This window comes from Pagrus major, chromosome 18 (assembly GCF_040436345.1).
Source record: "Pagrus major chromosome 18, Pma_NU_1.0".
Classification (NCBI taxonomy): domain Eukaryota; kingdom Metazoa; phylum Chordata; class Actinopteri; order Spariformes; family Sparidae; genus Pagrus; species Pagrus major.
Genome location: NC_133232.1, coordinates 35104178 through 35176266, shown reverse-complemented (window position 1 = coordinate 35176266; position 72089 = coordinate 35104178). Strand labels below are relative to the sequence as shown.

The following is a 72089-nucleotide window of genomic DNA, read 5'->3' as shown; positions in this document are numbered from 1 at the left end:
GTGAGCAGACCCAGATGATCTGAGAGGTCTGGACGGTGCAGACGAGAAAGGCATTTTGGCCTGTAAACCATTTAGTGCTTTAAAAAACAACAAGTGTATTAATAAATCATTTCATTTAAAACAAATTAAATCACAAAACAGGGAGCTAGTTTTAAGATCTGAGAACTGGAGCGATGTATTCCTCGCTCCTGCACAGACTTCTACTTCTTTTCTTGTTATTCTGACCCACAATCCTCTGCAAAAAATACGTCACAGACGAAAGAACGCAGACAGACGACAGCTCGGACTGCGACAGACGTATGAGCGAGAGTGTTTAAGTTTGATTTATGACAAAAGAGTGTCTCCCAATTATATCCATACTCATCCCTCGTGGACTTCCTGGCTCACGCTCATCCCTCGCCTCCGTCATTATCGCCCCCTGCTGGGAACACCTTCATACACCTGTGTACTGTTCACGCCTAGGCGAGTCCGACCGTACACACAACTAATCCGCCGTTTTGCTGAAAAGCTACAACATAGGAGTGATGCATTTTAACTTTAAAGTCATGTGTTTTGCTTAACTACTATGTCAAATCATTGCCTGTAATCCAGATATAAATCCACGCAGTCTTCTGACAGTGAAGCTGTAACAAAACAGTGGCAGAGCAGAGGCGGTATTTTCTGTTGTTAGGGAAATGTTCAAACTGAGTGCTCTCCGTCACGTCTCAGTGTTTCCTCTGTACGTCCGGTGCTTGATGGAAGTCGACTGTATAGTCGACTTTCATCTAAAATAATCAGCCTCTCCTCTTTCTCTGGGTTTTTCATATTGTGATGGAGAAGAAATTGGTGAATGATTTGTCATTACATTGTAATGGAAATCACCTTGTTGTTGTTTCACACCAAAGAGTCTCATGAGAGACTCATTGCCTTTGAGGAAATACTATCCAGATGCTGAGTGCTATTAAGTTTCCCCAAAAGTGACTGGCTACTTTAATCTTCAACACACGGCAGACAAAATGGATCGTTCTCCGCCTTTTGAAAATCTGTTTTGTTGCGTATTTACATCCATAAACTTTATACTGTGGAGAAGTGAAAGTTTGTTCTGATGGAGCAAAATCACCTGAAAACATATGTGGAATAAACCTCTCAGTGTAATGGGCTGGATGTTCTTCAGAGATGCAAGTGATACAAGCATAAAGATAAAGATCAGTACGATGAGACGTTCAAGTCGAGCCTCTGATCATACAGATACAAATTAACAAGGCATGAAATACATATGTGGAATATGCAGAAGGTTGCTATCAATGAATAACATCTGCTGCATGTAATTCACAGAAAATATATTTTATTCTCAACCCAGTTACTCAAGAGAACTTGATTTGGGTCGGCTCCTGTAAACACTATAATTCACCCGTTTTAGATGCTCTGCTCTCACTGCGGCATGAAGCTCCTTACTTATTTTACTTCTTGTATTTACAAGCTGCACAGACACACATCATAGTGGGTACATTTTGACTGCAACAACAACAAAAACACACATAACATTTGGGACAATCATGTCACCTGAATGATGTAAAATTTAAGGGGAGAAACGACAGGATGCAGGTAAATTATGTGGTTATGTTTATTATGTATGTGACGCTTGTATTAGTGATGCACACTGGATTTTTTTCAGCCGATGCGATAATGAGTCCATGAACCATAAGTAACTGCTTCTCATACCGCTAAAATATATCCCTGGGTGATATCGCCAAAAAGTCTGTCAGGATAGAGAAGTTTCATATTCGCTGATAGCGATAATTATTGATAATTTTTAACGGCCTGTCCTATTTTTATCATTTTTCTAGACACGGCAAAAAAAGAATTGAATGTATCTTCTTTATTTTGTATACAAACACTTTACCAAGGCACACAGGTTAGTTATGTTCACACAACAATGAAAAACACAAATAAAATCAGACAATTAAATAAAAACATTACCATACTATACTATCGAACTACTTTCTTATCTCTATCGACAATGTGTTTTTTTTGCAGATACGTATTGCTATCATTTTATCACCCAGGCCAATGATAAAATATACAATAATTCACATTTTTGTCATTTTAAAAGAAGTTTCTAACCTCATGCATACCTGAGGGTAAGAAGGGCTCAGATATGAATCGCTATAATAAGTTTTGTTCCATTGAAACTTTTGCTCCAGCGACCGTGTTGTTTTGGAGACGGGAGACCCTGGCAATCAGCCAATCAGCCGTATTGGTCTGAGGATGTGTTGTTTACTCATTACGTTCTGAAATAACTGCGAAAGAATTATTTGTCGTTCTTTCTCCTGTTGATTAATGAACGTGGCCTCTCCGTTTCCAATCCATCTGATGAAGTTTTATGGTGTGTAATTAGTGTTGTTGCCTCGCGTCGACATTTGTGCGGCTTCAGAGTCTTGTTACGTAACTTCTGGTAAGACGTATGTAGCCACAAATAAATGTCAAGTGTGCAGATGCCCCTTCCGCTGCTTTGATCATGAGCATGAAAAGAATATTGATGGACAGCTCGGGTATAATAGCAGTGAGCTGTGCGGCCCATGTTTAGTGCAGCTCTGACTCATCAACTCTGAGGAACAGTAGGAGCTTCATGTTGTTTGCTGAAGGGAGTTTATACATCAATAGCAACCGGCCTAATGAGCTGGCTATTGGATCTGGTGTCTTGATGTTGATGGCATTAGTTTTGACATACTTTAAGATGATGTAAGCTCATGATTTTCATTTAATTCTGTGTTTGTGCTAACTGAAGCAAAGGCAATGCAAACAGACATTAAACAAAAGGTTTTTTTTAATCACAGAAGAGGGCAGTAATTGCTAAACGGTTTAATTTGTTTGAAATCACGATGCATATCCCTCAGAACACCAAGACAAATCACTGATTCTTGTTCTTGTGCTTATTTATGTCTTATAATATTCCTCAACTGTGTAACAGCCTCGTTCAGTCGGTCCTTGTGTTCTGCAATGCATCCATCGATTCTGACTGCTTTTAAGGGAATAAAAGCATAATACAGACTGGTCACACTAATGACAATATAGAAGATACGTTGAATTTATTTAAAGGAAAAGTTCACCCAAAAATGAAAACTCAGTCACTATCTAAGTTGAAGATAGTGAGGTGAAGTTTGCAGCATTCTGCTAAACACCTGAAGCAGATGAGGACTCGTTTTAAAATGCAAAAAACAAGCAAAAAAATTCAAAATTAAATGTTTCCATACAGCTTGTGCAGCGTAACCAAAGCCTCCAGAAGCCCCCAAGACCCCAAACTGGTTTGAAAAGACTTAACTTACACCTTGACATGCAGTCAAGTTTGTGCACTCACTTCAGACAGGGCGCACGCTAATGCTTGAAGATTTTGGCTTTTTTTTAAACCCACTTTCAATAATTTGGGAGCTCCGGGCTCCAATTTTCAGTTGTTTTCTTACGTTTGAAAACAAGTCCCCCTCTACATCAGCTGTTAAGGAGAATGCTGTGATACTGTTTTGCTGTGAGTCTCCAAAAAGGTTTTGTGGACGACAAAACTTCATCTGACTTTGACTCAAATAAAACCTATACATTTAGATTCTCAAAGTCAAACTGTCGCTCCTCCGAGGAAACTCTTACTCCCGAATAACTGTCTCAGTTTGAAAATAAAACTGTATTACTGTCTGAAGAATCTGTACATTGATGCGCCTCAAGTGTATAAATTGATTTACACTTCTTCATCAACCCAGTATGCCTGAAGACCCACTGGTGTGTAGGCGTTAATAAATTTATATGGTTTTGGAGTAGTTGTAGAGTTAGTGTGCTGACACTCTTTCATTCTTCAAGTCGTTTTGGACTTTAAGTTTTGAGACATGCAAGTTTTTGTGCTTTTCTGTGTTGAATATGCAACAACCAACACTTCACAATCTGTCATCTGCCTGGGGGGGCTACATGTAGATGATAAAAGAAAGGCGCCAGCACTCTCTCAATGCCAAAAATGACAAATGTAATAAAAAAAAGAGCCATGACAGTCCTGTGACCTTCATCAGATGCAAATCAGAATGGATGTCAAGCAGTAGACGCACGCTTCTCCAACATTTAACACAGCTGCACATGATCAACACCTATTAGTCATTAGTAGGTGTTAAACCAAATCTTTTATTGTTTTATCTTTTATTTCTTATGTTTGTATTTTCAGATCACACAGTTTAGGGTTCATCTTGAGAAACTGAGGTGAATCGACAGATATGGAGAGAAAACCTCCGACTGGATGATTTTTTACCATTTCCAATAAGAAACAACAAAGACGAGCTGTTGACATAAATAATAAGCTCTGACAGAGTTGAAGTCTGCATAAGGCAGCTAATTAGCTATGTGCAAAATGTGCCTTAATGACATTTCCAACACCTGCGGCACTGTATTTAACAAGAGCACTGGTGAGCTGAGCACATTCAACCTTGACTACTTTAATTGGTTTAAGGATTTAAGGAACCCCAAATCTCAACCCGGTACTCAAACCTGACAGCAGGTTCAGCCAGAAGTTTCCCCGGCGCCGGCACAGAGTCAAGGTCGTGTGGAAACCCAGATCTGGAGTAGAAAGACTGGGTGTCGGGTTAAAAATGGGGCCAGACTACATGAAGAGACAGCAAACAGGGAAGCATTTGTTAAACATCAATCTCTTTACGCCTGATCATTAAGCATCAACAATGGACCACATAACAAGAACCCCAATTACACCTGATATTAAAAAGGGATCAGTATCTGGATACGTCTGGATAATAAATGATCCGATCCCGGTTTGTTTAATGTGTTCTTGTTATCCTCACTGAGCTCGGATCTCCGTCGTCCGGGGCAGAACCTAGCCCTGGGTAATTTGAGGTGGCAGCAAATCAGCCGCAGACTGAATTTTGTGAGTTGCTGGGTTAGGGGGAAGTTTAGAAACTTTGTGAAATGCTGTCTACAATAAATTCTTAACTGTCCCCTCTTCTGCAAATATGCTGCATAAAGTTCTTTCCTTGTTAAAAAAAATATTGTGTCAGTGTGTCCTGGCAGGTAGCTCCTCTGTGATTAGATAATTATATGCCTTGTTAAGAGCAGATCAGCTGCATCACGCTCACGCCCACACTTATACTGTATATCATTCATTTCGCACCTCTTTTGCTTTCATTCCTCACATAGTGACAGTGAGTAACATGTCTTTTGATGCTTTCATTAAACAGAATAGGTAAATATTTAGTAAACGGAGGCGTGTCAGCCTTCTCGCTTGCTTGCTCTCTAAAGTTGAACAATAACCTCTATTTAATCTGAGCTATAAACAAAAATATCTGTATCGATGTTATGTCGTGTACAGATGCCACCATGTTGCACTTCCAGATGTGGTCTGGCAGTGTGGTGATGGAAGAAAAAAGGACCCAAATGCAAGACACCGAGGCAAAAATTAGATTTAATTACAGAAAGTTGAAGAAAACAAAAGTAGGCAAACAACGTGACCTAAGTTACTCAGGTACGTTTGTAACAGAAGTTACAGAGGTGATGTGATTATAACCTCAACGTTCTCCTACACCTAACCAAGCTGTGACCAACAAAGGTCCATTACGTGTTACGCTGTTTGACTGCAACAGTCATGTTACGTTGGGAGACACTAAAAATCAACCTTTTCAGTCCTTCAGGGGAGGCTCTGTTGGTAAATGGGGTCAAGTTTTATCTGTTTTGTGTGGTCAGTGCCTCTTTTCAGTGAAATTTAGTCCACTAACAATATCAAAAAGGCCATTTAAGTCATTTATCTATATAATAAGATTCATCACAGTTAAAAGGCTGTTCTCAGATAAAATATGCAGATTATTCCACATATTTAAATCTTTGCAAACATTTGTTTTACAAACTCCAAACTGAGGTCATTAATGAGCTCATGCACATTTGTTTAAACTACCAGTGAACCGTGGACATCGCCTGATCATTCAGAATTAATTACTGAAAAACTCTGTACGATATTGATTTCCTCTGTTTAACATATGTATTCGTGTTGGTCTCTCATGAGAGCCTCTTTCTACAATGACTAAACAGCTCCTGTCAAGTTGCTCTATGATATTGTACAGTGAATCTGTGCAAAGAGTCTTCAACCACTTGTTTAGTTGTCTTTGGTTGCTTCACTGTCCACTGCTGTGCTTTAATCCTTCACCACAGGGACCAGCCAGTAAACACAAGACGCTTTTATCTGCTTAAATTGCAAAGTGAGTCTGCGAGAGAACAGAGTCTCTCCTCTCTTCGCTAATTGGGACCTTGAAGATCCTCCCTGTAAGCCCAACTTAAAATTTGAGTTCCAGATATCCACATAAAAGTATTGATAGAAACAGAGCATTCTTATTATCATTATTATTGTTATTATTTTTGCCTCTCTTGCCTCTTATCTTGATATAATTCCTCACGACGTCCGGACAGTTAGCAGAGTAATAGATATAATGATTGTTTCTCTCCCTTCGGAAATCATTTTTGTATGTTTATTAAAAACCATCACAGCCTTGAAACTGCAGGAGATGGATAATAGTACATCTAAAATATGATAATTGGGTTTTCCAGCGTGTTTGTTTTACCATTATTTTTGAGCGATTTTATTCTGGTGCTACGTTACGTAACACTCCGCTCAACAATGGTCCTCGAGGAAATATTCCTTAAAAGTGCTTTATGTCATGTTATAAACTTTGTCACATCCATGTCCTCTGATTTAGAGCGTCTTCAGCCTCTGTTTGAACACAGTCATTTTCTCTAAGGTCAGGTAATCTCAGGTTTTACTGTGCTGTTCGGGTTCAGTACATGAATCCTATTCATATCTGCCATGTCTGTGTTTTTCAGCTGCTGCACCAGAGAAATCAGGCCACTCACTATAACTGCTGAGTTTCAGCTAACGCGAGCTTGAAGAAATAATTCTGTATCTTTCTGACATCCGCCAGACATCTCTGTAATATTACAGGATATTACAACATTAAGTTTTCTCTTTCATGAGAGACGGTTTGACCTTTGCTACATGCCATATTTTTAGACATACTAGCAGTGTAGCTCTGGAGATGGTTATGAAAGTCAGTCGGTCGGTTCAGCGCTCTGGTCAAGACTGAATTATCTCAGCAAGTGTTGGCTGGATCACCACGAGAGACGTGTGGAGGTTAGTCCCAATGACTCTGGTGAGCCTTTGACTTTTTCTCTTGTGCCATCACGAGGTTGACAGTTTGGTCTTTTACTGAAATGTCTCAACAGTAGTAGAAGCATCCAGCAGATGAAACCTTAATAACCCTAACCCTTGGTGGTCAAGGGCACTGACTGGAGAACCCGGAGGAAACCCATGCAAGCACGGGGAGAACATGTAAACATGTAAGCTTGTTGTGAGGCAACAGTGCTAACCACTGCACCATCGTGCTGCCATTGAGCCTACGAATTAAGTCCCGCCCGTTAACCTTCAATTTCCAAGGTGACTGTGTGTCCCAGTGGCAGACAAAATAGCGAGGTTAATGGGGAACCATGTAAGCACAGATGCTTTCATTACACTTTATCCATCACATTGTGCAATCAACATTTACGTCACATCGATGCATTGAAGCAGAATACTCGTCTGTTGCCAGTTTAAAATGTGGGGTCGCTGTTGCACAAGGATATGGCTTAGGTTGATATGCTCATTTTTATAGAATTTAATGGGTATTTTTATGACTTTAGCATCTAATTTGAACAACCAAGTAATGACAGTTGTCAGCCGACGTATTTAACAAAGGAAATAAGTCTAATCTCATTTATTTTTCTGCAGGAGTTGGAAAGGGTGAGCAGCTACCTGACAGCTGGTTGACAACAGTGTCAGAAAGAAATCTAGGATTGTGTTTACTGTCACTGATTAAAAGAGTTAAATATGCTGATGAGGCAGTGGACAGAGCACTCTTCCTATTCAGTACACACTCCTGTAATGAGCTTGATTTATGCCATTTGTGTTCCAGTTTCCAGGCCCGCTATCAAGCCTGTGGCTGAAGCTGTCTGGAGTGCCCGTGACATTTAAGGTAACGTTAGCAGGGACGAGCTGTTCTACTGACGGATGGCGCATCGCTAATGACTTCTGGTGATGTTTGGTACAAGCTCAGTTATTTATTAAGCAGAAAACATGACAAACATCAACCCAATCAGCAGATTAAATGTTGCCAATGTCAAACATGTCAAAACTTCACATCTCTTTATGTCACAACTTCATATTTCTTTGGGTTCAATTTTCTATTTTATGCTGTGACAACACTGCACTTATGGTCTGGTTAGGTTTAGGCACAAAAACCACTTGGTTAGGAAAAGATCATGATTTGGTTTACCTACAGTGGCGGTAAAAGTTTACATACACCTGTAAAGAACATGTATATCATGGTTCAGTTCAATAATGACTTTGTTACGGATCTTCTAAAAATGTGACTGGATCTGTTTGGGGTTCAGTATCTTGCTCAATGAAGCTTCGACATGCAGCCGGAGGAGCTGAGGAATCGAACAGTGACCTTCCAATTACTGGACGACCCGCTCTTCCTCCTGAGCTACAGCCCCTGCTCATTATGTACTTGTAGTCTGGTAAAGTTACAGAAAAAAAAACATGTAATTGGATTACAGATACACTTACTAACAGGATTACAATTTTACAATTAAAAATGATATAAAGTCTAAAAGCATGTACATGAGCACACATGACACGACTCTCACACAACATCACCTGTGAAACCAAATATGTTATTTAGATTAAATAAAGTCACTTTATAGATATTACTTATCTCTTTTCTCGCATGTTTCGTATTGAGATAATCCAAAAGTAATCAAGTCCCATTACTTTAATCTTGTGGTACTTGGATTGAGTTACTGACTACATTTTTCAAACAGGTGATCAGTGACTGTATCGGGGTACATTTCTGATATCATTTGATAAAAGTTACAAGGCGAATGTTCAAAGTAGCTGCTGTTATTTTATGATAAATTGTCAGACATAGTGCTTCCAGTACCAAGGACCCAATTCCCAACCTCTCTCTTTTTCGCCATCCTTTGTGTCCACACACTCGGAAACACACATATCCAGATACACACGAAGGTCGATGTCAGCGCTCCACGCTGTCTGTGTGTCTGCACTCAGGGCCACGAGCCTCTAGATTTAAAACCAGCATCACAACAGGAGGAGCCTTTGAAACGAAACGAAAAAAAAAAAGATTGAGGGATATTGAGAGATGCTCCTCTGCAAAGAAGTGTTTCAGGCGGTTGGTGTCAACGCGGTCAACTTAACACTGTGGACTGTTTCTTTTCATGTTAGTTCAAGTAGCGCGAGCTGCCTCCGTGCTCTCTACCTGTGACCTCTCTCTCTATAATGCTCCCTCACAGTCGTTAATTTCTGCTTGCTGCACTCGGTGTAAGGTGAGTCATCTTTTTTTCCTGCCGTGTACGACACGTGCAGGGGTCACAGAAAGTCTCCTGGGGAGGGGGGGGGAAGCTAGAGGTAGCTCCTGCTGAACCATCAGGTGCTAATCCTCACATACTGTTACAGGCGATAAGTGACATGGTGAGCTGAGTTGCACTGTAGCCAAAGGCCAGAGGGATTTTTAAAGTCACAAAGTCAGAGCTGTTGCAGTGGCTTCGACGTACTTCTACTCCCTGACTGAGAACACTCGATGTCTGTCTTATAACCTGTGGCAGTCATTTCCAGCACAAGAATGCCGTCTTTTCAGCGCACGACAGAATTTTAAAGATGATTGAGTAAGTCGGGCCAGATAGGAACTGCTGTGTCCACACTAAATGCTTTGTTCAGTGGAAGTCGTGCTCAGCGGATCTGTCTGCCGTTTGGCTGTCATCACACCGCAGCTAAGACCGGAAACCATCTGTGGGTCGGGGAATAATCGCTTACTTCCATCTGTCCGCTCGTCCGTCCGTCCACGTCCTCCTTCCATCCACTCATTCACTCCTCTATTCATCTGCTTATCACGTTTCCATTTGCATCCTCATCTGAATCATCTGTAGATGCTCAGGCTGTACCAGCTGACTCATGACTTTCATTATTACTCTTGTTTCTTTTAATACAACAGTCCTCGGGGGAACGCACGATCAATCAGTGCCTTGAAAACTCTCATCTGAGCACTTTACTGTTTTTTAAAAGCTTTGAATAAAAGATCAGATTATTCACCTGCAATTCTGATAGCGCGACTGTCAGATTAGCCAATTAGACTCTCGCCACTGCCTGACAGCTGGAGATCAGAGGCCACTTGACTAATTACTTTCTAAATGAGTTATGACAGGGATGATGCAGGTTTGGTTGATAGATGTGTAAAGCCCCTGGAGGTTAGTGCGATGTGTCATCACCAGAATAAACAAAAAAAACAGACAAATGGAGAAATTTGTGGTCTGATCACATTAGCAATGATCCAAGCGCACACAACTCAAACATGCTCGGGTTAAAAGTAATCTGTTCTTCTTTATATATACTTATGAGTGTTTTCAGAGAAATACTGAGAGCGTCTATGCCACGTATAAACCTTTAAATGATGTTACCTGAGTCATTCAGTCTTAAATGTGTGGCCTTAAACGTGCACTATGTAGTTTTTGGGAAAGAAATTTTAATCAGCAGATCTTCATTGACTTTTTCTGCCTAAACAAACCTCTGTTTGTTTTCATGACTGGATAAACTGACCTTAAAGGACAACACAATTTCAAACTGTTGACCCTGCCACCTTTCTAACTTCAAACAGTGTTCTGGGACCTTATTTTCCTCTGAGAACAGCTTGTTTATTCAGTAATGGAAAAAATAAATATTGAGTTTGAATTTCTTCTCCAAAACCAAATAGTGCATTTTGTAAATTATGGTCACAGTTAGAGTAAAACAGACGATAAAGCAGGACATGCTTTAGTGTCTGCCTTGTGATTGACAAGTTGCTACCACAGCTTGTCCTCGAATGCCAAAAATGAGGCTTCAAAACAATAATCCACAAGGGAATCAGTGACATTACGGTGGGTTTATACTTGACAAAGTGGAGTGTGAGATGGACAGACTGCCGTGGTGAAGAGGGAGCTGAGCCGGACGGCAAAGCTTACGATTTACCAGTTGATCTATGTTCCAACCCTCACCTATGGTCATGACCTGTGGGTAGTGACCGAGAGAATGAGATCACGGATACAAGCGTCCAAAATTAGTTTCCCCGTAGAGTAGCTGGGCTCAGCCTTAGAGATATAGGGTGAGGAGCTCAGACATCCGGAGGGTGCTCTTTCGCGCCATAAGGAGCCAGCTGAGGTGGTTCGCTGGTTCTAATTAGGATGCTGTGGGCGTCTCCCTTTGGAGGTTTTCAGGGCATGACCAACTGGGAGGAGACCTTGGGGCAGACCCAGGGATTATATGTCTCATCTGGCCTGGGAACGCCAGGAGCAGCTGGAAAGCGTTGCTGGGGAGAGGGACATCTAGAAATATCCTGATCAGCCACGACCCGACCCCGGATAAGCAGCAGAAGATGGATGGATGGACCCGATTTCTCAAAAAAGACCAAACATCTATTTTCAGAGTAATGAAACAAAACACATTCTTTTTGAAGTCCATAATTTAAAGTCTTTACTTACTTTCAATAGAGTGACCTTAAATAAAGTAACTTTTAAGAACGAACTTTGCAATGCTGTAAACTCCCCAACACTGTTTTACTAATATTTACAAAAGTAGAACTTCTCTTGCATGAGATTAAAAGTAAGATAATTTGAAAATGTCCACTTTAAACCATAGAAATCATTGCTGGGTACAATTTCTCCCCCCAGAAAAATCCCACTCAGAACTAGATGTTCTCTGCTCTCGTGATTTTGCAGTCCTGCATGCGTTCCCTGAGTTTCCTCCTGGTTTGTATGTTACTTAGTTTTCGTATTTCTCTTTAATCTTTTGTTTTGACAGTGTTATCTGTTTTTTTTGACTGTCATGTCTGCATTTGGGTCCTCATCTTTTTGCAAAACATAAGACTGGATGTGACAAATAAACAGCAGAGGTATGTAAAACACTCCGATGTTAATATATGTCAGATTGAGGCAGCAGTAAAGCCAGGAACTCCCACAATCTGTGAGGTATGCAGCCATCGTTAGCTAATGTTAGCAAGTGTTAACATTTCACAGACTTTAAAAGAGACTTCCTTTCATTTAGTTAAATAACACATTTATTCTGCTCTTGCATGCAGGAATTGTTCTGTGTCAGCAGGTGAACCTTTCTCACGTAACACAAAATGAGTTCTCACTCAGTGAACAATTATAGGAAGCTCAGAAGAAGCAGCTGTTTTAATGCTCAGAGAAATTTATTTAATCTTTTTAATGATGTTAAATCAGTTAATTAATTAAAAAAACACAATAAAATATATACAATTATACATACAGTTCTTAAAGTGGCCTAGCGTCACAACACCAAGTGTGCTCGGCCATGCTGGGGAGTCTGCGCACCACGCAGCAGCTGAGGCCGCTGAGGGAAATCTCCCCGTCACAGGCCTCAGACCAGTCATCTGTCATAACGTCGTAGAACTCGACACAGGAGGTGCGAAGCCATCGAAGCCACCCACAACAAAAAGAAGATCGTTGATCACTTTGATGCTGAAGTTGCTGCGGGCGGTCAACATGGAGGACACCTCACCAGGTGTTGGTGCGGGGATTGTAGGCCTCAGCGCTGCGCAGAGAGGCGCTGCCATCGAAGCCACCGACCTGTGAGAGGAAATGTTGAATAAATGGTGTTTGAATAAAGATTCAATAAAGAAACAGTTTCTCAGCACGTCCCTCAATGAACAATCTACGAGACAGATTGGCAAACATTTGGTACAGCCCTTCATATTACTCTGTACCCTTGAAGTAACTCTCAGTTTCAAAAAGGTTGATGACCCCTGGTCTGAGGAAACCTCAGTAGATAAATGGCTATACCATTTAGTGTATGAAAGCCCATGTTAGTCATAGCGATAGCAGGACCAGTTGTCAGTCTCCTTTGAAGAGAACCCGAAGTGTTGTCTGAATGCTATCATCATGTACAGACACTGTGTATTACACCCCAGAGGCAGAGCCCTGCTCAGCATGTTTCCATAACCTACAGAATTATCCCTTCACAAATACCTTTCTGTGAGATACAGCACATGAAAGGCTGAGATAGAGGAGGTAAGAGATAAGGGGAGCCTATTTTTAAGTTTAAAGCCCCCACAGGAGCTGGGAGGTGGTTACTCTGGATAGGATCCTTTCTTCCTAAACTTGCCATGTCAAGTATACAATCCCTTTATCTCCAAACCATCGCACTGGAGGGAAAAAAAGGACGGACTGTGGTATTGATTTTGAAGGAATGCGCTTGATATTAGCGCGCCACAAGAACATGCAGCAGTAGAATTGTGACTGCCAAATGAAAGGCCTTCAAAAAGGAGTACGCTCTCTAACAATTGCACAAAACGACATGCTCTGATAGGAAAACAACTTGTGGACATTCTGCACATCATAGAGACGTCCACAGGTATTTTCTCTTTAGAAAATCAGAACATAGCAATTCTTGCCAGGAGGCCTTGTGTCTTGGTTATTATGTGGATGCCACTTGATACGCATCACCCACCCAAAAAACATGGTAGACCAAGTGCAGCACCAGCGACAGGCCCCGAGCAGGACAACGTTTTCATAGCAACATTTAAAAATGATTGCTGTCTCAAATATTTCCATGTGGTTATTACGATGTGGCTAAGGTTAGAGGAAGATCATGGTTATGGTAAAAAAAAAAAAAAAAACTATGGTTAAGTTTTGGGTTGGGGAAGGCAACTACAACACAACCACAAGGCAAGTTTATTTGTGTAGCACAATTCAGACACAAGGCATAAAATTACACTCAAAGACATTAAAAACAAGTAGGAAGACATCAAGAAACAAAACATTGAAACAAGTTGAGAAATGGGAAAATAAGCTAAAATAGAAGGTTTAAAAGAGACGAGACTACAGAGTAAAAGTCACAGTGCAGTTCTGCAGCAAACAGAAAGTCTTCAGTCTCGATTTAAAAGAGGTGAGTCGGAGCAGACCTGCCGGGTTCTGGGAGTTTGTTCCAGAATAACTGAACGCTGCGTCTCCATGTTTAGTTCTGACTCTATGGACTGAAAGCAGACCTGAACCTGACGACCTCAGAGGTCTGGATGGTTCAGAACGTAGCAGCTGATCACAAATGTATTTTGGCCCGAAACCATTCAGAGCTTTATAAACCAACAGCAGGATTTTGAAATCTATTATTTGACTGACAGGAAGCCGGTGTAAAGATCTGAGAACTGGAGTGATGTGATCTACTTTTTTGGTCGTCGTCAGGACTCGAGCAGCAGCGTTCTGAATCAGCTGCAGCCGTCTGATGGATTTCTTAGAGAGTCGTGTAAAGACACCGTTACAGGACTTATCTTTTATAGATAAAAGCCCCTCCACCACTCCAACACCGTGCCTTTTATTCAGAACAGGTTGTTACACTTTTCATGCATGTTTAATGTTTATCAGGACGTCTTGTGCATTAGAAAAACAACTTTCTACACAATGAAATCATTTAATTCTCTACCTGTTTGCTCAGGAACTGTGTTTTTGTCAGTGTGATGGGAGAGCTGTGATGACACTGAGAGCACCTTTCTGTGATCAGAAGCTCTTATCATTAAAGACTACAGTGGGGAAGCAATCATCCCCCCTCAGCTGAGGAAAAATGAAGGTGGCCCTAACCTACAATATAATGGCTCCTCTTTATAAGGGTGGGCACCACCGCTGTGTTATTATGTACTGAGGAGAGAGTCTGTGTGTGTGTGTGTGTGTGTGTGTGTGGAAGGGGGTAGCTTTTTCATATATTAGGCAAACCAAAGCTATTTCCAAGGAAGATAATTGGACATGGATTCGTGCCATGAGTTGGCCAAAGCCCCTGAAGCTCTGAACTCATTTGTTGGGATGCAGAGCACCTTGTCAGGGTCACAGTGTGGAAAATCTCCCTCCTCCCAACACACACGCATCAAGCCTTGGATGACTACTCGAGTTGTATCTGATATGAGTTAATTTTACATGAGATTAGGTTCTTCATTGCAGAGACGCGCTTCGATTTTCTGGGCTAAAGGTTTCAGTTGAGGATGTTGAGGAAATACTTATGAGATGTTATCTTTCACACTGAATTTCACAAACTGGAAATTAATTAGTTCAAATCAGCTGCTAAATAAACATTTCAGTTATATCACATATAGTAGATAAAAAATGCAGTGAGTACATTTATTTATTACATCAATTTTAATCTAATCACAAAGAGGAAAATACACACATGCTGTTCAGTCAGCCAGCTCCTGTTGAATGGATTAATATGTGAATGTAGAAGATATGTACTGTTTTGAATATGTACCTTGTCAGTCCCCACGAGGGAACACAAAGCTCAGCACAGCAGGGAGAGAATAAAGAAGGAAAGAAAAATATGAAAAAAAGAGCCTAAAGGTGGAGGCTGTGGTGGAGGCTGTGGTGGAGGCTGTGGTGGAGGCTGTGGTGGATGCTATGGTGGAGGCTGTGGTGGATGCTGTGGTGGAGGCTGTGGTGGACGCTGTGGTGGATGCTGTGGTGGAGGCTGTGGTGGATGCTGTGGTGGAGGCTGTGGTGGAGGCTGTGGTGGACGCTGTGGTGGACGCTGTGGTGGAGGCTGTGGTGGAGGCTGTGGTGGAGGCTGTGGTGGATGCTGTTGTGGAGGCTGTGGTGGAGGCTGTGGTGGATGCTGTGGTGGACACTGTGGTAGACGCTGTGGTGGAGGCTGTGGTGGATGCTGTTGTGGAGGCTGTGGTGGAGGCTGTGGTGGAGGCTGTGGTGGATGCTGTGGTAGACGCTGTGGTGGAGGCTGTGGTGGAGGCTGTTGTGGAGGCTGTGGTGGACGCTGTGGTGGATGCTGTGGTGGAGGCTGTGGTGGAGGCTGTGGTGGATGCTGTGGTAGACGCTGTGGTGGAGGCTGTGGTGGAGGCTGTTGTGGAGGCTGTGGTGGACGCTGTGGTGGATGCTGTGGTGGAGGCTGTGGTGGATGCTGTGGTGGAGGCTGTGGTGGAGGCTGTTGTGGAGGCTGTGGTAGATGCTGTGGTGGAGGCTGTGGTGGAGGCTGTTGTGGACGCTGTGGTGGAGGCTGTTGTGGAGGCTGTGGTGGATGCTGTTGTGGAGGCTGTGGTGGACGCTGTGGTGGAGGCTGTGGTGGAGGCTGTTGTGGAGGCTGTTGTGGAGGCTGTGGTGGAGGCTGTGGTGGAGGCTGTTGTGGAGGCTGTGGTGGACGCTGTGGTGGACGCTGTGGTGGAGGCTGTTGTGGAGGCTGTTGTGGAGGCTGTGGTGGAGGCTGTGGTGGAGGCTGTTGTGGAGGCTGTGGTGGACGCTGTGGTGGAGGCTGTGGTGGATGCTGTGGTGGATGCTGTGGTAGACGCTGTGGTGGAGGCTGCGGTGGAGGCTGTGGTGGATGCTGTTGTGGAGGCTGTGGTGGAGGCTGTTGTGGAGGCTGTGGTGGATGCTGTGGTGGAGGCTGTGGTGGATGCTGTGGTGGAGGCTGTGGTGGATGCTGTGGTGGAGGTGGGGCTTTTGAAATGCTACATGGACAGCAGCAGCAGCGGCTGTAAACTACAGCATGACTTTCAGGTGAGCGGTTTGACAGCAAAAGGGGGGGCAGAGCATAGACAGCTTTAGTACACCTCCATGATCGAAGAGGACCTACGTCATGTAAGAGTTGCAGCAGATTCCAGCTGACTGCCTGAACTAGTTTCCGGGCTTCGCTTCATTATATCTGTCAAATTCACATTATGTAATGTAGTTCTGACCCGGTCTCCTTGAAGTTACATCGCTATCAAACTGCAACAGCAAATATGTTTGATAGAAAGTGATGATACTTAGATTACATATTTCTTTTGATTGTATCAACATAAGGAAGATTTTTTTTTTAAATTAACTTATAAGGAACGTGGCTACGGTTTGTGTAACATTGTGGTCTGAGTCAAACATCGAAGAAGCCACACGTGACATGAAGCTTAAGATAGTCCCTGTTTGCTTTGTTAACATTCGATGAAAACCTTTCTTATAATTAACAAAGTATTTTTCATTTGTTGCCTAAATCCAACCACAGGCAGGTCCCCAGTGTCGAAGGTTTGTTCACCCTCCATCTGCCCCAACAACCTGCCTCCCACAACCTGCAGGTGGTACAAAACTCTTCCCTTCCCTCTTTCACAAAACATTGTTATGGAACAAAAAAACAACACTTTTGTTTTTGCCCCAGTTTGGTCAGGAGGGGTTGTCATTTGCCTCAGGGTTGATCAGGTTGTTTGACTGCTACCTGTGAAATGCTGGTTCACTCCTCGTCAGTGGCAGTGCAATTAACACCACAGAAAAACACCATGTGCACTTTCTTCTACAGAGCGGCGAGTCACCAAATCCCAGTGATGGTGTAGCAAATGCTGTAGGAGCGTTAATAAACTCAGTGGGTTCAGAAGCACAATCAAAGCTTGATAGTCTGCCACTGTTTTTGTTGTCCTCCTATTCTTGCATGGCTGAAAATGTCATACACCTGCACAAAGCTGTTTTCACAGGAACTGCACATTGCAGTGCGGCCAGCCTGTAAGGGTGGTGTTTTCAAGAGATTACACTCTGGAACCTGGTTTCGAATGTTTGCATTTTCAGGCCCCTAAAATGCTGCTGTCGTGTGAACGAACGGCAAAACCCAACAAAAGTTTACCATTTCTATGCAAAAAACATTTACAGTGTACACATCCCCTTAGAGCGGCCTCTTATTGTGTCCAGTCTGAAGCACACCTGTCTGCTAATCATGCTCTTCAAGCAGCGACTTGATATACCACACCTGTCGCGTGGCTAGATCATTTTGGCAAAGGAGAAGTGCTCACTAACAGGGATTTAAACAAATTTGAGCTCAATATTTGAGAGAAATAGTTTTTTTTGTGTGCTCAGAAAAATTTCAAGATGTTTTACTTCAGCTCGTGAAAAATTGGGAGCACAAACAAAAGTGTTGTGTTCATATTTTTGTCCAGTGTACCCTTGCGAAACAAACGAGGAGTACACAAACGACAGGGTGTAGAGGGGAAGACGCTGGTTGAACGGTTGATTTTGCTTTCCACACAGGCGGCACACATTCACCTCCCATCTCTAACTCGTTGTTGATATAAAAAAAATGCACTCACAACTGAAATGTTTTGGCAGCGAAAGCTTTGGAGATATAAGATATGAAACACCGTCATTATATGTCTGATATTTTCCCCCAGAACAACATAACATTTTCCCCTCATTACATTAATGTAAAATAGTTGCACATGAGCCCAATTCACGGGTGATGTGGCAGCAAGGTTACAGTCTAAGGTTAAAGTGTCCAGTAAGTAATATTATCCAGTGAGCTCAGTCAATTTGATCAGCTATGCCTCATAAAGCGAAAGGGAAAGTTATTTTTTAGTGCATCAAAAGACAGTGAAAGTCTATTCATCACAGCAGCACAGTATCTCCTTTAGAGTGCCCTTCCCCTTAATAGCAACCCTCAAACTTTCTCATCTTAAGTGTGCTAAGCGGCAGATTGAGTGACCTGAAGTGTGTTTTTGCTTTGACACTGTCAGAAAGGAAAGACGTTTGTATCTTTTTGACATACAGGGTACAAACGGTGATATAAGATACGACATCACCCTTTATTCCCTGAGCGTTGACAGAAATGCAGAGGTGGCCCTTTGAGAGAGGCTCGCCTTGTCCGCTGGTTTATGTAACCACCATTTGGAGAAATATCACTCTGTGGATTTAGTGAAGCTGAGCCTTTGTAATCCTCAGCACAGATACTTTTACAAATCCTGTATTTAATTAGATTTCCCCATTTAGTCATTTGCAGTCAGAGGCCTAATTCCTGCATAATGCCTACAGTGAGAGTGTATTCCTGGCAAGCCAGTGAATTGGGTCCTGTGTTCTACTTCAGTGTGTAATGGTCCAAGGAGTTCAATTTCACCTCACATATCCCTTCGGTTCTTTGAGCTAAACAGAACAGCGACTGGCTTAGTAAATGTTTTCTTTTCCTTATCAGAAGATCAGTGTTACACAGGGACGGTGGTGTACATCTGGTTCAGTGGGAGAAGAAGGTCCTGGTTGAATTCCCGGCCGGGGCAGGACCTTTCTCTGTGGAGTTTGAATTATGATCCTCAGGCTTGCGTGGGTTTCCTCTTGGGGCTTCTCCCACTCGTCAAAAAGACATGTATGTTAGGTCAATGCTCCTCCTCCTCCTAACCCTGAAGTTAGAAGTTATCGCCCTGGTTCCTTCGGCAAAAAGCTGACGGTATTTTTATAATTGGATTTTGGATTATTGCAGAAAATAAGTTAATTTATGATACTTAATAATCTTCACAGACCAACAACACTTTTATGATTTTTAAAGCGCAAATGAAATCGCCCAATGGAAAAGTAAAAAGCTAACATTAGGCCAGAAACAAACTACACTGTGGTTGCATGACTTCAATGTCACCAACTCGTGAGTAGATCAGTCTTTGTGTTCGACGTGATGGCGTTTAGCACGTCTATGGTCTCATTTAGCCACTTGTTAGCAACCACCTTTTTTGAGAGACATAAATGCTTCGTAATTCAAATCTGGGGTATTTACTGATGTATTTTATGTCGTAGAGCAAAACATGAAAATCTCTTACGCTTGTGTTAATCACAGACCTTATTTCAGACATTTAGCTGAAAACCCATTCAAAAAAACCCACAGACTTTGGGACAAGGAAGTCCAGAGTTCAAAAATGCGAACTTATTTCCAGGTTTTAGGACTTATTCGTGCAGTTATATACATACTCTCCTGATGGCTCTACCAGCCATGAACCTTTTACATGCTCATGCTGAGGTTGTGTCCACTCTTTACACTTCTGATGTGTGAAATGTGATCAAGAGGAGCCTGGGAATATAACAGGGAACCAACTAGAATTTACATAAACCTCCTGATGTAATAATTTATTAAATATCTTTAAATATGTATAAATCATATTTCAGAATCATTTTAATGTTTTTTTTTTCTTCAGAGTTCACTGGACCCTAATTAACTTAATATTTTGGCATGTTTTATTTATGTAAAGTGACTTTGCATTATGGAAAAGGTGCATAAATTGAATTCATTATTATTACAACTATACAGCTTTCCTTTTTGTCTCGTGGAAAGTCTTGTTTTTTTACATTAACCTAAAATAATGCAATATAATGTCAATGATGAATTTATGGGTATAGATCTGCTGTTCTCACATTATTTTTTGTTACACCAGGTTGAAACACAGTGACCAAATTGGTTTCACCTCTGACCTCACTGGGCATCACAGATGGGTGTGGTTAGGTGTGGTAAGACAAGATAAACCAATATTTTCAGCTGGTGTTAAGTTTCTTCTCAGCCTTGTGTCTACCAGGTTATTTCAGGACCTTCGGTACTGCGGTGATGGCTGAACGATGTTGACACATCACTTAAAAAATCCTGCCCTCCGGCCGAGTCAAGTGTATTCTCAGGGAGACGTTTTAAAGCTATTTTCATCATCTTTATCCTCCACTTTAGAGGGATCCATATGTGGGGAATATTATTATTTTATCAGCGTGTTGACAAAATATTCATAATAAACAACTTTACGTTTAATTGCCATCATAATTTTATTCTGTTTGCCCAGAGCAAAAAACAACAGTGAGAATCCCAGTACGACCTAGAAACCCCAATCCAAGTGCTACGAAACATGCAGATTAATAAGTAGGCAGGTTTTTTTTACTGATCCAGCAGAAAGAAGTTTTAACCTTCTCATGTCCTGGTAGTAAGCGGAAACACACATCAACAGGGTAACAGACTCAGACACAACAGCGCTCTCCATTGAGTGAACGCCCATCCATTTCATCTTGGTTTCTGTCTTCACCATCATGCAGAGTTTCCACATTTAGCCCAGTTGCTCCACCATTACCTGGGGATAGCGACTGCAGAAAACGATGCCTCTTCCTGTGTTGATTGCCCAGACATATTCCTTTGTGCCATAATTCAACCCTCTCTTTTAAGGAAAAATCCAGTCCTTTGGCAGAGAGAATAGTGAAAGAGACTTCTAGGGAACCATCTATACTTGGATGATGTCATTTTTCTACAGCCATTACACTGAGCAATCAGTATTCAGTATTACTTCAGAATGAAAAGTTAAAGCCAAAAAAAAAAAGAAGTCTGCTGCCAGTTTAAAGGTCCACTTTGTAAGAAAAGTTGATTTTTGAGTCTCATTCCCAACTCGTCAAATGCTGATGCTTGGAGATTGTAGGTCGGGTCAGTCACCACCCAGAAGTGTCAGTATTTGACGAGTTGGAAATGAGACCCAAAAATAAACTCTGTTACAAAGTGGACCTCTAAATATAAAAAAAGAGTAACACATCAGTTTAGTGCAAGACATTGTCATAGTTGTTTCCCCAATGGTAAAAGAACGGTGGAGTTGTGGTTGTGGCCACCAAGACACCATGTTATGTTATTTAGGTCTTAGAGATGTTCACATACAGAGATGTATATGTTTGAAAAAACATTAACCATATTAATGTCATAATGACATGTTGGGTTAAGTAGAAACTTACATTACAGCTTGTGATAGCAAGGTAGAAATGTCATAATATCTTGTAATAACAAGGTAATAAAGTGTAATTACTGTAGTAATTAATTATTAATATACTGATAACAATAAGAATATTCAACCTCATTATTACCTCCATTATTACTCTCAGTACCCTAAGCCCAGTCGCCCAGATATATTGTTAGCAGGTAATGTTTCTGCAAACTACAGATGTAACCATATGAACATGTCATAGGCCGTGTGCCACATTGACATTTATACAAAATGTGTCATATCATGTTCACATTACATGTTCATTACCTCACTTATACATACCTCACATACAGGCAACCGCAAATCGAGTCTCGCTTTCTGCATTTGTAAGCATGACAAGGCATTACAGCGATAATTACCATATAAAGCATTATTCCATATTTTTCCTGCTATTTGAATGCTACTCGTGGCTCAGATTCCTTAGTGTAGGTTACAAGGGGTTATAGTTTAGGTTAGGACACATGACAAACCACTACACATACGCAGCACTTGTCCATTTTTGCATACTTAGACTCATCAGTGGCATAATAATCATCATCAGGATCACATTTGTTTGTGACAATGTCAGTGTCTGCCATTCAATGACAAGGTAGTCTCAGTTGTCATATTACACACACAAATTATGTAGACCATTAAATTGGTCTATTGATTTTCTGACAAACTGTATGGTTTAATTATACCTCCAGATCCTAAAGGGACTGCTGATCATATAATTACACTGAGGATTCAGAAAGTCAATAGCTATCTAGGCTCTATTAAAAGAAAATCTCAAGTCATCTGATGAATGAGTTTCTTCAGTTGAATTGATTTAATATGAGCTGAGGTAAATGTTTCCAGTAAGTAAATGAAGGTATTCATTTGTGTGTTTCTGGTTAAATTCTAGTTACAAAGCACTTAACTATGCAGAGTTTCTATATTCAGGCAGCTGAAGGTATTAAGCTCTTTAGAGTAGCTATCGCCCACCATCCTTTATGTCCATTCTTTACATTAAAATACCACGAAACACTGTACCTTACCATGGATGCTATTGTTAGCCTTCGCCGTAATTCATTATTGATTTTGGAGGGTCGGTGGGGGGGTGGGGGTTTTAGCTCGCTCTCTCTTCAAATCACTGACATTTTCAGAAGAACATTATTTGAAAGATTAAGCCTAGGGTGCAGCGCTGTCGATAACACCCTGCAGAAGCCAGTGGAACAACAGTGGAATTTTACCCAGTCAATGCAGGAGATGAACACGTCTCTAAACACTGCACTGTGCCATACTTGAACACTAATTTTATCTCAAGGCTGCCTTTTGATGGTTACTTTTTTCAAACCAAAAGCTTGAATGGAAAGTCATTGCTGCTCTGTAAATAATGAACAGAGAAAAATCAGACATTATTGGATGCACCGTAAAGGGCAACTTTACTCTCTCAGTCAGCTAATAGACTGGACATTTCTGATTTTGAAGGCTGTTGAGAGATAACCTTTAAACACAGTGAGTCGCTCCTGATGAAACAGGCTTTGCAGGGAAAAAGTTAAAGGTACATACGTCTACTCTTTTGTAATTGGATTCACACTGCAGGCTTGAAGAAACAATGTGCACTGGACAGTGTGCAGACAACAGGCCCTCCTGTATTCTAAAGATAAGTAAGAAAGAGAATGGACTCATTTACTGTTTTGTATTTAAAGTGGACTTCAATTCCCCTTATGGTAAAGGTCATTTCATTATCTCTCACTTCACTTAATCCTTTTGCAGTCTATTGTCTGAAGGTTGGTTTGCTAAAACACATATTACAAGCAAACCAGAGCTTCGTTTGCAGAACATTCAGTACATTTCCTTCAGATTTGCTCAGCTGATTCGTCCCCACGTCACTAAAATATTCAAATAGCTCATACGATCAATGCAATGACTCATATTTGTAAAGGAGAAAGAGGTACACTCATTTGCAGCAGTATGAAGCACAGCTAGATGTAAGGGTTATGAAAAGAAAAAACACCAGAAAAATACAGACTTCACATGGGTTGCCCCAACATGTCTAAATTCTACACTAGATTTATACCTTTCACTGTAGATATCTGGTGTCGTGTTCTGGTGTCATCCACATCCACCCAGTGACGTTCTTACGGTGCGGTCACACCAGATTGTGCTCCCCACTTCGTTTTGTAAGGAAATGTGTGATACATACTGCACACACTCCCTGTCACACATTGACCTGCAGTGTTTAGTCTATCTAAACATGTGCTTCTGTTCTCAGAGGAAAATAAGGTCTCAGAACACTGTTTGAAGTTAGAAGGGTGGCAGGGTCCGCCACATATAATCTATGTAAAACAGAAAAAAAATTTAAAACTGTTGTTTATTCAGTTTTCAACAAAGGAAGCATTTTGGTTGGAATTTGGGTTCAACTGGGTCAAAAATCTAAAGCAAGGAACACAGAAATACCTGAAGGTTATTGAACTCTTCAATGGTAAAGCTTTGGCACTTTTACATTTTAGTTTTAGCTGTTTTCTGTTATTATTTGTGGTATTTCCCGTCCTTGAATATGTTTAAGCTTATTGATTCTTGACCTAAAAATGCATTGTGCATTTTGTTCTATTTTATCTATACGATGGTTTAATTTCTATGCTTTGTTTAATGTATTGTCTGTTTTGCTGCATTATAAGCTCATCAAGGCATGTTCCTTACAACTTTTAACGTAATGCCCAATACAATTAACTCTAGCCAACTCAAACCACGGTGGTTCATGCATGAATGTCTTCGTTCAAAATGAATGGTTGGTTCACCAGGTACTTCAATCAGGGCTTGTGCCCGGGACAAAATGCTCTTTAAAGCCTCTCCATTTTGGCATTTGACAGATTTCTAGACTAAAAAACAACAGCTGAAGCCTGACATGTAGCCTCTAACGAGCCTTTCAGTAGATACAAAGACAGCACAAATCTCCCCCAAAAATCACCTGTAACTGCAACCTTGCTGTAACAACTTCCAGCAGTTTATCAATCACCTATAAATGAGCTGGGTTAATAGATAGGTAGCCAAAGGGTATCTGCAATCATTAATATTCTTCACGAGCAGCACTGCATCCAGACAGTCTATTGGAAGGTGCTGTGATAGATGTATTGTGGCTGCCCGAGGAGTGGAGGGAGAAAGCAAGCTATAGGAGAGGAGAGTGAGCATGGGATGTTCTGCAACCTGAACCCTGGGCAGTTAATTGGGGGAAAAAATACAAGCCTGAACCTGTCTCCTCACTTCCTGCTTCCACTTTCACGCTCGTTGTGGTGCCACTGGATCCTGGTCGCATTGTAAATGCACAGAAGTGAAGGGACAGTTTCTTTTACTGTTTTGAGTGAAGCTGAAGGCAATTACACATCAAGTATCTGGCTCGATTAGACTAATACCTTAGGGTAGCCCGAGGGTACATAATGAGTTCATTTCAAAGGGAACCAGTGAAAATGTAATATTGATGAGCACATACACACACACACACACACACACACACACATTTGAAAAAACGTGTGGTTATTTTAAGACAGAGTCCATGCCAGCTTACCGAGTACAACTGTTGACCCAATATGCAAATATCAACAAGATGGTCTGTTTTCAAATGGGTGGTTGCACTCTGTTGCATTCATATTAGAGCACTGCCAAAGATTTTAGCACTTGATGAGATACCAAATGACAAGCACCTGCCTGGGCTGTGGGCGGTTTAGTCATCCTTACTTCAACTCCGAGCTGATGCATTAGTTGGCGTGACAAACACTAGTAATACCATTGTTTAAACTGTCATTGTTTTTAAAACCCTGAGTTTAGTCCTTTCACTATATCATCACTATATCAAGTCGATCGTGTAACACAGGCTTCTTAGTTGCTTCATTTAATCAATACTGTCTTATCTCATATCCCACACTCGTAACGATTGCCTTTGAGAACTGAAATCTTATTTGCATATTTTCTGAGTCTCTGAGGAGAGATACGAGATGAGGAAGAAATATTCTGAAGTTAAACAAACTGAATATTAAAAGTGAGGCTTTTTGTAAACGGTAAAATGTTTTATTGGCATAACATGCTGTACATTAATCTTAAAATATATTTCCCTATTTATAAGGAGTAAATACCCTTGATCCCCTCTAAGTGCCTTATGTCGTAATAAACCATAAAGATGTAGGAAATAAAATGTGACTGCTCATTAGTTCATTGCACACGATCACCGAGCCCGAGCCTCTGGAGGGAAAGTGAAACGCTGTTGGGAAATAACCAGGTGTTCCAGTGAGGCTGCTCTCATTTGTCGGACAAGACATCCACTTCTGTTTGATATTGTTTGAGCTGAAGATCTCTGCGCATACAAGGTTTGAAATGTATTCGCTTACAGTCAGTTTATGTCTTCTTCAGTGACTTTTGGCGGGTTAACCATAACTCTAAAGTGCTGCTGTTACAAAAGAATACACCTGATTTTATTCTGCTGGAGATGAAGAGAAGCTGTTTGAATCTTTGACTGTGAATGGCATATTATACACAACACAATAAAGCTGCTGTAAGTGATATTTTTTTTATTAGAATAAATGCTAAATAGGTCTATAGTCCAACAGTAATCACTGTTTTAGAGTGTTTGGTCCCATGTCCATGGAAAATCCACCTATTCAGTCTTTTAGGTATGAGGATGTGTTGACACCGTAGCCTTTCTTACCCCCAGGTGTGCATAAAATGGTGGTGATGAACTGCTTTGAAAGAAACAAAAACGTGAAATTATTGCTTATCTTATTGGTACCTGCCGTGAGAAGCAGGTAATTGGCTATCTGTATCTGATGAAAAATCCATGTTGTTTATCCCTACAAACAACATGGATGTCTCTCAACAGCCCTCTTACTCTTTTTGTGGCACTCAAACATAAATATCAATAACAACTGTACAGTATACGTTCATCGGCGACGGCAAACATTACGTTAAGTGGTAACCCGACGCACCAGATGGTTTTGTTGGGGACTATTTTCAGTAGCGGATGAGCACACATTTGATGTTTCAGTGAGTATTTACAGCAACATGACTTTTATGTGTGCATGTGATTTGAGTTAGTACACTACATGTTCAGCAGAATGAAGGAACATGTCACCCAGTGTAAGTGTAGTTTTTGGACAACAATGGAGCTCAGTGGCACAGAGGAATAAGATATATCAGGCTGTCATACACAGACAGAACTTGTTATAAGATCAATTTGTTGATGGTTCTGGTATTTAGTTTTTAATAACATGAAAATTAAATTGCAGATTTAAGCTTTAAAAGTATCGTCATTCTGCTACTAAAGTTAAATTTAATGAATTTCAGGCCTGAACACAAACTATGCAGCTGAATAATGAAGAAAATTATCCAAAAACAAAATGGAAACAGATACAGGATCAGACTGTAGTAGCACATACCCAAACTGGGATCAAGAGCAAAAAATGTGATTGAGAGACTCCTACTACTTTTTATTGAGCTCTTTGACTTTCCAAAGACAAAAGTTAACAGGCACTTCAAACAGAGGCTCTGGCTAAGTGCCTCAGATAGAACCCATTATGTTGTTGATGACTGCTACTTGCGCATATCCATATCCTGAATCCAGAAATATGTTAATATGGACCTGTCCCTGCACTGAAATGCAAGTGTACATGGTCATTTTCTGCTTTTATTGCCCCTAAATAGCCCTTGAAACCTGTGTGATTCAACTATATATTCCAAAAATACAACTACACCTTAAGACTTCTGTTGTTCATTCTTTTCCCACATGAGACCAGTTATAAAATGGATTTGAACACGTAAGGAATATTACACTGTTGACCAATCAGGGTGACAACAATTAAACAAAGCAGAGATTAATGTGCCTGTGCAATATGAGGCGGATTTAAGTGCATTAAATTGTGACTGGCTGCATCAAAAAACACTTTCAAAAACAAAAGAGAAATTGTAGTATTTATTTAAAACTATGGTAGCCCAGGGCCTACCGCAGTTTTAAATAAACTGTATGATATCGGCACTATTGTTGTTTTTTCCATCTCACTCATTGCCAAGGAAAAGTCACAAATTAAGCCACAAATTAATTTCCAACAGTTAGCTGCTGCTGCTAATTACTGCTTTAATGCAGTTTTTCCTCACATTCTTGAGATACTAGACTCCTCCGCTATTTCAAAATGCATCAGAAAAATAACACCTATTACACATAATTAGTTAAAAAGGTGCCAAATGTACACACTGTTCTCTTCAGATACAATCCTGGCAAAAACAGAGATACTGCAATTGCAACTGCAATGGCCATTGTGGTTCTCTAGTCAATACTATAATAAATATGTTTCAGTGTATAAAATGATGGAACGTAAGTGTGTTCAGCAGATGTAAACAATTCCTGGACATAAATGGCTATTGTTAAAATGATCATCTTCTGTGGACCAATTTGGAGTTGGGATCTTTAGTTGGGAAGTCTTTATTTCCTTTGTTATCAGAGTGCTTTTGCAGCTAGCAGCGTCACAGACCTTTTTTCATGACGATTTCATGGCCCTGGCATTGTGATTGCTGGCTCACTGTAAGATCTTACTGGTATGCTATACTTCGAAACACAGCTAAGATTAAAGGTAATTGCTTACTGTATTATAGGTTATTTTCTTGCTACGTCAAAATATTTGGCATGGAAAAGGTCTACCTGTAGACATTTTTCACATCAGACATTTTGGCTTGTCATAGTAAGAAAAGCACAGGTGTTACTAATAACATTAACAATGGCTCCCTTCTATTCAAGTGTCCCGTTAAGCCATGACAGTGTGACAGTGAGCCAGCATGCGCAACAACAGGACTCTGGAAACCAAAGCGGCTTATGTCTCCTACAAAATGTCAAAATGAAGAAGGCCAATTAACTTGTAAAAAAAACATGGAAATATCACATGGGCACATCATATTTTCCAGGTGTTTGCATTTGGGTGGTAATCACAAACACAGCATTTCTTTAGAAAGCTTGCCCTATCTTTGTAATATCGTTTTAAATCGTTCACAACTGACCCAATATACATGTTTTGAAGTGATTAAACTGATTATCATTGAACTGCATTATAGATAAATAAATAACAGCAACTGAGAACTCCAAATGGTTTGAAAACTACCCACTGTTTGCCTCTGCTTAAATATATCTCTTGCACAGAACAATAAAGTAGTAAAAGTATCAAATATGAAGAGCCAGACGTCAAGACATACTCTTGTATATACATACTCTCAACTCCACTGTGTGTTTTTTTAGCAGCGTGCGTATGGTAATTACAGAGAAACACTCTCCGTCAGGGGTTGAAGTGACATTTCCAAGCTTGTACTGTAAGTTCTGCCATAATAAAACCTGTTTCAGTTCACCACTGGTACTCTAGTAACAGACTTTTCACTCCTGAACATGCCATCGAGGGCCACATCCCTTGGGTAATCCAGTCCGTGAACAGTTAATGTGACTAAATGTATGTTCTAATTACAGAAAATGACTTCAGTTCAATATTTGTGATCTTGCATCAGAAGGGATACACACCGAATGCCCTCTTTACTCAAACCACAGGCAGGGCTCCAACAGTCACAGTTACAAATTGGCTATTAGACAGTCTGCTCTCTGAAACACACAGCTATCATTCTGCTTCAGTGGTCTTGACAGCCCAATTCCATATATTCTCCTCACAGTGCGCACAGACGTATTGTTGTCACAACAACCTTGCTTCAGCAATAAAAAAGTTATCGTTGACATGATGCTGCTGCCCGTGGCAACAGAAAACACAGCCAGTTGAGGTATTACTAAATAAAACTTTATACGTAACCCATAAAAGTTGTGAAATGTGGGCTTCAACCTTGATATGAGTCATTTTCAAACGTTTTTTACAATTGTGTTGATGTCGGGTCAGCTGTGATTTATCAACACTGATTGAGGCATACAGACAAATCTGGGCTTGAGAGGTTGTTTTTCCACGTAAAAGCTCGGATGTAGATAAATAAACTTTGAATTATAGTATTCATAGCACAGACTGAGCATGATAATCACATCCCAAAGGAACAACCAGGCCTTAAGTATGTATTGTTGCCTGACTATTGAATTCATAAAGCATATTTGTGATCAGCTTTCAGGTGGACTTTTGGTTAGTTAAGTCTAAATGATGCATTTTGTATGTGGTAATGCAACTATAAAATATGCTTCTTGTCTTTTATAGACCGATATCAATCCAACCGACAGAATAAATCACAACACTGTGCTTATGCTTGGTTAGGCTTAGGAAAACATGTTTTTGCTTAAAATACCTGTTATGTTGACACAAACCTGGCTGGAGATGTCCCCAGGTCTACTTAAAACTGCCTAGTTTTGTCGCTACAAACATGACGGGATTGTGATGACTGAATAGCCTGGAGGTCTCCTTAAAAATCTCATGTGGTATCACGCTAACAAATGCAGACACTGTGGTCCCTCATCAAAAATATCTAGTGGTTTCACATTTACATATGATGAAACGCAGACTTGTCCCCTGTAACTCCACCACCGTCCCCTCTACCTCCCAACATTAAAGTAAGGTAATTGAAATGTACTGTGAATGTGATATGACACATTTTGTAGACATGTCAATACGGTATGTAGCCTATGACATGTGCCTACTCGTGCATTACATTAAGCCAAGGGATATCAACTTTAGACGCACAGGATTCAGGTAACGACACACACACTGAGTCTAATCCAATTTAGCTCTAACACCTCTTCTTCTGTTGTTGTTTTTAGGTTTTTGTTGCTTGCTCAGGTTAGTGAAAGTGGGATAATGTGTTGGCAATGCGAGGCTTGACAGTGATCTTAAAATGCAATAAAATGTTAATGCCTTGTGTAGGCTAAAATGAACCACCACGGGCCATTCACAATAAGCCCAATCCATTTGGGAAAAGCAGAGCCGCACACTCTCCATTCATAATATTCTGCGCTGTGCCTTCTAATGGACGTGGGAGGCTGTTTGCAATACAAACTGTTGTGTCAGGACTGTGAAACTTAGAGAATGTGCAATAATCATTTCTGGGCTTATGTTGATGTACTTTTAGTTCCACAGATGTTTCAAACAGACTTCAATCAACATTCATCAAGAGCAGAATGCATCATCCATTTTTTTTTCTTTTATTTTAGAATAATCCAGAAGGATACAGGTGGAAACATTATCAACACAAATGGATGTTATGTTACCATCTGTAACTGTAATGGTCTGAGATCCTGAATCCACCTCCATTGTAAGTGGTTGACATTAAGGATGTTAACGAGAACAGACTGACCGAGTGCTCTTAACTACCTCGACTGCGTTGCCCCTGAGCAAGACAATTAACCTCTGACTGCTCCACGGAAATTTTACTGGGCAGTTTCCAATTGTGTTTGTATGTCTGTTATATTATTTGCCTCAGGCAAGTGCTGGAAATAGCAACATGCTCGCAGGCAGGAGTACATTTATGAGTATTCACTGAATATTCACTACGTGAGATATTGATGGGAAACTCAAGTTCATTTTAATTGCATAGCCCAATATAACAAATCACAAATTTAGCTCGAAGGGTTAAACACCCTTGATTCAAACAGGGAAACCTCCCACCAAAAAAGACTTTAGGAGGGATAAAAATGTCACAGAGAAGGGATCCTGCTTTCAGGCGGAAGATGCAATAGATGTCATGGTGACAGAATAGACAGGCATTGTAAAATGACAGTATGGACAATCAGGTTGACAAAATACAGACAGAATCACATGTATTAAGAATATGGATCTGGAAAGTAGTTAAGCAATTCTGAAGTGGCAAAAACAGATAGGAACTGTAGGACCAGGGAGAGGAAAGCCTACACAAAAACACAAGAGGCAAAGCTCAAGCACATCATTTACACAAATAGGGGAATGGAAACAAGAGTGAGAAAGGAGGAGAGGCTGAATCCCCTGGAGGACAAAGATCCAGATTGAAAACATCTGGAATGAGGCCCAAAAAGCCAGTGGAGAGAGAGATGGGTCCCAGGATGGCCAGAGATCCAGCACAGAGAAGCCTGAGTGAACAGAGGCGAGGAGAGAGAGAGGTAGGCACACAGCTTAGACCTTCATGTGCTTCTGGGACAACAAACAAACAGAGGGTTACAGAGATACAGTGGTTTTCTGAAAGATGAGTTTTAAGTTGGGATTCAAAGGCTTCAACAGAGTCAGGCTGTCTGGTGTCAGCAGGGAGGTTTAACAGAGGAATGGGGCACGTTAGGAAAAGGCCCTGCTGCCTGCTGACATACAACAGGAGAGCAGAGAGCATGGGATGGAGTCTAAGGCTCAAGGAGATCACACAGGTATGAAGGGGAGTATTTTCTAACTCATTAGCAGCACCTTAAAGTCTGATCCGACATGGATGGAGAATCAGTGAAGGGAAGCAGCTAAAATTGATGTAATGTGGTCGAATTTTGTAGTTTTAGTTCAGAATCTAGCTGCAGCCTTCAGAGCCATTTGAAGACTGTTTGTACTAGAACGCCACAGACAGCAAAACATTATAATAATCAGGATGAAACAAAGGCAAGTCTGTGCAGCAGCCATGGACAGAAAACACACATTTTTAGCTATGTTTCTTTAATGTGCTGATTAAAAGAGAGGGAAGGATCAAACGAAACACCAAGATTCCTGGCTGTGAAACTTCGAGGAATCACCCATTTGTCAGGAGTCAGTGTAACTTGATCAAACTGGTGTCTATTTTGAGCGGTTCTGATCGTCAGCATCCCAGTTTTATCAGAATTAGGCAGCAGGAAGTTATGTGAAATCCACTTTTTACCAGTTGACAAACAAGCCTCTGAATGAATACTTTAGGGATAACAGTCCGCCTGTACAGTTAAACACAGATGGCATCATCAACGTAGCAGTGGAAATTAATTCTATGACTGAGAATAATTTGGCTAAGGGGTGTAAATAGCATAAGCAGAGGGCTAGCAACGGATCCATGAGGTACTCCATGTTTCACATCAAATACTTTTTATGCCGTATTATTACGGGAAACACACTGTGGTCTTTCAGATAAATAAGACTTTAACCATGCAGAGCCAAACCAGATACAGCAAACTGATTATCCAGTCAGTCGATATGAGTTTACAATGATCTGTGGTGTTGAAAGTCAAACTGATATTGAATAATAGAGGCACTGAGGTGGAATCTAAATCCATATTAAGCAGTAAGCAGTAAGGGTTCAAAAAGATTATCATTAATTATTTGGTAGAGGATTAACCACAGCAATCTTAAAGCTAGAATGTACATTACTAATCACAAGTGATACATTAGCAGTTCTCAGCGTTTTAGGTCCCAGAGATATCTATATAGTTTACCTGGTAGGAGCACAGAGGCAGGTTGCTGGTGTAGAAGCCAACACCAGTTTAGACAGAAGTCTGTCTTGTAAGAACAGGAACTAACTGTGATTAAATATATAGAAATATTTCAGTACTCCTCTTGCTTTTGAGCAAGTTTGGCTACAGTGTCAAAAACACTTGACACTTCACCCCCACCACTGGTAGAGACGCAATCAGATTTTTGGGGTTTACATATATAGGGAAAGGGAACTTAAAGTGATACATCTCACTGTTGTAGAACGGGCTGTCCCTTATGTGTACAGACAGTGAAAACAAATTTCCTCTACAGAGGACAATAAATAGTTAATCTGAATCTAAACGCGCAATCAGTCCGATAGTCTGCACTGTGAATAACTCCCTGGACTCCAGTCCTGTGCTCATTATAGTAGGCACTCTAATCACCTGGGACCTGCTGAGCGCTATGTCGCCCATAAGTTAAAAATAAATAGAAGCAGGTCTAATATGATATGGATGATTTAAGAGGCAAAAGGTTAATGTTTTCAAGGTAATTTCACCAACTTATGGTTGACTTCAAAAAAATGACTTCACATGGAGGGCTTTAAAAAAAAAATTAAAAAAAAAAAACCTCTTGAAATGTGTAAGACTCATATAGTTTATACGGATTACTGGAGGTGTATGGGATCAGAAACTGCTTCACTCCAAGTTACTTAAAAACCTTCCCAAAGATAGATGGTGTATATCATAACAAACAACAGAATCTCTGACCTTGCAATTAAAAGAGAAATTAGATCATTAAGCTGTGTCCTGAGCGCTCACATGTAGGAAAAAAATAAATCGTAAGCAGCCAAACAGCCCTTATGATTTACATTTACAATGGCAATGTTGTCTTTTACCATAGCCCTTCACTTAGTACTGTATACGTTTGTATTTCTGGCGTTACTCACATTTAAGTGACCTAAAACAAGGACTCTGTAAGTGCACTAATAAAAGCACGAGTCACTGAAATGTTTGCTTTTACATGTGCCGTGTTAAAACACCCTATACCTTTTGCACATACAGTATTTGCATCGAAGACAGGGCAGAAATCACCTTCACTTCATGCACCTACAATGACTGTAGATCAATATTAGTTTCAGAGTGGATGTTGTGTGGACAGGGAATGTAAGAGTAAAATGAATAAACGTTGAAACTCTCAGCATTCTCTTCAGTTTTTAATTGCATTCAACCCCACATCTTTGCACATAAGCTGCTGTCAAATTTCAAATTGGATTCTGGAATTAATTTTTTGTTTGTCTGTTAATTGATTTTTGGACAAACAAAGAACACAGAGTTTGGATAAACGCTTCACTGTCTAGTATTGTCTCATCTTCCACATGCAGGGTGTCCTCAGGGCTGCACCTTTCCCCTGCTTCTATTTGTCTTTTATACAAATCACTGTTGGACTTATTATAAAGAGAGGTATGTTCATACGTTTCCGGAGGACTTTATAATAGACCCTTAGGCATAATGAGGAACAGACTCATGGCCCAGTGATAGGACAGTTTGTGTGAACAGATTTACAAATAAGCCAGTCTAAATCCCAAAAGATATTAATTGACTTTTGCACAAGATCTACTTCTCCCACTGATTCTACAAGTATACATCACTAATTTTATTCTCAAAATGGCAAACCAAGAAAGATTGTTTTTCTTAAGGAGGCTCATTGGTTTTAATTTGACAAGTCTCAGTAGAAAGTGTTCAGTCAGTCATAACATTTGCTTTGATCCACTGGTTTGGTAATCTCTGGCGTAAAAAACAAAGACTTGATGGGAAAATAGCAAATGTGTGCCGTAATGATCACAGCGAAAATATAAATCTTCCTGGACTCTCTGCACCTTTTTGGCTTCCATCAAGGCTGGGTTTTACTTTCTGAGAGGTTACACAAACATATACATGGTTTTATTTCATCAGCAATTGGCTTTTTAAACAAAAAGACATTTGTCACGAGCTGTAAATGTGGATCAACTCTGTTTTTCCTTGGGTTCAAGTTTCTGTTTCATATTGTGACAAAGCTGTGCTCATGCTCTTGTTAGATTTAGGCACAAAGAACACTTGGTTAGGGTTAGCAAAGGATCATTTTTTAACTTAAAATACCTGTTTTATCGGCACAGACATGGCTAGAGATGTCCCAACTTCTAGTCAAGAGTATTGTGGTTTTGTCACCACAAACACAGCTGACAACTGTCCTGAGACTTTCTTAAAAAATATCCAGTGGTGCCAAGCTTACAAATGTTGAAATGCCGTGGTCCCTCGTCAAAAACATCCAGCGTTTCACACTACCAGATGTTGAAACACAGTCTCGAACTGTGGTCAATGGCTTGGCTACCTTTTTGCCTTTAAATTTCAGCATGGTATGCAACCTATGAGATGGCGAATGCAAACTTGTCAGTGATTTGCAGAACAATTAACTGCCAATACGTTTTTCCCGGGGACTGAGCTGGCAAGATAGTACAATCCTGTCCAAAATAAACTGTTTGTAACGGTAATCGATGTTCATCATTAATTTAAAAAAGTAAACCTGTGAGGCTGCACCGGTCTACTAAATTTTTGATCAGTCCACGCATACCAATGTCAAAGAGGTGGAAGTGACACATTTCACAAAATATTTGCATATTTACCCAAAAACAAAGCACTGATGCACTTTATTAGCTGGGTAATTGTGCATGTTGTGCAGTGGTTGATTAAATAAAACAGCAACTGCTGTCTGCTTTCACAGATGTAGATGGAAACAAAGTGTGAAAAATATATGGATTTCAGCTTAAGCCAAGGCTGCACGGTCCTGATTACATGGATTCTTCAATAAAGCAAATGTCATAGGTCTGATCTTTCAAACCTCTTGTGTGTCTTCCGGTAACATACTAAATCTCTAACGTAAGAAGAAAACAAAAGGAGAGCAGGAGATGTAGTGAAATTGGGGAATTTTTCAAAGTAGGCATCATCATTTTCATTTAGTTGTCTTAGCTACAGCAAGAGCACAGAGACATGACAGGATGACATGACAGCTGTGACATGCATGGCAAACCAGATTTCAGCACACACGAACACCAACAATCAGTGAGGCGGTGTGGGAGTGTGAGTGAGGCAGAGGGAATAGGAAAGCATGTTGCTGCGTTTCTGTATTTTAAATATGAGACAGGAATACTGATTTACATTGATTTTCACTGACTCTTTACATTACAGTTGGGTTGTTTCACCTCTGCACAGTTGCTCAGTCTTAAGAGAGGACAGCCATCATTAGGCAAACACTTTGGCATGTTGACTGGCAGACACAGACAAGAACGCTACCCTCATTTCTGATTCCAAGGGTGTCTGTGTGGCCTAAGAAGCAGGCACTGTTGGGGAGTGACTCGAAAGCAGATTATCACTTTCATCCCCCCCCAAAAATCTTTGAAGCTATGCAACAGTAGGCACAGTCCTTGAACCTGAGTCGCAAGAACCAGTCTTAAAAAAATGAGAGAATCCTGTCTGCTTTGTATTCAGTCGAAGTACCCCGCAGAGGAAATGTAAATTCAAAATGCACAAGACTGCATCAATATTCAGGTCGATGCATTGTTAAAAGCAGGCACATTTATGTAGATAATTGGTTTGCATTGCAGTTACTATATTTAAAAGCAAAAAATAGAGTCAAAGAACAGAGAGGCTGTTTTCACTCCACAGCTGAATTTTTCACTTCCCTTATCTGAAGGTGGCCAGGCAATTAAGAGCATGGTCCGGCTTTTCGAGAGCATTTCAAGGATCAAAATCAATGGGTAAAAATCCCCATGAAGTCCCTAATGGTTTTAGAAATTTAAGGGGAGCTATGAAATTAGGGTACAGTATATTTTGCCACACCAAAATGTACAGAAAGGATTTGAATTTAGGCTCTTTCAACATACTGCTTTGCTATTTCTGTCAGGGTCTGTTTGCCTTTATGCATATTATGTTTGGTCAGAAAGATATAAAAATTGTAAAATAGTAACATGATTTAATGAATGTTCTGTCTTTTTAATCACACAGCAGTGGAGAATAGTTATGTCTGATGTGGCATTCTTGTGGCATTGATACAGCAAAACGCTCACACTTGTGATGCTTTTTATCGTTGCAAAGCTTGAATAAACCAGAGACATTGCAGATAGCCGCTCCAGCTCTTGTAGCAGATCTATATTGGTTGTCCTGGTGGATAGAGCTTAATGAAACTTCATAGCCACACTCTTACATGAGTAAATGAGAAATTAAGCATCAGAGACAGTTTCTCATTTCAGCCTAATTAAAGTTTTAATTGCTGGATGTCGACTAACACGGCATTCTTGTGGAAAAAAATAAAGCGGACTCACCATTAGGAGCACTGTGAATCAGAGAGAGCAGAGAGAACACAAACAAAAATAATACACAGCTCCTCATTTGCATAATTGGCCATGAATAGTCAACTCCTCCGCATTTCTTAACAAAATGACAGGGGTGGGTCCTCTGCTTTAAAAACACACATGCACACTGTTCCATCTGTTTTGTGCCTTGTATTTTGATGAGAGTGTGTGGCAGACATAACACTGCAGGGATGAGAAATACAGTAGGTGGACAAAAGACCTTGGAGGCTAATCCTATTGGTTTTGCCATCTCCAGGAATCTACATTTCACACGGCTGGGTTGAAGCTAATGGCTGCGGGGTGTGCATGCCAATCTCATTAGAGCCAGGTGTTGGGATTCAGCTCACTTTTCCTCCCTTTCCTTCCTTGGCAGGGTGTGTGTGCTGTCTAACACTAAGACCTGACAGTGGTTTGCTCCATTTTCTCTCATCCTGAGCCCAGTGGACACCTGTGGTGACAGTAATTGAAGGCTCTCAGATCTTTTGCGATCACTCAGCCCCGTCATCCTGCAGTCACTGGTCATCCTATCGAGGAAAAATGCATGTACTCGTTTACGTTTTACTGTGAACTTAAGGCCTACATCGCTGGGTGCGGGACTTGAAGGGCATTCGTTGAAAAGTTTTTTGTGTTGTGCTTTCTGTCATTCTGCAAATGCAGCCGTGGGGCTGTTTTATTCCGGGAAGGACAGATGACAACAAGGACACATTTCAAGTGAAGTCCTTTGTGCTACATGGCAGTCATTTCAGCAAAATCAGGTTTCCAGTACATCCTTGGAACAGGCACATACGTTGGAGTTAGTGCAGAGGCCCTTTCTTTGCTGCTCATTGCCACTCCAAACTAGAAATGTTGCGTTTTGTGACCAAACTAGGTTATTTTACAAAGACTAAGGGACTACAGCCATGCTAGCAGCTCTGTGAGGCTTTCATCAGTGATGTTACAATTCATGCTGAGGGAACATTAAAGCACAGTAACACTATATAATATGGTACAAAAAAAAGAATGGTTACTAAGGGATGAATGGGGTAAGAATCAGGAACAACCTGTTATAAAGCGTAATTAGTAGCTCTTGAATAACTGAAAAAAGGGACAACTGCGCTAGCAGCTGTGCAGGCGGAAAACTCTCATAGTCGAAGTGATTGTCGAAGCAAAAGGAGGAAGTCAGTTGACGGAGTATAAAGAGCAAGAAAGTCTGCATATGGAAGAGCTGATCTGCTGTTGTTAGCGGTGCTGACTCAGGTGTGTGGGAGCTGACCAATCAGAGCAGACAACCAAAATAAAATTATGAACCTTACATCTGTTACATGTGCACCATATTTAAACACTAAACATGATTTTTCCTAAAACCTAACCAAGCAGTTTTAATTCCTGAACCTCAGCAAATTGCGACCATACGGTAATGGTCCGGTTCACCTGTGGTCCGGTTCACCTGTGGGTGGTATGATGTCATTTTGGGATATGATGCATGTTGTTTTAGGAGTCACTGGCAATCGACCTGTTCAGTCATTTAGGTATGAGGATGTGTTAAATGATCCAGCCACTCATTTATTAATTAAGTATTAGTTACTTTTTTATGCACCCCAAGAAAAGTAATACATCATACTGAGTAGATGCTAAATACACCCTCATTACTACATGATTATCTGACTGGTACTTAGCCTTTTTTGTGTCCTCAATGTGCACGTGATGATTAAAAAAATCTGAGAAGCCTGCCATCTCTATAATAAATGAAATCGTTGTGGATTCCTCAATAAAAACTCAACATCCACTTTCCACCTTTCAGTTTTGAATGATGATACCCCACAAAGTCAAGCACCATCATTAGGTAAAGAGGGACTACTTAGTAATTACTCAATATGATGGGACACTTTATTTTAGAGGGCACTAAAATGGTTAGTGATGGTCAGATAATTATAAGGTAATGAGGGACTACTTAGTAACTACTCACTATGATTTATCACTTTAGTTCGGGGGTGCACAAAAAGAGTAACTAATATTTAAAGTGGGTAAGTAATGAACTAGCTAGTTCACTGAGGCTGTGTAGGTCTGACATCTACCCTTCTCTTGCAACTGCACACATGACAGCAGTAAAAAATCTCCAGTCTCACCTAACATGAACTGGTGGACTGACATAGAAGCCTGATGTGCTATACACGCAACCTCCACACCGCTAACCTTTTACTGTGCTACATAAAGGACCCACAGATTGTAGCAGAAGATCAACACAGCTAGTTCAACTGCATTTTCTCCATTTTAGATTGGGCACGAGGGGTATTTTGTAATAATATCCTGGGATAAGTGTGTCTTCATTCATGTTTTTATCATGCTTTTGCTGTGTTTTTTGGACAAATGTGGGGACAACATGTGGCACTTTATCCTAGCATGTTTGAGTGGTGAGCATTGGATGACACAAGTTATAGAAAGTGGTGGTTTTATGGATGTTACCTCACTGTTGATAATTCACAATGATGAGTGGCAACTGTTGTGCTGACTAAGTGACAGGAGGAAGAAGCGGAAGATGAATATTACATTAACTCCCTTAAAGCAAAAATGAAATACAGCAGCTGGAAGTTCATATCTCTGATGGATGTTACATCCTGAGTAAATACGAGGTGGACCGTAAAACTACATCAACAGCAGTTCATCTAAATCCGCTGTGAATGAGCCACTCTGTGGTGCTACTCTATGTCAAATGAACGCACTCGTGCAGGACTGCAGACTCATCACCATGATACAGTCAGTCTGCTAAGTGAAAAGTGAGGAGGAGTTTTTCCTCGCCTTGTCTGACGCATCCGGAATATTACCAGCTGGAAGCCTCATAAATCATCGGGGGCCTACAGGACAAAAGGGGATCGCATGGCACCAGGGCGCAGCAGATGCCAAAGGGTTCAACTTTAGTAACGATAAGAGCCTCCATTCAGTGAGCAGGGTTGTGGGAAGTAGATTATCGGTACAAGCGAGGTCAGGGGATGGGAGTATAATTAATACTGTATGAGTTAAACCTATGACATGCTTCTCCTGCTACCCACCTCTATCTGATTTAAGTAGAAAGGACGGAGGAGAAAATGTGGGTGGAGAGCAAAGCACTGTGGGTGGGTGGAGGACGCTGCGAGGAGTGAGGAAACGTTTCTCTCTCCCCCTTTCAGGGCTCAGTATTGCTCTGTCTCTTCTTATTAGAAGGCTAATGCAACTGTCTGTTCTAATACTGGAGAGCAGCTTTTATTCTTTTTTTTCCCTCCTTTGCAACCTTTTTCTATTCCGTTCAGCACTAATCTGTGCAGTGGCAGCAGATGATAAGACGGGGCACATTCGCTTACTCTCTGCGCTTTTTTTTTTTTTTTTTTTTTTCAAGCTTTGTCGAGGCTCGAGCCATACAGTCGTTTGTTTCAACAACTTTGCTGTATAGAATGCAAGGAATAAAAGGTGAAAAACTTTTCCAGGTGAATTTTTTTTCTATCGAGTGTTCTGTAATTCTTTAGAGGTTTTCTGTTGATATTGCCCTCCAAAACCTGAAAGACAGCACGGCCTTCTTTGTTTTAAGCACAAAGAAGCTCCAGTTTTAAGGCCTTTGAAGTTCACAAAGTGTTGGGGCTTACAGAGGTATTGTTCTTGGGGAGAGAGGATGAATTTTAGAGTGAATTTAAATCTTTAGGCTTAACTTTTACTGGCACTTGTATTGTAAAGATCAAACATGTCTTACTGGACCTTGAATGCAAACTAAGAACCTCCAGGCCAGAAAGGAGGAAAAAAGGAATTTGTCTGTAGATAATTCTGATGTAACTCCACTTCTTGTTCAATGGAACTGCAAGACACTGAGAAAAAGAAAATTAGCCATATGATAAATTCACATTGTGTGCAGTTTCTAAGCTGCTCTTTGAAAAAAAAAAAAAAAATACAGAAGCCAAATACCTAAAATGTAAATGTCAGTTTCTCTTCAGTGCACTGTTACGCCTTTCCATGAATGGCATGTTGAAGCACAGGCAATTATGGGGCGGCAAATAAGGCATTAAAGCTCACGATATGGAAAAAATAATGAAGTGATACGCAGACGTCAGGGAGTTCACCACAGCTAATTCACTCAGAAAATGTCTTTTGTGGAAGTGTTTCATTTTTAAATGTAATAGATGTGAAGAGCCCTGCAGTAAGGATGCAGAGTGAATGACTGAGTTCAGTGTGTGTTGATACTGACGGCCTCCTAAGAGGCATTAGGATTTACACTTGTACATTTACACTTATCAGCACAATGTGGAAAACTCTAATCTACTGTTTGTTTTACCATTATGATATGTCTTCATGTGTTTCATTGTTGCTGCCAGTTCACATGATGGCTCACATAAGTAGTGCTATTTTATGTGATTCTGCTTATTTTCAGCACAGACTCTTTTTTTCTGGGACTTATTCTTATATGAGCTTTACCCTCTACCGGCTCACAGGGAGTACAGCGCCGATTTGGGAATGGGACTCAAAAATCGACTTTCTTACAAACAGGACCTTTAAATACTCGAAGAAATCCAACATGAACTAAAGGTTCTTCTCACACATTTACTGTATGCTGCAGTTTTTCAGTATTTAACAAATGTGTGAAATATGTTGCACATTTATTGAATGTTGGGTGTATGTCAAAATTTAGTTTTTATTTTGTGACATATTGGAAACCCTTTTCAGACATTCTCTTGTGGGGAGGGAGTAATTAAACGGAATAATACTTCTTTCAAAACATGTTTTCAGAAACATATTTTAGTGTACCGTTTAGCTTTAATACATTTAAGTTTGTGACCAGGCCGCCATTTTCTCCTGTTCCACTGCAGCCCAGTACATTCTGGTTGTTGTAGGCTTTTTGCCAAGCAACAATCTCAAAAACATCTGCATGTTTCTACTGATTAGACAGCCCAGTTTGATGAAAAGACCATCTTTCCAGCAGAAGAATACTCCTTTACACATTTCCCCTTCCCAGATGGGCAAAATTGTACCAGACAACCTCATCCGGCCCACATCCAGCATGGAACGATGGCACTTGGCCGGTCTGCCCCTGTTTGCCAGATCTGAGCCACAAGCAGGCCATAGCATGGCCAGATGTCAGCCAGGAGTGAACCGAATAAACCAAAACAGGTCCAAGTCTGGACCAGATCCAGCCTACCTATTTCTTCAAACCCGTTCTGGATTATTCGGTTTGCTCTGGGCTGACATCTGGCCATGAGTGGACTGCCCAAGTGCCATTATTCCACATGGTATGTGGGCAGGATGTACATGTCTGGTGTGGGCTGGATCTGGGCTGCAACAATTTTGCTATCTGGGTTTTGTGGTCTATTCAAGTCAATGTCTGCGTATACTGGGACAACCTAGAAATCAAATGTGTAAAACCTTTGCTTACTCATGAAAAATGACCTCACTGGTGGCCAAAAGCTATTTGATCTGCAGCCTGCAAAAGAAATCCTCCATCACTGTAACTTATTACAGAAACATACAATATATTCTATCCAGGGTCGTTTTTCCATCTTTTGTCCATCGGCAGGAGCACTGCGAGGCATGATAATGATGAAATAAATAAAATAAATTTTCATAGGTGTCGCTCGATGTCATGGAATTTAGAACGTTTATGGGGGCAGTCTGTGGCCAGCCGGCACATTAAAACTCTGATGTCCTGTTGTGCGGGACATTGTGGGATCATGTGGTGCTCATAAAGAAACCGGTTCGCTGGAGTGGATACCCCAGTGTGTCATTTGGTACTCATCAGGTCCTCTCTTGCCCTGGTGGCATGATTAAACTTTGGGGGAGTCATCAGATTTGCTGGCACTTGGAGATTAAGATGATCTCAGACAATCCCTCAAGCAGAGGCAACCCTTCACCATTGTAATTTTATGCTAATAGAGAGATATCTTTCACAATGTAGTAGGCAGCAATTCCAAATCTCTCGCTCTCTCAAACTCATTGCCTCTTCTTTTCTCTCCCTCACTATCTCTTTGTCCAGCTCCCTTTCTTTTCTTTGCACCCCTCCCTCGTCAGACTTTGCTTCAGTTAAAGAAATCTCAGACATTATTCAGTCAATCTAAGCTTCTGTGTGGGGCTGTGTTGTGTAATAATGGCTCGACCTTTTGTAAACACATTATAATGGATATACTGTACAGTTTTAAAGGATCACACAGAGGGCTGTTAAGCGTTTTCCACATCTCTTCATATTTAACTGTTTCCTTGCACATAAGCTGATTCAGTCCAGTTTAAATCAGCTGTTTTCCGGAGTTTAAAAAAAAAGCAGAAAAACGCTGATATCTGACATCCCTAAGTTATATAACTTGTACAATGCAAATGAAGTCACGTCTGTACATTGGTATGTTGGTAACTGAACTTACATAAGTTATTTAGTCATTTTAACCGAAACCAGAACGTTTTCCAAAACCTAACCGAGTAGTTTTGTTGCCTAAAACTAACCAAACCACAGCCATATGATGAAGACCTGGTACACTTGCTGCTGGTACGCTGCAATGGTCACGTTGTTTTGGGAACGGTGATAAATGTCATTTTTGGAGTCACTTGTAAATCTACCTATTCAGTCCTTTAGATAAAAGGGTGTGTTGGTACTATCCACCCCTGCCACCCAAACACCCGTCATCTCACTATCCCCTACAGTGGTCTCTGAAGCATTAAAAAGGCCCCTCTAGAGCAGATGTTTGGTTGATCTGTTCTTGGCGACTGTAGAAACATGGTGGAGAAATATGGGGGACTGTGGAAGAGAGCGAGCCACCTCTGAAGATGAAGAAGGCTTTCCCATGGTAACCAAAACACAATGGTTCTTATTTTAAGCTGATAATACAAAATGAAAACAAAATAATTAATATTAAACTCCATCTCTGCCAATATTATATTGATTATATTTCTGACCCTGAATCCTACACACAGGACCTTTAAGTTTTAGCCTCAGACAGTTCTTTCTCCAGAGCGTACTTCTGGAATTAACATTATGTATCTTGGTCTGCGTTGAGTCTCCAGTATGACTTTTTGCTGCGCCTCGAGGCAGAGTTGAACTCAGAAACAATCAAATGCAAGAAACTTCAGTTTACTTAAGTTCAGACAGGCAAGAGTCAAAGGCTGGAAATCAGTCCAACAAGCAAACAAATCCAATACGGAGCAAGCAGAGAAATCAGAAGTCTGGGTAATCAGGTGAAGGTCCAAACAGACCAAAAGGGTCAGGCAGAAAACAGAAACAGAATACAGAAGAGAGAGAATTTAACTGAAATGGTACACACTGAGATCTGGGGAGTCTGAGGAGGGTTGGCACCAGTGGCGGACTTAGGATGTTTGAGGGAGAGTTAGTGTTGGATAGGAAAACAGGAAAATGAATAACAAATCTAAGAGCTGGCAGGGGTTGTGACATCTGGAGCCAACATAATGTAATCCACCTGTTAAATGAACAATGATACACTCAATTCTGATGCATTACATCATCCTGCCAAGAAGCCAGAACAGAGCAGGAGAGGCTTCCCGTGTGCTCTGACAGAGGTGGCCTCCCGAACATATGAGTTTGTTTCTGTAAAATTGAAGAAATTTCTATTTAACTTCCAAAAAATATCCCACAATTAACCATTTCACATTATTGTAATGATGTCATTATTGTTGATATGACAGATTATAAAAAAATAACTGTGACAGATGAGGAGTGGCACAGCTTGGAGGAAAGAAGTGATGGTTGAAATATTTTGACTTCCCTGTGAACCACCTGTAGCATCAGCCAGATGGTCGAGTTGAAAGAGACTGTGTGTGGGGTGGGACATCTCGCTGATTATGTCCCTGCTCACTTGAGGGTGCATCTGGTGTATAAAGAGTCTGTTCATGCTTGCCTCTCTGCGTGCGGCAACCACTACATCTTTTTTTTTTTCCCTTTTGGAAAGTTTAATGTGAAGCACTGTGTTTGTGCGATGAATTAGGCATAATGAGGCAGTCCACGAAGATGTCATACAGCATACTAAGTTGCACAGCTTTGTTGCACAGTAAGATATCTCTTATTTAGGTCTGAACAGCTTCCTAGTTATTTTTCAGTTACATAAATCTATTGTTCTGTGACACAAAAACATAATTTGCGTTTACTTTGTGGGTGAACTGCAACTTGTGAGTTTATCTATTCATTTTCTGTGATATTCTGACTAAGTAGTTTACTGGCTGCTCATTTTTGTGTGTATTTTGGAACGCACACTGGAGCTGTAGATGCTTTCACAGTCCTCGTTTCTGCACAGAAACAATCTTCGTCATTCAAAAACCAAAACCAAAACACTCAGGTTACTGTGGATATACAAACTATTGTTGTGATAAAGCAGAGTTTGCTTATCATTTTCACACCACTCTCACCAATATAGCCACTTCTAATTAACAATATGTCTGATAAAAGTTGCAAATGGCACTGGCGAAGGGGCTTTCCATTTCTTTTGCTGTTTCACTTCTTGTTCACAGATTTGTTTAGCTGAACATCCTGTCAGTGTGATTTCTGTCACTGGCGGGCTCTGCTGCAGAATTAACTTGCTCAATCTGCCAAAAAGCCGCCGACGAGGGATGACTAGTGCAAACGCCACCTCACTGATGGCTGACTGACCCAATTCTAGCCCAGACTCGACAAGGCACGTCTGCGTCACGCTACGGCCACAACACGACCGCCAGAGTTTATCGCAGCCATTCTAGACAATGCTTGCAGTTCCTCCAGCAGCACCCTGGTGCATTTCAGAAGCGGCTGTCTGTTCTACTCTGCGGAGTACACGCGCCAAGTTTATTTATGACAGAAGCCGACAGCAGCCACGTGAAGCTGCGTAGAGCAGATTGAGCCTGGCAGACAACAATAAACATTCCACTGAGGCGGACAATAAAAGTAATCTAATACGATCGAAACAGTTTTAAAACAGACACAAAAAGAGCCTACTCACCCATGGTAGAAGCACAAGAATCAAGGAAAAATTACGAAATAAACATGATCTGATTAAGTCGACAATATCAGGCAGGCATGACACTCCACTTCTTAAACGCTCTTGGTGGGGTATGAAGCCGTGTCGAGGACAGAACAAAACCACATTGCACATGCAAGGTCACAGAGACCTCGAGCAGGAAGGCCTTAGACCCTGAACTCTGACAGACATGGCATCACCTGGTACGTGTTGAGTGAAAGAGGTTGCAAGTGGGCTGAAATGGTATAAATAGGAACGGGACAGCACTTTGTGACATTTCACTTGTTTTAATATATATATTAACAAAATCAAAAGGAGTGCACATGGACACAAACAGAAACACATTCAGTCAGAGGTTTCAAGGGAAAAAAAGTTCCATATTGTTTCAAAAGGTTATTACTTTTTTGTGGTTAAGTAAACTGAGTGCTTTAAGTAGAGAATCGGTTCCAGGAGAAAATGTCAGATCATGGTGACATTTCTGTGAATAAAAGACATTGCATAATGGAATAATGAAATTAATAAGAAATTCAATATTGATCTGGATTATCTTTTTTTAAATCATTTCCGGGCTTCCCCTGAGTCTGAGGCAAAGTCTGCAGAAATGCATACTTACACAAAGTGGCCATAACGGGCTCAAAATGTCAGTGCGAAAGCCCTCATGAACTTCATGATTTGACAGTGGGACAGCCCTAAGCCGTCGCTGACTTACCGGGAATACGCCTCAAAGTCTGTGAGTGTGAACATTGGGATTGGGCCCATGATTAGCTTCCAAACACAGAAAAAAATGGCGATGCACGTCTTAAACTCAGATTTATGATGAGCACAGAGAAACTTTCTCCCTGCAGCAGATGAATATGACAACAACCTTCCCGTGTCATACTCTGCACATACATCACTCTGCGCAGTGAAGGTCAAACATCCGAGTGAAGTATCCATAGGTAAATCACTTTTTTTTAAGTGGAGTTTTTTCCTTTAATTGAGCACTGCAAAATTCTTGTGTGCCTTGGCTTTAAGGTTCAGTTTAAACCTGGTAATATCTAATAATTATGATATATTTGAGCAACATAAAGCAACAGTTAACTGATTCTTCATGTGTTGATTAAAAAAATGCTAATTTTCAGTGAACATCTGTGCAGAAAAATACAGTTTTTCTGAAACAATAATGACGCAATATATAAATGTGTTACAGTGAAATGTCCTATTTTCATGCCTAATGAATGCTATTACATCTACAGTATGGCATGAATACCATAGAGAGTTACTCCCACACTGGAATCAGAGCTCCCTGAAGCTTCGATTAGATTTTTTTCCAACCAATCCAGGTTTTCCTATGATGAAGGTGACCTGTGTCTCCTGAGGAAGCCCTGTGTTGGGTTGAAACATCACGCTAATAAATGCTTATAGGAGATCTGATTTCAGCGCGTGGATACCTTATTTAAGTCGATGTTTTATCGAGGTCTGGTGGATGTGCACATCTCTGTTCTGTCACAAATGAATCAGAGACAGACAGCTGCAGTAACCCAAAGAATAATCCAACATAAACATTGGGAATCATTCCCATGAGCTGTTTCCTCCCATGCAGGTCTAATCATTTCATTTCACATACCCCGACTACACAAAATATTAACACATCTTGCTAACGTTGCCCTCCTTTTCCACCATGTCACCAGGCTTAAAAATGATTCCATCTACATCTCCCTTCATGAGTGAAATGGGAGTGAAATCAATTAAAGATCATAACCTTCACCTTATCAGTCTATTTCATGGCAAGAGAAGGTGGCTCTGACACTCTGCGCTTCCAGTATATTTGAAGAGCAGCAATCTTACGCCAGGCATCAACCCTCGAGCAGAATTTCTATGTTATTTCTGAGCTTAAACAGTTCATTCCTGAAGCTTCAGTTGAACTGAGGCTCTAATTCGTGATGTGATGAAGAGAGAAAACCCAGAGCTGCTCCATTGGAAGTGGAGCTCACTGAAGCAGTAGATAGGATTTGTGGACTCATAGAAATGATGTGTAGTATTTCACACCCAAATGAGCTTTATTACATTATAGGGCACATTGTCATCAATCAGAAAAATATCCATTTAGGCGCCCAGAATGCAATTTGTGTCCAAAGGAGAAGGTTTTCTATTTAATTTATGTACAATGGGACTGTTTCAGGGTTTTCTATTGATATTTGTACATCATTAGCTTCTTTAGAAAACACAATTTCAAACTGAACTATCTAATAGTAAAACATTATGTGTTTGTTCTGTTATTTTGAGATTTCCTATAAGCTGTCACTGTGATAGGTTCATAAAATGACTCACTGACAAGAAACCTGCAATAAAATATCATCATCTTCTTGTTCCTTCCGCTGTTTTCCACCTTTTTCAAGATTTTCATGTCTTAACTTGCATTTTTGAACCCGAGCTTTTGAGTCAATATCAGAGGGGACTGCACGTGCTCTGATTCTGAGTCTTTTGATTTTTAGTTGGCATACAGTTGAACTCGCTCTTAACATGAAACACTACCCTTCCTCCTCAGGCGTTCAGACAGGTGAAGGTTATGGTTATGCCTGCAGATCATGGCTGTTCTGCAGGCATGAAATGTCGCTTGCATTGGCCTTGGAAGGTACAGTGCTATTCCTTATTCCTGACACTGAACCTAAGGCCAAACAGAACTTACTAAGCGCTGTTATCTGCTGTGGAGTTTAAGGGTAATACACTGTAGTCACTGCTGATACAAGTCACTTTAAGCAGGTTATTTCTTCTCAATCCAAAGATTTGTTTTCCACTTTAACACAAAACACTTACTGTACTTGACGACCGCTTTTCTCAGTTAGCAGAAAAATGCCAAACAAGTCATTAAAAGAGATCTGCTAAAGGAGAAAGTCTCACATTATATTTACTCACAGAATCACAAGCTGTTTCTTCACTTCCTACTGTGATTAAGAGGCACCTTTGGTGGGCGGACAACATTTGCTGAGCCTCCCAACCCACCGAGTTTACGGTTCAAAAACGAAAACCGTTCTTGACAACATCAGCAATGAGAGATAATGAAGGAAAAAAATAAACATTATTATCAGTAGTAGCAGAATGATTGTAGTAAAAGGGCAGCTGAAATTGTATGAATTTAGTTTATGTTCAACAAGGTTTTATTTACTTTTTATTGTTCGGTTTGGCCAGTGTAATTGAATTTGCATGAAGCAACACAAGCTCTGCCTCCAGGGTCATCTTAGTTTTCTTACTATGCCAGGTTGGAAAAAGCACACAATTCAGGTAACTGCAATTCATTTTCAAAATTAAAAAATTCTCTGAAAAGGAGCAATAGTGGAGCTGTGCTATGACAAATCTAGTGGGGTGGAAGAGTTATTAAAAGTCTGCTGTAATCAAGAGTCTAATTTACCATCATTGGCAAGTACAAATGAATGCAGAGGAGGAGGAAGTAGAAAACCTGATATTCGACTCAAGTGTTATCGTGCTTCTATTTCCACCCCAATCGCCAGAATAAACATTGGCCTTGTATGTTTTTGTAAACCATGGATATGCTAAAGTCTTACTTTCTCCATGTTGTTTCTCTCTATGTTTCTTTAGGCTTGATTTTCAATTTCATGGTACGACAACACTGTGCTTATGGTCTGGTTAGGTTTAGGTTAGGGTTCGGAAATGATTAAGTTTTGGCTTAAAGCTCAAATTTGTAAGACAGTTGATCAATGAGTCTCATTCCCAACTCCCAAACTGCCTCTTTGGGTTGGTCGGTCGGGCCAGCCAACGACAACAAGTGTTGAATGTCTGTGTTGGCAACCGTCTTGCTCAGCTGTAACACCACCGCCATCCACTCCACTTAATGGAGTGTAATATATGCATGTAATGTGCACCTGATATGACACAAAAATGTCAATATGGTATGACACACAAATTTGAACGTGTCTCTGGTTTGCAGAAATGTAAAAAAAAAATTGTATTCAGGTGAATAGGCTGCTTATTTTCTTTTTTTAAAAGATATAAGAAGGCTATGGATTCTAGAGCTGCAGACGCACTTGAGACAAAACTCAATTTAAAACAAAAGCAAGTACTTCCTTTAAACCTCACAATAAAAGTTAACACAGAAAGCAGTTTAAAATTGCAGGGGGAACAGTGCTGGGTCAGCAGGATGCCAGGCCACAGGAGTAAGTAATACTTCAATGTCTAACTCTAGTCCACTTTGACACATGGGCACGGATGGATGCAGCAACTCAGTCGCTTGAACTTTCAGTTATGGGTTGGCCTCTAACCACCAGGTCACTGTGCCGCCCCGTGGGGATAAAGACCTCATGACTGACTGGAGGGCACAATTGTGAGAGACTGGGCCTGAAACCATCATGAGGGGATGAACAGGATTGAAATGACAGGTGCACAGGTCCATGCCACTTGAGGTTGCTCACTTTCCTCTAATGCACTGCAACAAACACCACAAGCTTTATTCTTTAATGTGCACGTTTGAGTTCAAAGCTCTTTGTGCGTGTTGGTGTGTTTCTCTTGTGTGTATTTTGTGATGTACATGGTAAAGTTTGGCAACCTTTTCTTTAAGTCACGCAACAGATTTCAAGCGAGGCTAATAAATAATCACAATTTTTGGAAATATAAATTACCGTTTCTTAAATATGAAATTATTTTCGCTCTATCTCCATCTCTATCTAAATCTACATGTATGACATTTTAACAAGGACAGACCTGAATCTTTCCACTTGTTTGTAGCTGCACACATTTGTACACATTTGCTCTGAAGATAACGGAGCTTTTATCTCTGTTGAATGCCCACATAATTCTCCTCTCTGATCAGGTTCTTATCACCATTTAAATGCAACACTGACAAATGTACCATAAAATGTTCTTCGATAAACACGAGATAACAGATTAACCAACAGACTGAGGAAACAACATTTAATTGCATGCTGCGCTACTTCCTGATGAGTTATAACCCTTACATGCAATAAAGAAAGTAAAACAATGCAATGTAATGTCTAAATAAATTAAACCTGAGCTGTATGATCCAGAGAGCCAAAGTTATTCTCGAATGTGGAGTTTAACATTCACTCAAATCCAATCTCTATATCGTTTCTGGTTGAATAACATTTAATCTACAGTAAACGACCCACTCTCTGGATCCATGAGTTGCTTTTTGCCCCAGAAAAGAGCATAAACCATAAAAGGAGCTTGAGTTTAAAAATAAAGAAGCTCCTCTACAGTTGTTGAACCAGAGAAGAGCCAGTTTTTTCAATGCCTTTTGGCTGAGACATAGAGCCCATGAGCCTGTTTTGCTTTCTGATGATATTACATGTACACCACTAGCAGCAGCAGCGAAACTCCCCCTGACCCTTCCTCACTTAATGTCTGCCCTTTCCCCAACAGTGCCTCTATTGAAAAACTATTATCAGACTGGTAAAGAATTTCGTAAAAGTTTCAACAGCAAAAAAAGGTCAAACTGGAGATCATGGATGTGAATACAACCACAGACACACTGGAAGCTGTGATGAAAAGCGTCGTCTGTGGTCTAAACAACCCGCCACCAAAACCTATACAGGGCGTCTACAGATAGAAACAAGTTAAATTTAAGACTTTTTAAGACCTTTTTAACACCACTTTATATGAAATGTAAGACCAAGCCTGTGATGGAAATACACAGCGAAAGAGAAAAAAACGCTGAATCTCTGCCAATTCCCCGCTTTCTGCTGTTGAGCTGCAAAGAAGCCACTGTACCACAATAATTACAATAATTAATCTGTCCTGGCTTGCATTTCTATTATACGCCTACCTTATAACAATGACATATTTAACAATTTTCATTGGAAATGTGAAGTGTGGAACAGAAATTTTCATTGGGATGGTAAAGAGGAGAAAGAAAATGGCTGACTGGATATTATTATTATTCAATCGATAACGATTCAGCTGTCAGTGTTTCGAATGCAAAATGATTCTCGATGCATCTCAGTGTACGGCATCCTCAGTGATCTATATTACTGCACGTGCTCAAATATATAGTGGTTCTGCTGAGTTATACTTGAACATTTCCTCTACTATTTTCTAAAGTGGTGATTATAGTAAATTGACCTGAATATTCTAAGTTAGTTTCAAGTCCACTAAGTGTATCTATTAAAGTGTGTTTACAGGTGTTGAGGAGAACTAATGCATAGGTGAAAAATGTAGTATAAAGCCTTTTGTGGCTCCAGAAGAAGCTACATGTACTAAGAACGTGTTGAATCCAAAATGTTACATCTCTGGCTCTGCTGTATCTATTTTGTTCATTTGTTTTTAAACTGTCCATAATGAGTTCAACATAGCAGCAGACTGCTTTCCAAAACCTGCCACCTACATTACCCACAATGCAACTTAGCCTCCCAAGACCTGTAAACATTGTTGGAGTTACCCTTTAAGATTACAATGGTTCACTGATTCAAAGATTACCATGTTTTGGTCAAAGAATTTATACATGTCAAGGACAAGAATATCTGCAATCAATGTTGCTGTACCTCAAAATCATCTTGCTTCACATATGCAAAACATAATTTTTGTATGTGATCGTGTACCAATATCTTATTATAATTTTAGCTGGCTCATTTGCACATTATGGCTCATGGTGGTCATGGTACTCAGGTTTCTTAGCATTCTGTCAAAAACAAGCATGGATAACAGCTGTCGGTTATGAAATGTATCCAAAGGAAGTCTTCAACAGCTCGAGGTAGAAAATGCAGCAGCACCCAGGTTGTGATTAAGATTCTCGACCCGACAGTGTGAAACCGTCCTCTTTTATCTGTGCTCTGATAAGGTCTACCCATCAGCCAGTTGCAGCGACAAAACTCATGAAATGGAAAATTTACCTCCTGGAAGCCACCTAACGTCCGTGGCATCTGTCTGTGGCATCACTTACAGGCTTGTGACTGTTATTCCTTTACAGTCTGGCTAGTTATTGTGTTGATATTCAGCACCATTAAGACCTCTGTGCCTCTGTCTTGGCTGCGACCAAACAACTATTTGTCTCATTTACAGAGCAGTTTCCCCAAAAATATGATAAAGATTCATATCACCAGTTCCTAGTGTGGAGCTCAGTTTCTGTCACTGCCAGCCCCTCTGTGAGTCTTGGCAGGGTGCAGACTGTCATTTGCCTCCTCTAATGCATGCGGACTTGCTTTTCACCTGACAGTGGGGAGTTTCACTTGGAGAGCGCCACACATGTGGAGGTTCGTGCTATCTCCCAACACCACTTTCCTCTATTTTGAGTCATGACAGAGAGAATAGTTTATACAAGTCTACTCTGAATCATCATATCACCCTCAGTTTTAGGGCTCCCTGCCTCAGCACCTCAGGCTGAAGCCGAACCAGTACGTTTTTAATAGGGGTGTAAATCGCAAGTGTCATCATGGTACGATATCATATCGATTCTTTGGCCAACGATACGATATTTGCCGATAACAGCAAGTCTGCCACAATACGATTTCGATTCGGTACGATACAGAAGCCTGTGACTGATATGAGATGATATCATGTGCCCATTTAACACAATGAGTTACATTTATATCAACTCACGAAAAGCAACTTAAATATGATTTGACAATTTTATTACTGAACTCTTCAGTGGAAATATTATTTTGTCAATGGTTCCAGACATTTAAACAGAAAACAATCTGTTCTTTTTAATTGATTTAATTAATCTAACAGAGCAGTTTTTAGAAAACCAAGTAATTAGATATTTAGCTACTGTGTTGAGACATTTTTGATTTACACTGGTTATTTCTTACTTTGAGGGAAATCGTGGATTATTATTTTTGTCATGTGCGGCTCTAATCGTTCTGAAACTGTGAAACTATTTAAATCTTACAGCACCAATTACCAAATCATAGGTCCAATGAATGCAAGCTGTCGTACGGGTCAAATATCTTTGTAAAAGAAAGCAAAAGGCAAAAGCTAAGGCTGCAAAGCTCTTGTCTGAGCTCGCTGTTGTAAACATCCATCAGTTTACAGACTTCCTGCTTCAACTTTAACCTGCTGTTGTAGTTGAGTGCACTCACAGTGTTACTATAGCAATGTTGGAAGAACAATGCTGTTATAGTATTTGATGATAATTACTGAGGCATTAATGTGTATGTCACTTTAATGGTGCAGCTGTTACAGGTGCTATGTAGCTTGTAAATTCCCCTACAGGAATCGATAAAGTTTTTATCCTATCATGCCTTAACCTTTGATAATATAGCATAATATTAATGATGTGAATCTGCAAAGTAAGCAGAAGTGAAGTAATCAAACCAATGAAGTGAGTAAAAAGCACAATGTTTACAAGGTGGCAAGGTGAGTAAATGTTAGTTACTGTCCACCACTGTATTTTAGGAGCATATGAGTGTCCTTCTCTTCTTGTTCTACCTCAAAAATAAAGTGGAAACTAAGTAAACTAGTTTTTCTTTTTATTAAATCTAAAATGTACACATTATGAGTAGTTGCAGAGAAAATTGGTAGCCTACTTAAAGAAAGATTTACAGTATGTAATTTCGGTGTAATTACAGTCTAATAACAGAAACGATGTGCTTCTGAAATAGCAGGTCAACAGCCAAATGAAAGAGTTAAGCACTGTAAAGACCAGAGTGAAGCTATTATCACAACAGGGAGATCCTGACTCGTACATTCAAGAGTTAGTAAGTGCCTTTCCCCTTATTGAACAACACAGAGAAACTCCATTTAGACCTCCTTAACATCCTCAGTTTTCCCACCGGGAAAATAGGAACATCACCACACTGAGAGGGGAAGGGAATAACCAATCAGTCAACTCCCAGGCACCTGTCCAGCCGCAGCTTAATTGAGATGGGTTTCAATGACAGAGCATTAGGTTGCCTTGACATCCTCTGCTTGGCGGTAATTCTGTGTTGTTTGCCAGGAGAGCTGCAAGCTAGTCACGTAATTGTGACCACAATCATTCTCCCCACCACCATAACAGTACACTGACCTACGATGCATTATCACATTAAAACCATTGGTCATGTCTGTGCAAATCAATCTAGGTTAGAAATTTAATCTGTGAGTCTGGTGGTCTGGGACAAGGAAAAACCTGCAGCAGGTTTAACTGCATTAGTTATGTGCACCTATTAAAGTTTAATGGTCATGGCGGCTATTATATGGTCCTATGCTTCTTTTAGTCCGCTATTATTGTGTACATGTGTCACCCTGTGATGCCCTGCAGCCAAATGTTCCAAAGAAACACATTAAGGAGACATTAGAGCGTCTGTGTTTACCAGGTGCTTTCCTTCAAACGTCTGTTGTCCATTTTTCTTGCATGTCGTCATGAAACATGCAACACAGAAACAGGCTCTTTATATGAGAATACTCTTTCTTTAGTTTCATTAGATTACGCACCGAGGTTTCTTATTTCATTCCGGGTGCTAATACTAAGAACAAAGCTTTATTGTTACTGCACAGCCATAATCACTGTAATTTTTCTACTTAATATGCAAACACATTTGCATTTACTTGACAGGTACAGGGCTTTCTAAGCTATCAAAGCGAGACTCACAATTTTAGCAACACCAGAACGTTTTGTTTTTTTCTCTGAAGTCACCCGAACTTCTCTCCAAACCCATATTATTTCTGAACAAAATCATAACAGAGTGTGAAATTACCCTGAGGCCCTTTACTGTCTGTGTTCTGGGACTGAGCAGGCATTTGAGGGCACTGGTGCATTCTGAATGGGTGCATCCTGGGCCTGTGCCATCTCTGAGGATTACATGAATTAGAATAAGGTTTCTCTGAAGATATCCTGCTCACGAGAAAATTCACACAATAAGTGTTTTTTGCTGAGTGGGTGCATTTCCGTCCAGAGTGGATGAGATAGGTGCCAAGCAGTCAGGAGAGAGACAAACGAGACGTTAAACAATGTAGAACATCTAAAGCGTCTCTCTGCTTAAAGAAGCTAATCAGAGGTCAAACTGTGTAGCAATGCGTTTCTGACATAAAAAAGATGGCGGCAACTCCCCTCTAACCACAACCAAAGCAAGCAATAATGATTATTTCTATTTGATAGTTTGTTTTTAAATAACAACACAGTAGATTGTTTATGTTATCATCTGACAGTGAAGTATCTTAAAGTAATATTGAATATATTTTGAGAAAATTTGCTTCCGTCTCAGCCCAGTCGCCAGAATTAAATGGTGGCAGCTTAAGTTCTGCAACCATTCATATTTGTGGATGTCATATGTACTTTATTGACATTTTTATAATACGTGTTATATCTTGTTCACGATACCTGTATATGATGTGACCTTCATGTTGGGAGGTGGAGGGCAAAGACAGTTGTGTTACAGCTAGACGGCTGCCAAGTCAGTGACTGCCATTCAACATTTGTACATGTGAAACCACTGAATATTTTTGACAGGACGTTGCAATATTTTCAGGTCAGCGCTAGCAAAGTACAGATATTTCAAGCTGATAGACAATCTTTTCCTTGGCCTAACCAAGTGTTTTTTGTGCCTAAACCTAACCAGATCACAAGCACAACATAAAACATACAAGATAAAAAATGAAGCCAAAGAAATGAAAAGTTGCAACATATAGAAGTGCTAAGTTTAAACATATCCGTGATTTGCAGACGCATACATTGCCTGTTAGATATGAAGCTACAACTTGTGGGCGGTTAGCCTCAGCTAGCCTGGTTCTGTCGAGATGTAACAAAATCCAACTGGTTTGCCGGCAAATTCATGGTGATGCCAAAGTCTGATTTTGTTACATTCATACAGAGCCAGGCTTGCTGCTTCCCCCTTGTTTCTAGTCTTTATGCTAAGCTAAAGCTAACCAGCTGCTGTCGGTAGCTTAATGGCAAAGAGTTGTATTGATCTTATCCAAACTGTTGGCATGGATGCAACATTCAATATGTCAATTATTTTATTGATATTATACATACAATACAATGTATATGTTGCACACTATGATTTTTGCATTCTATGTTTATATAACATTTATTATGTGTTTTTATTTGTTCTTAATAGTTTTAAACTTACATTTTGCTGGCTGTGTTTTATATTCCACAGTCGTTTCCTCTAATCATCCTCCGGTTTGAACTCTTTTGTATGTAACTCTTTGCACAACAGGGGGGAGCACAGCAGGAACACATTACGCTGCCATTGTCCTGATAATGTGTATGTGACAATTTGAATAAGTAATTTTTCCTAAAATGTTGAACTATTTTTCCTCTATAGTTACAGGTGCTGGATATATCTAATGTATTATATTTTTTTATGAATGCCAACTCAAGTCAGTCTTTAAATATCACCTGCCCCTGTTATTAAATTAGGCTTACATACAAAACCATGTTATTAAATTAGGCTTACATACAAAAGGTCTGTTATCTAGTTGTGTCAGTAAAACTACAGTTTGTTGCCAGTCTGAAAAGGACATTTTTTCTTAGATATGTATTCACCAGTGTGTTTTGTATGAACATTTTCTGAAATTGTCCATTTAAATAATTAACCTCTGGGGAGTTAACTGAGCTTCAGACTTTTACCAGTTTATCCCTCATAAAATAGTTTCACTACATGTGTCTGAAATTTGAGACGGACATGATGCAGGCATGCTTGTATGCTTTCAAACACACATAACCTTTGCTATCAAGCAAATACAAAGAGAAACCTGTCACTGTTAACTTTGTGGACAAGCTATCTTACTGCTCTCCAGAAATAACAAACAGACAGAGAGCAGAAGGCTTGGGGGCTGATAAGGACTGCCACTGGTATTGTAGCCAAGCTAATTAGCCAAAAGGAAATTGGGCTCCAGTCCATATCTGTTAGCTCCAGAGAAGCCAATCTCCTAGGGACCCCTCAAGGTGAACAGCCATGGTACTGGCTGTCTGACATTGACAGCCATGAACGCTGAGTGGGTTCAAGTGAAATCTGGAGACAAATGAAGTATTTCCCCATAGTGAGCATGCCAGGAAGCTAGTTTCTCTTGGTTACAGTCATTTACAATTTCACTCTGAAGCCAAACCTCTGCAAGTATCATTAGAGTGCAACCATATGGACATACAGCATGTGGCTGCACTTTCTCAGAAACAACACAACATCATGTTTTCTTTGCACATGTGGCTCAGGCAATTCATATTCATTATTGTTCAAAAGCTGTTACTTTATTCAGGAAATGTTGTGACACAACAAACTAGCAAACAAGCTAAGACCACATATGGGAATAAACACTCAGCGGGTGCTCTGTGCTGATGGGAAATTTGGGTTTTATTTCTACCATTTTCATATATTTAGTTCAGTTTATTTGCATGTACATGAAACTGAAAGAATGAAAGAAATGCTAATTTTGCAAGAGAGACAAAGACCCAAGGGTCTTTTAAAAACACTTCACAACAAAAGGAAATTTATGTTTTATGCTCACAAATCATGACACAAGTGAATTGGACATCAGTAACAGAATGATAGGACTCTGGGAGCTTCAAGACACTAAAGTGGGAGTTTTTCTTACAAAACATGGGCTGTAAAATCACAAACCTCAACAACAAAAGAACAGAAGTGAATCAATATGGCTTGATCAACAAGCCTTTCAACCCCCTGCAGACACAGTGCAGTCATTTTTTTGCCATGGGTTAGTAAATATTGTACTATTCTGGTTCGTAAAGGAGAGAAAATGCTGTCGTACTATGTAGTGGGGTGCACCTCCGAGTAAGATCCTGAACCAGCTTGGAGAGCAATTTCCCTTCCAGCCATCCAGCTAAATTTGGACTGTGGCAGAGAGGCATTGTGGAACAGCTGTAACTCAGTGCTTCTTGGCACACAAACCCTCAAGAAGTGCTTGTTAAACGAATTCATTTAAGGGAGAGGGACCAGCTTAAGATGCACAATAAGGATCAGTCCTTGTTTTCTAAACCCCACCAAACAGCTGAATATAATTGCTGCTTCCCCACTGGAAAATCCAATATGTTGGAAGCCACACAGGGCAACGCTGTATTCATGAACTGTGGAGCATATATCATTTAAGACATCAAAGTGCTGACATTTTAACGCGTTTTATTTTTTTCCCTCTCTCCAATTTTAGGGGTTTGCGAGGGTAAAGGCATATGCAGGTGCGCGTTACAGAATATGTGGTCAAAAATAATAAGGTGTTAACCTCAGGAAATGAACTCAGACTGAGAGAGGAGGGGGTGGAGATGTGCTGCAAACATAGACAAAGTAATTGGATTGTGACAAGTGAGCTGTGGTAATTCCAGGAATTTCATAGCTCTTTTCTATTCCTTGTGTTATTTCCCAGCAGTACAGTCTAATAGACAGGACATGATTACTGGTCATGGATGGCCAATTCATGCCTTACTGCACCTGCAGACATCCCTAAACAAATGGAACAAACGGACTGGTTCTCTGCTTTATTATTATTCATTTGCAGTGCATGCTTTGAAGCAGAATTTTTGAATGTCAGTGAAATATTACTTGTTTATAATGATAATAATACTAATAATAATACTAATAATAATAAGAAGAAGAAGAAGAAGAAGAAGAAGACACAGCCTTCTGTAAGCACTCAGCTGAAAGAATAATGTGAACATGTGAAGGTGGGGTTGTATTCAATAGAGCCCCATCGCATGTCTCCTCCAGGAGATGGAGCCAGTTTGCCAACTCTCCCTGGTTTCCTGTTTGACATTGGCATGCTCTCAAAAGTATCTCATAGGGACCGTCGACTTCTACTCTATTTCTATTCTCAGATCCTTTAGCTGCAATTAAGCCTCAGCAAGAAAGCAGTCATAATTGAAAATCACTGCACACTGAAGGTGTTTGTTGTGTAACCGCTATCTCTGTCTTCCACTGAGGTCCTAATGTCCCTGAACCTTACATGTGAGTATGTATTCTTACAGTCTTAGTTGTTCATTTGTTTGTACTTTAGGGGCTGTAACCATTTGCAGAAACAGTGAGGAGGTCCAAGCCCCTCACCAGCTTTAGAAAATATGAATGCATATTAAAAAGTTAAAAATGTCTTTTATCGTTTTTATTTTAAGCATGGCGATGTCTGTCTGTCAGTCTGTCATGTGGACTACAGGCTCAAGACTAATGGCGTCATGTTAATGTTGTTGGGACAAAGAGAGATCCTACCCCAGGACGTCTCTGGGATTAAAGGGATTTTTGTATTTACAACTATGCTTAGCAAATGAGGGGGATTTTATATATTTTTATACAACAATTGCTTGACAAAGGACAAACTGAACCAAGCGTCGACTGCAATGGAGCATTGTTTTCTCATGCTGCTGCTTCAGTAACTATCACTTGCTGGCTACTCAGCGCAAAACCGATGACAATATGCTGCCTTAAAATCCAAAAGGACTCCGTCAACGGGGGACGCATCCTATTTTTTCCCTGATAATGCTACATATGCAAATATGTGTTAGAATCAGCTGGAGGAGAGCATGTTAGATTTAAGCAGTGGGTGGGCAGCCGAGTCTTGCGTTGTGTTTGGCTAAGACAGCTAACAGCTAATGAGCTCATAGAGCTAAAGACAAAGGAAAGCATCAGATTAGCATAAAGTGTCAAACATTGAACTGCAGTTTAATGTGACAACACATCCAGCTTCCAGTAAATAAATGTACTTAAGTACTTGAAGTAGTGATGATATTCCTTTCAGCCTCAGCTGTGGTTGTTGTTTGCTGCCTGTATAAGCCTGCTTAGTACCAGCATGTTAGCACTCATAGTGAGTATGTTTAGCATGCTGGCATTAGCTCTTTGCTCAAAGCACCCTTACGCCTAAATAAAGCCTCACAAAGCTGCTGGCATGGCTGTAGCCTCTAATTCGTGTTCATATTCAGTTAACTGGTCAATTATCTTTGCTGTAAATTGTATTTCCCAACATTGAGGTCTAAGTGGGTTTTGAAAGCTTACATTTCCAGGGATAATTTTAAAGCGTTCAGTCTGAAGACACTGAAATCAGTTCATAAAATACCCTCCAAGTTTGTAAGTGACAAGTAAAAACTCCCGCTGGATAAAATCCTTAAATTATACCAAACCCATGACCCCAGTGGTGGCGACTGTTGTGTCTCCTGGTAAATGTCTGTATGATTTCCTTAGACTTAAACAAAGTAATCATGGTTTGTCAGAGTGTCTGGCACTAAACTCAATTTGCAGGTTTGCATGGCTGTCTGTGTTTGTTTTCTCTTGTTGTTCATGTTCCTTTCTGCCTTTTGATGTCTGGCAGTGTTCAATTACCTTCACACCTGTCACAAAATTAGATGACTCCTTGTTGAAGACAACATGAGGCACGACGCTGTTTCTGCTGGGCCAGCCATGATCAACATCTTCCGCTGATGATTTTACCCAATTACATTTCAATCAAGGGAAGCATGTGTGGGGCATAACGGAAAATTGTTACTGATTAGCATAATTCTTTTTATTGTGTTTCATCACCCTCGAGCACAAGCAAACTAAGCTTACAAAACTTGCTGCATAGCCAGAGCTGAGGCGAAATACTTCTCAAACCGCTACCGATGAAATCAACTGGGAGTGGATTCAAAGACATTTAAAGAAGGATGCTCAGTTTAAACCACCTGGGCATAGATATGCTTGGTAGACCAACCGCGACTGTGAAAGCTGAAGAGTGCATTGCGTTCACCATTTGGGTAAAAGGGGCCAACAGCATCAAAAGGCACAAAAGGCGAAGACTCTTCCACGTCACTGCACAACATTTCATGGGAAATATACCTTAGATTTCAGATGAGGGACCTCAGTCTCTTTGTTTCTTCCCACCGCTTGTTAAAAATTTAAACAAGTCTGACAATGCCTGAAAAGCTCAACCTACCATGAAAGGATGGGAAACACACAAGAGGAAATTGAAAGAAGAAACCCAGAGAGAAATTGAGAGGAAATAAAAAAAACTCTTTTGCAAAGTAACTACATATTAGCTGTGTGTAAAGTGTGTGTTTTGTGTATGTGTGAGAGAGCGAGAGAGCCATACAGACATATGTAGAGAGAAGGAGAGAGGCGGAGAGAAGTTAAACGGCTTAGAGATGACACTTCCCCTCCTCAACTCCAAGGAAAATCAAAGTTGCTCGGAGCTACAGTCATGTGCAGTCTTACTGAAAACATTTTGTTTATTGATCCAAAAATCCTATTTCACAATTTGATAGGCATCCAGTCCAACTGAACAAATACAATATGCACTGGGTCAAAACACCTCAGGTCAGTTATCCAACCTGTGAGCACGGAAATGAATACAGAGGAAACTGGAACGTCATCAAGACTAGTTTGACATCAGTTGTGATGCATCCAAGGCTACGCTTTGTTACATTTTTAAAACCTCTGCTATATCTACGTGCATAATCACAGTTGTCATGGGAATTTTAACCACATTTGAGTTTTTTTCTATTTTCTTTTTTTTTGCATTGTTGAAGAAATGTACTGCAAACCCGTTCAGTATACTTAAATAGATATATACACAAATTTAGTGAGCTACAGAGATAAAGAAAACTCACGGCATAACATATATATTGGTAATTATCAATGGCAAGAGCCACGTTGTGTGGACACACACACGGGAGTGAGCAGCAGCAGCTCAGCAACGCTCTGAACAAGCACCCACTGTGGCCAGCCTGTTATACTAGCTATCTTATTGCAAGTATAAGCCATCATAAAAACACACAACATCAAGAGAAGGTATCCCGGATGACTTTGCCTAAAACAAAGGGAATAATTAGTTTTCAGAACGGTGATTTTGTTTGTATTTTCAATTCCCAGACTGAATTACGGCATTAGATAGAACGCACACAGAGTATAACATGGACAGTATCAAATTCTTTGTCATCCTGTCCTTTCATTGTGCCGTCTGTTAAAGCCATGTGAAAGTGCAAAGTGTGAAATGTCAATCGTCAATGTGACACCAATGTCACCAAAGTAAATCACTGAACGTTCGCCGTACAGGTCAATTAAAGCGATCGATTCAAATATTATATATCTGATCCTTGGTGTATTGAAGCGAAACAAATACATGACCTAGTTTTTTGCGATTCCCTCCAAAGTTCATGATCCAGTCTGCTTTTGTATTGATTACCTTCACTCTGACCCGAATCAATCAGAGGCACCTTCTCTACTCCCCGTGTATTGATTACCATTGTGTGCCAGACCCATGATGTAAGGGATTCTGTGATGAAATGAACACTGCACTTTCTACACTGGTTTGCATTTTAGCCTGTATTGACTCTTTCTTGCAGAGGGGGTCTAACTGTTTTTAGTTGGCTCCCTAAAATCAATTAGAAATCTTTGCTTACTTTTTAGCTTATGGGTGAAAATGAAAGTTCAATAATCAAGATCCCGTTAGTGCTACTTTGTCTGTTATTGCTGACTGATTTATTTTTATATTAGATTATATTTTTAAGTAATGATGTCTGAGTCTGGTTTTTTTTTGTGATCACAGCATTTTCTGTGGGTGTTATCAGTGGTCAGCTGGATTTTAGTTTTCAAAAGAGACTGTAATGGTTCTGCAGTGAAGTCACGCCAACAACAAACAATGAAGGAAAACAATAAAAGCAGCTACGCCGGCCATTACAAAAACACAGATGCAGCATTTGTTCTGCATATTGCCTATTTTCATCCCGGTGCCTGTGGTGGCTGTAGGATGTCAGTTACCTTGGCTTCAGGCTTGATATAGTTTCAAAGTCGACAGCTCATCAGGATGAATGACAAGTGCTGGGGTATGAACTTGGCCCACTGAGGGTTGGAGGTTTAAGGGTACCATTTCACTTTACTGCCTGGAGGCGAGAAGCTGCATATTGTAGGTTTAAATGTAAATTCTATGTTGTCATTAATGCATTGCAGAGAATTTGTGCCCTCTGGACTATTTAAGACCCATTGCATCGATCTAGAAATGTATGGTCATCAATTAGAAATTTGTTACCAAATCCCTCAACAACTTTATGTCAGATTTAATTCTTTTAGTGTCCTGTATATTATCATTATCTGCAGGATGTGAACACCTACACAATCAAATGCAATCCTATACAATAGCCCTACAACAAGCGGTAACCTTAAAAAGCTTAAAATGTTCCATTTTTGCAGACAGTTTTGGGAAATGTCAACAGGACGGTAATTTATTTTCTCTCTGATGTTTAGATGGGGACAATTCAGAGGTGAGACGAATCAAAGTGTCTCAAAAAGCTATCGCTATAGTAGACTTTTTCTGTGTTTGATGTTTGTCTTTGTAAAAACATGACATGTAGGTCAATTTGAGACAGAACACAAGCAGTTTCTGCTGATTTGAAAAGACCCTCACCTGGCATACACTTGACATAAAAGCACACCCTCTGATCCAACAGCAAAATACAGAGAAAAGGCTGAACCTGCTATCACAGAATGGTTCTTTTAATGCATACTCCTTCTAAAGTTTTTGAATCAGTTGTATTGTGCACACGGAAGGAAGACAGGGGAAACATGTTTTATCTTGTAACATTGACATATTGACAGCTTATTTTTCATCTGCAGGTCCATCCGTCCAGCCATTTTCTGTTACTACTTATCCTTTGCAGGGTCACGGTGGGCTGGAGTTGATCCCAGCTGACATTGGGCAAGCGGCGGGATACACCCTGAACAGGTTCCCAGTTCATCACAGGGCTGACACAGGGCTATTGGATAATCGCCTCTGGCAATAAGAAACTGGTAGGGGCTAGCTGGTTAGCATGATAATTTCAGTAGACATGTCTTTAACTTTATAACATAGATGGCTTTGATATAACGTCAGCACGGCTGTTTCTTACACTGTTAAAAATGTTTAATTCTGCCCCTTTGCACACCTTGTGCAAATTAAATGTTGAAGCCCAGACTCTTCAATTAGTGTGTGCTGTCTCATTCATATCAGGTCCTACTAGAATTCACATTACCTTCATTATCTTAAGTCCAGTCTTGATTCCAAGGCAACATTTTATTAATACACAGTTCAATCTATTATAAGTACAAGTACCCACGATAGATGTTTTCATGTTTTATTAGCTTAAACAACTGATTCAAGGTTGTGGCTTTCTGACACTGTTGTAACGTTAACTGATTGTATTAAACAGTTAGATTGAGTTAATAAGCAGGTGGGACCCAAGGTAAGCACATGTTACGATGTACAATATGTACACAATCTGTTTGGAAAAATAAACCAATCATCACAAACTGTGCGCACTTTAAAACGAATATAAAGACCCGGGTATAGTTTGAAGGCTTTTGTAAGGAGTCACAGTTCAAACTCCAGATCCCCTGCAGGAACAGCATGAAGCAAGTGGTGTATGTCTCCGGAGCTGTGTGTGTGTGTACAGTTCAATCCTACCGCACTTGATGCAGGCGTGGAATACGAGAGAGTGTTCGTTGGTTCACAGCCAGCTTACCGCAGCTGGCTCGGTATCTCTATGGGCTGGGCTCGCCGTCCAGAACCGGAAAAGTCTCTCCGTCTGGAATCTCTGAAATCTCCTCTGAAGTCTCTTAAGAGGTCTCCCACTCGACACAAAACCTGACCTATAAATAAGGTCAAGACAAAATTATATCTATGCTAATTTTTTGAGCATTCCTGATTCTAGGACAAAGCTTAAGAATTTAACTTAACGCTCCAATTAATAAACTTCTGTTGTACAACTTACCTTTAGTTTCAAAATCACAATTTCATTCACAACCAACAAAAGTAATTACTCTAAAGACCTAACACTTTCAGTAGCAACTCAACTGCAGTTAAGGTGCACAATGGAAAACACAAATAACAACATGAGTTTATCCCTGATGCACCTTTAAAATGTTAATGTTACTGTAGAAATAAGTGCTAAGAGAGGAGCTAACAGAAGTACATCAAAACACAATAAGTAGCAACCACTTTAATAAGCTATGTCTGCTTATCATCAGTATTTCTTAAACCCATTACAAAACTAGTTTTCAAGTCGCTGTTAGCATAAACAAATGGTAATTTACATTAGCATAGCAGCTACCACACTTTTAGGTCGCTAACGTTTTTAGCATCAGTCAGTGGGGTTTATCATAGCGAAAACTAGCATCACGATTAGCGGACTTCTGAATGCTAACGTTTTTAGCATCAGTCAGTGGGGTTTATCATAACGAAAACTAGCATCACGATTAGCGGACTTCTGAATGCTAACGTTTGTAGCCTACGTCAATGGAGTTTACCACAGTGAAAGTTAGCATCGCGGCTAGCGGAAGTAACCGCTAGTTAGCTACATGCTAGCCGTTAGTTGATGTTGTCAACATAGAGTATGAATTAACACAAAAAACATAATGTAAACAATCGACTTCAGAGTTTCTCAGTCGTTCAGTTAAGTTTCTCACCAGCTCAATGTGGACTGACACTTTGACCTTTGACCTTTGACCTTCACCAACGTGACCAGCGAGGACGGCCGGGAGGCGGGCTGAGGGAGGTGCGACGCACTTCAGACACAGAAGCAGACAGAAAACAGACACAGAAACATCTAAATGTATTGTGCTTAGTGCCGATTTTACAAGAAGGCGCCAATTACTTAAACTTTGCCGTAGCCGCGTCACAAAGTTCGGGAAGTTTCTCCTCATGATGCAACAACTCTTAAAATCACTTGATTTGTAAAGGAGTCTGGGATATTGCCGTTACTGCTGACTTCACTTCATTACTTGGTCCATGTCCATGACTTTCATGGTTTCACAGATTAAATAAGAAAAGGAATGACAGCTATTTATATAATTAATGTAAAGAATAGTTACATTGCAAAGTTAATTATTTGTGATTACAATAATGGTTGTTGTACTGTACTAGTTACCCCCACAGCATTGTGATTTTGCTGCTTTCCAGGGAGCTCAGACCTTATGGGATTCAGCACCCTGCATATATAAATGTGTCATATTAAACACCAGTGTATTTATTTCAAGTGCAACTGTATAAATTCCTGCATATTAATACAGAATATACAGTATATTCTTTTTGACTGGTTTAACAGCTCTGGGCTACACTTACACTGATTCAAATTAATTACAAATATAAAACACAAATTTCTTTTTTTTATGTAAGTTGTCAATCCCTTCTATAGGACAGGGTGAATTATTTTTTATAGGCACTATAACCAAAGCCAATATGATCCCCTGCCTTTAAGGTGGGGAATATGGACATGTTTTAATCATTTTCATCAATCAATCTGGGATAAACTGATTGATATTAAAATATAACTGATTGTTCCAATCTTATGTAAACTGTAATTCAGTAAAAATATAATCATAAGTTCCACATTATCACAGTATTTGCAGTAAAGGATAGAAATGTGAGTGAAAACACAGGGTTGTTAGCCCAATATAAAGTTCTCCCAGCAGCAGAGTTACTTATAAAGAATAAGAAATCATTTCACATCAGCCCTCCACAGAAAGTTTTACAATATTGGAAAAGAGTTGAGAATGAGAGTGCAAATGACAAACCCCTTTACTCCGTTTCAATTAAATATCTGCAGCAGACAATGAGTTCTCGGGCTGTGTTTCGCTTTCAAGCAAAAGGCATTAACTGAATGAAAGAATCCATGGTTACCACTGAACTCTACAGCCTTGGAGCCCTTTGACTGAACCCAACTGAGTAAGACTTCAGAACAAGTCCAATCGTTTAAGACTGTGTGAAATGAGAATACTGATTTTCATACCAAGAGATTCTCCATCCTATCCTCTATACGGTCCCATGCATTATGAGGGACCACGGCGAAAAAACATCTAATTTCACTTGTAGAATTACATCCTCTAGAAGCCATAATTACAATAATCTCCTTAGGGCAGAAATACGTTTTCTCCCAAACCATTAACCTTGGGTGCCTCCGCCTGTGCTGTTGTATTTATACCTTTATTTATCAAGGTTAATTGTTTGGCTGATAACACATGCTCTTTATCAGCACTGCCCTGCTTCACATCCATGCACAGAACAAACTGTTGGCACATCTTTCCTTCTGCATATAACTCCTTCAACCACACTCAAGTAAAAGTAGCTTTACCACACAAGAAATAGTCCTGCAATCAAGACCTGACGTGAACTGAAGCGGTTACATTACATGCTTATGACTTATTTAAATACTTGCCTCTGAGATGTAGGCGAGGAGAAGCATGAAGTTGTATATAAAGGAAGTACAAGTACCTAAAATACTTGGGTACAGTACAGTAGTAGAATATACTGAGCTTCATTCCTCCATTACATACACTTGAAAGCTTTGATTTCAAAATGGGCGATCAAGAGCGTTTAATCAATCCACTGCCGGTGCTGCGAGGGTCGCTGCAGTCGGCCACAAGTGTGAGAACTGTGATTAATCATTCCCAGTGTTGTTTGTACCTGCTTGTCTCAACACCGTACACTCCCGTGTCACAATGGTGGGCTGAATTATTAATCTGACACTCGCTTTGTGCCACTTCGTATACATTCATCAGGACCCGCAATCCGCCCTGGCAGTTGATCTGAATGATGAGAAACGCAGACGTTCCAGTTCAGCCCGACTCGAATAGCTCAAACTGTGCTGCATTATTATACACTTTAATTTACACCAGCCCATCTAGAATGACTCCACTCCTCCAGATGCATCTTAAAATGAGATTAATCACCGGGGACTGCCATGTCGAGATGAGTCGTCCACCTGCCATCGGAAATGTGCCATATCAATCAAACCCAGCACACTAATGATCATCTAGCAGAAGCTCCAGCAGAGGGGAATTGTTGTCCCCCTGGCGCAGTCATTTGCGTCGATCTACGACCACAAGCGCATTTGGCCTCCTCCACAGCCCTAATGGCTGTGCTGCTTTGTCTCCCGCCGATCTGCTCTCCTCAGCCAAAGATTAATTTTCCCCTTCGCTGTTGAAGTTGAAGAGCCTGACAGTGTTCTCTATGAGTTTGTCCCCAAACGGGAAGGAGCCAAAATAGTTGAAACATGCAGAAATAATATGGTGGAGAGAGAGCACTTCAAAGCAGGCCGAAGAAAAGTGGCTGAGTGAAGTTCACTGGCAATCTAGTTAGAGCAAAAGACGGGTTTTTTAAAACTTGTCACAGCAGCTGATGAAACTCAAAATCTGCCACTTTGCTGATTTGACAAGTAATTTCAGGTTTTGTAAAGAATCAGCCGGGCCAATGAGCTATTTCTGGTTTGCTGCCAATGCTGGGAAGCGAGGAAGAAACTTTATCACTAAGAAAACCCTGACAGAATGATTTTTTTTTATCCAGAATGATTTTAAACCAAAAACTAGGTTCTAGGACAGGAAGTATCCTAGACTTTTTTTTTTTTAACACTTGATTAATAGCCACAATTCCCCTGTTTGTCATGATAATTCTGTCGTGTTTGTATTTCGCCACCATAGTTCCTTTTTACACGTATGTTCCCTTTCTCTGACCCAGTCACATCTGCAGACAACAATTTCCTCATTATAATGAACGTGCACAAATAACCGAACATATCTTCCAAAAATGACATTTATTTATAACAACTCTGTTGCAGATTTTTAGATATAATAGCAAAGTTCAAACCCTGAGAAGTAGGGTGATGAGGAAGAGTGGAAGGCTGGCTTTAATTATACATCTCGATTTCAGTCAGCGCTGACATTTAACCAAAGACACCTAACAATGCTTATCGTTAGCTGTTGAGTTTATGTTGTGACTCAGATATGTAATCATGATGTGTTCCTGAGTGTTTGCCTTCAGCACCAGTGTTTCAGGCTCCATCTCACAGTCAGCTGTCACATTTTAATGAATTAACCATGATCACAACATTCAACTGTGTCCAGCACAAACCATACATTAGCATACATCACGATTACAATTAGCAATCCTGCAAAGTGTTACGTTACCAGTTCAATATGGATGCATGCGCTGTCCTTGTTCATGTTTTAAAGGAGGCATATTATGCTCATTTTCAGGACTACTGACGAGGCATTTCAGGAGCAGTGTTTTCCGTGGGAGAGAGGAGCTTCTGTTGGTGCAGACTTTTTAACTTTCAAGATCTTTTGCATGCACAAGAACATAAATAACACACTGAAGGAAAGGAGGAAAAATGATATGTCTCCTTTAAAATGATCAGGCTGGTTTCTCTTTTTGTTACCAATCCTGTAAAACGACCAACAATTCTGAGGTCTCTTAATACTTTCATTCTTTCCTTCAGACTGTCTTACATGCACACCGACCCAAACACACCTGTGCTCACACATTTAGGAAAAGGGGCGATGAATAGTTAAAAGCCATTTTTAAAGTGCAGTAGTTCATTCATGGGCACCAGCTAGTTCCTGTTACACAGCCCTGCTGCCTGTGGATAAAATCTGTCCCTGAGTAAAGTAGTGCCTGTTTTGCCGCTCTGTTAGTAAGAGTGTGAATAAGTGATGATCCGGTTGGGTTGTGTCCTGGAGTATACCCCGTAGACTCTTCCTTCAGCGGCTGGTAAAGTTGTCTTTCCAGGTATGGCAGCCGTCTGCCTATAATCCTGGAAGAAATCCTGTTTAACAACGCTGTTAAGCCGCTTCCCATTTTTTTTGAGAGGTGTTACCAAATCGTGCTCGTATGCCGGCTGCAAGAATACTTTTTTAATGCAGCAGTAAAAATTCATAAAGGTATCTGAGGACATGGCAAAACTCTCAAGGCGACAGAGGAAATGAGGCATGTAGTTATCATGCAGGTCAGACAGTAGGAGATCTGAATTCCTAAAACTTTAAAACCACTTGATGGTTAGGCAGGAGTGGTAGACATCACGCTCCCTGAGATTAATGATCATTTCTTTGGTTTTATCTGCAGTAAGTGACACCACATCAACAGCTATCTCACCTCCATCCTATATAAAGCAAAGACTCTCTGTCAGTCTGGATGTTATTTGCATATCTCATATTTAGGCCTGCAACACATTCAATAGGAGAACATTTTGAATAGATGTGGGGGCGTGGCTTCAGCGCTCTCTGGCCTCATGGCCCTGCAGACTGAAGCTGGGCTCACTTGTGATCCCTCTCACACGGTCTTATGGGGAAGCAGATGTAAATGAGAATAGAACTTAGGTAACATTACTGTGCTGCACCTGTGTCGGTGTGGGCGTCTCCCAACCTCACTATCCATGGTCGTCCAGATAGACGATCATACACCCAAGCACAGATGGACTGACCCGGCCCGGTTTAGTAGGCACGAAGGTATTGTGAACATAGCTACGATCGATAAAAAGTAGTCCGATATAGGTGTTCCTCCCCTCAGGCTGTTCAAGGGCAGCGCGGGACGTGCACTGTCAACTGACCTACTTGGCTGATAACCAAACTGTATTGGATCTCAGGAAGAAGCAGCTATAATATCACATAATACTCTCAGCTTTGACTAGCCTCTCAAAGCATATCATCATTACTGGTGTCAGAGCAATTGGCCTATAATCATTTCGACATGTTACTGGTGTTGAGGTACAGTAAACGCAGTGAAACCTGGCAAACAATGGAGCTCTGCTGCACAGGAATGAGCTCCACCAGGCTTTGGCAGACGATACTTAATGCAATTTGTTCTCAATATAAGTAAAAATAAAATCTCTTTGACTTTTTGTTAATTAACTGTCTAGTTTAAAGCTCACGTCTGTTATTTCTTTGATATACATCCGTTTGGTGGCAACTCATACAGCAAACTAGCATTTGTATTGTGTTTGCTTATCATGGCTTGTCCTGGCTCTGGAGCCAGCATCCTGAAAAATACCCAAATCTTGCAGTGGCTAACTCAAATAATGACGTTATGAGTTTTATCTTTAATACTTCAACACAACATTGGAACACACAGTGTGGAGCTGCATGTTCTCACCCTGTCTGCGTAGGTTTCCTCTGGGTGCTTCAGTTTCCTCCCACAGACCACAAACCTGCAGGTTAGGTGAGTTGGAAACTAAATTGCCCGTAGGTGTGAATGTGAGTGTGAATTTGTTTGTCTATATGTGTTAGCCTTGTGATAGACTGGCGACTAGTGCACGGTGTGCTCACCCAATTCGTGCTGGGAT

At 40.5% G+C, this 72089-nt stretch overlaps 1 long non-coding RNA gene across 1 annotated transcript; it reads right to left on the bottom strand.

Annotated features, from left to right (window-relative positions):
* Nucleotides 1–12291: 12291 nt before the first annotated feature.
* On the bottom strand, nucleotides 12292–66513 carry LOC141012856 (uncharacterized). The gene is made up of 3 exons (XR_012180414.1): nucleotides 66445–66513; nucleotides 65444–65628; nucleotides 12292–12675 (listed from the first exon to the last, which is right to left on the bottom strand). It is a non-coding gene; the product is annotated as an uncharacterized lncRNA (long non-coding RNA).
* Nucleotides 66514–72089: the final 5576 nt, after the last annotated feature.